General features: G+C 45.0%; 2 protein-coding genes across 5 annotated transcripts; one reads left to right on the forward strand and one right to left on the reverse strand.

Annotated features, from left to right (window-relative positions):
- Positions 1 to 12,699: 12,699 nt before the first annotated feature.
- LOC109899899 (CDP-diacylglycerol--glycerol-3-phosphate 3-phosphatidyltransferase, mitochondrial-like) lies at positions 12,700 to 34,283 on the reverse strand. Of its 3 annotated transcripts, none has more exons than XM_031835434.1 (10): positions 33,978 to 34,283; positions 23,765 to 23,975; positions 23,110 to 23,284; positions 22,841 to 23,030; positions 22,539 to 22,717; positions 21,423 to 21,613; positions 20,961 to 21,252; positions 19,778 to 19,926; positions 19,284 to 19,422; positions 12,700 to 13,464 (listed from the first exon to the last, which is right to left on the reverse strand). In XM_031835434.1, the coding sequence occupies exons 2-9, from the start codon at positions 23,849 to 23,851 to the stop codon at positions 19,303 to 19,305; spliced, it is 1,383 nt and encodes a 460-aa protein (XP_031691294.1). In that variant the 5' UTR covers positions 23,852 to 23,975; positions 33,978 to 34,283; the 3' UTR covers positions 12,700 to 13,464; positions 19,284 to 19,302. The 3 variants fall into 3 exon arrangements, with proteins under 3 accessions (XP_031691294.1, XP_020351112.1, XP_020351113.1); XM_020495523.2 differs by lacking the exon at positions 33,978 to 34,283 and adding an exon at positions 32,786 to 33,114; XM_020495524.2 differs by lacking the exon at positions 33,978 to 34,283 and adding an exon at positions 32,786 to 33,085 and having other exon boundaries at positions 19,802 to 19,926.
- Positions 34,255 to 46,216, forward strand: LOC109899898 (suppressor of cytokine signaling 3-like). 2 transcript variants are annotated; one of them, XM_020495521.2, is made up of 4 exons: positions 34,255 to 34,660; positions 35,272 to 35,387; positions 36,072 to 36,444; positions 42,696 to 43,286. In XM_020495521.2, exons 3-4 carry the CDS (start codon positions 36,316 to 36,318, stop codon positions 43,284 to 43,286), a joined length of 720 nt encoding a protein of 239 aa, XP_020351110.1. In that variant the 5' UTR covers positions 34,255 to 34,660; positions 35,272 to 35,387; positions 36,072 to 36,315. The 2 variants fall into 2 exon arrangements, with proteins under 2 accessions (XP_020351110.1, XP_031691295.1); XM_031835435.1 differs by having other exon boundaries at positions 35,272 to 36,444; positions 42,696 to 46,216.
- Positions 46,217 to 71,927: the final 25,711 nt, after the last annotated feature.

Raw genomic sequence — 71,927 nt, forward strand, 5'->3', positions numbered from 1 at the left:
ATACATTTGCAAACATTTCTAAAAACCTGTTTTCGTTTTGTCATTATGGGGTACTATGTGGAGATCGATGAGGGGAAAAAACTATTTAAACAATTATAGAATAAGGTTGTAAAGTAACAAAATGTGAAAAGTCAAGGGGTCTGAATACTTTCAGAATGCACTGTATATTAGAGTACTAGTCAAAGGTTTGGACAAACGTACTCATTCAAGGGATGTTCTGAATTTGACTATTTTCTACGTTGTCGAATAATAGTGAAGACATGAAAACTATGAAATAACACATGGAACCATGCAGTAACTAAAAAAAGTGTTAAAAATACTAAAATATATTTTAGATTCTTCAAAGTAGTCTTCCTTTGCCTTGACAGCTTTGCACACTCTTGGCATTCTCTCAACCAGCTTCACCTGGAATGCTGAGCACGTTGGCTGCTTTTCCTTCACTCTCCAGATTTCCACCGGTCTAATGACCATTGCTCGTGTTTCTTGGCCCAAGCAAGCCTCTTCTTATTATTGGTGTCCTTTAGTAGTGGTTTCTTTGCAATTCGACCATGAAGGCCTGATTCACAAAGTCTCCTCTGGACAGTCGATGTTGAAATGTGTCTGTTACTTGAACTCTGACGCTTTATTTGGGCTGCAATTTCTGAGGCTGATAACTCTAATGAACTTATCCTCTGTAGCTGATGTAACTCTGGATCTTCCTTTCCTGTGGCGGTCCTCATGAGAGCCAGTTTCATCAAAGCGCTTGATGGTTTTTGCAACTGCACTTGAAGAAACTTTCAAAGTTCTCAAAATGTTCCAAATTGACTGACCTTCATGTCTTAAAGTAATGATGAACTGCCGTTTCTCATTGCTTATTTGTCACTCGTTTCAGGAAACTAGGCGTATGTCGCGGGTCACTACTTCACAGGAGAGCCATTTGAACGTAAACGTTTTTTTGTCAGAAATGCCTTCTGGAACATGTGAACTTTAATGTGCCTTAATAACTTCTTAAGGCTAGGGGGCAGTATTCTGAAGTTCGGATGACTGACGTGCCCAAAGTAAACTGCCTGTTACTCAGGCCCAGAAGCTAGGATATGATATAAGTATAATAAAATTGGTAGCATTGGATAGAAAACACTCTGAAGTTCCTAAAACTGTTAAAATAATGTCTGAGTATAACAGAACTGATATGGCAGGCGAAAATCCGAGGAGAATCCATCCGTAATTTTTACAGGCCATTCCAATGCTTGTCTATGTGATAGTCAAAGGAATTCCTCCCAGATTGGAGTTCCTATGGCTTACACTAGATGTCAGTATTTAGAAAGGGTTTCAGTCTTGTTTTTTGAAAAATGAGCTAGTAGTTGTAGTTTTTCAAGGTGTCTCTCGTTAGGACTGTAGTCTTATGGCGCACGTGGATGAGGGCGTGCACTTCGATATTTATCTCTGGTATTGAACATACAATTTAAAACCGGAATGTAGTATCATTTATTTACATATTAGGGTACCTGAGGATTAATTAGAAACGTTGTTTGACTTGTTTGGATGAAGTTTACCGGTAACTTTTGAGATTCCTTTGTCTGCAAGTTGAATGAGTGGAAAGGGTGGATTACTGAAGCAAACGCACCAACTAAACTGACTTTTTTGGGATATAAAGAAGGACTTTATCGAACAAAACAACCATTTATTGTGTAGCTGGGACCCTTGGGATTGCAAACAGAGGAAGATCTTCAAAGGTAAGTTATTTATTTTAATCGCCATTTCTGATTTTTGTGACGCCTCTGCTGGTTTGACATTTTTTTTTTTATGCTGGTGTATGCGAGGAGCTGTCAGATAATCACATTGGTATGCTTTCGCTGTAAAGCCTTTTTGAAATCTGAGCCACAGAAAAGGTCAGCAACTTTCCCGCTAGCCATGATTGGTTGAGATAATGAGTGGGCTGGACATGCCGAGAGAGGAGTTCAGATTGGTCTGCCATATAGCAAGCTTCTGTCTATTTGAGCTGGTTAGTATGTGTAGGTAATCCTGTCTATCGCGGCTTTAAAACTCAGTTTTTGAGTGTCTGGAGATTTGAAACCAGTGGAGTTAAGAGTATGATAGCTAAGGACATGGAGAAAACACGTGTCTCCGAATTACATCTTCATACTAAGGGCAACCATGGAATCTATGACAGGGAGAGGCATCCATCCATGATGTAAGAGAGTCTAGCTAGCTACATTCAGATATTACACATTTCTAATTTTGACAAAGTTATTTTAATTTCAAGTTAAAGTATACTGTTAGCTAGCTAACGTTAACTGGCTGGCTCGCTAGCTAACATTGTGTATGATGTTATTATTCATATCTCAGAGCAATTTGCTTTGCTAGTTATAGGCTAATGTTAGCTAGCTAACATTGAGCCTGGGTGGTTAGCTACCTGCAGATTCATGCAGGGTAGTAACGTCATGAGTTGGGATTATGGTTCATTGTTTACCTAGCTACATGTCTTAACAAAATACTTCACTATGCAAGAAACCATTTCAATTGAATGTCACTGCAACAACTGTTGAAAGATGTAGCTGGTAAATTCGCCATCTACTCTGATTTCAGAGCACTTTCGTCAGTGTGCCAGAGCGCAGAATAACTGACAAATTTACTAACGCTCAACACCCGTTGGAAAAAGCGTAAATTGTGGCCAGCAGGACAGTTGCAGTCACCAACACTCTGGATAACATAAAAACAGCCTAACCAGCTCTGCTAGGGTGAGTAAAATGGTCAGTTAGCTGTTCTCTCATTTGTGTCTGGAAGTAGCGAGCAAGCTAGCCAACATTAGCCAGTTAGCTTGGGTGCTTGACTGTTCTTGTTGTTAGGACAGAACACTCAGATCAACCCTTAAAGAGATGGGTGGGGATAAAGATTTAGAGGGTGTGAACGATGCTGAATGGCCGTAGAGAAAGAAGAGCTCTCCAGTAGGTACTAAAACGTTCAAAGGCCATTTCCTAAAAAGTTAGTTTACAAGTTTATCAACCTTCAAAGCAGAATTACTTACCATTGTTCCTCAAATACAGTGTATAATATAACATTTTGTAGCTCTGTGTCTTTGCTTTTATCCAATGTACAAAACATAATTTCAAATTTCGCTACATAATTGTATTTTCTTACTTCACCTTTATTTAACCAGGTAGGCTAGTTGAGAACAAGTTCTCATTTACAACTGCGACCTGGCCAAGATAAAGAAAAGCAGTGCGACACAAACAACACAGAGTTACATATGGAATAAACAAGCGTACAGTCAATAACAAAATAGAAAAAAAAGAACGTTTATATACAGTGTGTGCAAATGGCGTGAGGAGGAAGGGCAATAAATAGGCCATAGAAGCGAAGTAATTACAATTTATCAAATTAACACTAGAGTGATAGATGAGCAGATGGTGATGTGCAAGTAGAAATGCTGGTATGCAAAAGAGCAGAAGAGTAAATAAAAACAATATGGGGATGAGGTTGGTAGATTGGGTGGGCTATTTACAGATGGGCTATGTACAGCTGCAGCGATCGGTTAGCTGCTCGGATAGTTGATGTTTAAAGTTGGTGAGGGAAATATAAGTCTCCAGCTTCAGCGATTTTTGCAATTCGTTCCAGTCATTGGCAGCAGAGTACTGGAAGGAAAGGCGGCCAAATGAGGTGTTGGCTTTGGAGATGACCAGTGAGATATACCCGCTGGAGCGCGTGCTACGGGCGGGTGTTGTTATCGTGACCAGTGAGCTGAGATAAGGCAGAGCTTTACCTAGCATAGACGTATAGATGACCTGGAGCCAGTGGGTCTGGCGACGAATTTGTAGCGAGGCCCAGCCGACTAGAGCATACAGGTCGCAGTGGTGGGTGGTATAAGGGGCTTTAGTGACAAAACGGATAGCACTGTGATAGACTGCATCCAATTTGCTGAGTAGTGTTGGAGGCTATTGTATAGATGACATCACCGAAGTCTAGGATCGGTAGGATAGTCCGTTTTATGAGTGTATGTTTGGTGGTGTGAGTGAAGGAGGCTTTGTTGTCGAAATAGGAAGCCGGTTCTAGATTTGATTTTGGATTGGAAATGTTTAATATGAGTCTGGAAGGAGAGTTTACAGTCTAGCCAGAAACTTAGGTATTTGTAGTTGTCCACATATTCTAAGTCCAGAGGAGTCGGGCGGGCGGGTGCGGGCAGCGAACGGTTGAAAAGCATGCATTTGGTTTTACTAGCGTTTAAGAGCAGTTGGAGGATGGAAGGAGTGTTGTATGGCATTGAAGCTCATTTAGAGGTTAGCACAGTGTCCAAAGAAGGGCCAGATGTATACAGAATGGTGTCGTCTGCGTAGAGGTGGATCAGGGAATCACCCACAGCAAGAGCGACATTGTTGATATAGAGTCAGCCCGAGAAGTAAACCCTGTGGTACCCCCATAGAGACTGCCAGAGCTCCGGACAACAGGCCCACCGGAATTTTGACACACTGAACTCTGTCTGAGAACTAGTTGGTGAACCAGGCGAGGCGGTCATTTGAGAAACCAAGGCTGTTGAGTCTACCGATAAGAATGCAATGATTGACAAAGTCGAAAGCCTTGGCCAGGTGGATGAAGACGGCTGCACAGTGCTGTCTTTAATTGATGTCGGTTATGATATTGTTTAGTACCTTAAGCGTGGCTAAGGTGCACCCGTGACCAGCTCGAAAACCAGATTACACCGCGGAGAAGGTACGGTGGGATTCGAAATGGTCAGTGATCGGTTTATTAACTTGGCTTTCGAAGACTTTAGAAAGGCAGGGAAGGATGGATATAGGTCTATAAAAGTTTGGGTCTAGAGTGTTACCCCCTTTGAAGAGGGGGATGACCGCGGAAGCTTTCCAATCTTTAGGGATCTCGGACGATACGAAAGAGGTTGAACAGACTGGCAATAGGGGTTGCAACAATGGCGGCGGATAATTTTAGAAATAGAGGGTCTAGATTGTCGAGCCCAGCTGATTTGTACAGGTTTTGCAGCTCTTTCAGAACATCTGCTATTTGGAATTGGGTGAAGGAGAAGCTGGGGAGGCTTGGGCAAGTAGCTGCGTGGGATGCGTAGCTGTTGGCTGGGGTTGGGGTAGCCAGGAGGAAAGCATGGCCAACCGTAGAGAAATGCTTATTGAAATTCTCTATTATTGTGGATTTATCGGTGGTGACAGGGTTACCTAGCCTCAGTGTAGTGGGCAGCTGGGAGGTGCTCTTATTCTCCATGGACTTTACAGTGTCCGAAAACTTTTTGGAGTTAGAGCTACAGGATGCAAATTTCGGTTTGAAAAAGCTAGCCTTTGTTTTCCTGACTGACCGTGTATTAGTTCCTGACTTCCCTGAAAAGTTGCATATCGCGGGGACTATTCGATGCTATTGCAGTCCACCACAGGATGCTTTTGTGTTGGTCGAGGGCAGTCAGGTCTGGAGTGAAAGAATCTGTTCTTAGTTCTACATTTTTTGAAAGGGACATGCTTATTTAAGATGGTGAGGAAATTACTTTTAAAGAACGACCAGGCAACCTCGACTGACGGGATGAGGTCAATATCCTTCCAGGATACCCGGGCCAGGTCGATTAGAAAGGCCTGCTCGCTGAAGTGTTTTAGGGAGCCTTTGACAGTGATTAGGGGTGGTCGTTTGACCGCGGACCTATAGCAGATGCAGGGAATGAGGCAGTGATCACTGAGATCCTGATTGAAAACAGCAGAGGTATATTTGGAGGGCAAGTTGGTCAGGATAATATCTATGAGGGTGCCCATGTTTACGGATTTAGGGTTGTACCTGGTGGGTTCCTTGATAATTTGTGTGAGATTGAGGGCATCTAGCTTAGATTGTAGGAATGCCGGGGTGTTAAGCATATCCCAGTTTAGGTCACCTAACAGAACGAACTCTGAAGATAGATGGGGGAAATCAATTCACATACAGTGGGGCAAAAAAGTATTTAGTCAGCCACCAATTGTGCAAGTTCTCCCACTTAAAAAGATGAGAGAGGCCTGTAATATTCATCATAGGTAGTTTAAACTATGACAGACAAAATGAGAATGTTTTCCTCCAGAAAATCACATTGTAGGATTTTTAATGAATTTATTTGCAAATTATGGTGGAAAATACGTATTTGGTCAATAACAAAAGTTTCTCAATACTTTGTTATATACCCTTTGCCAACAATGACAGAGGTCAAACGTTTTCTGTAAGTCTTCACAAGGTTTTCACACACTGTTGCTGGTATTTTGGCCCATTCCTCCATGCAGATCTCCTCAAGAGCAGTGATGTTTTGGGGCTGTTGCTGGGCAACACAGACTTTCAACTCCCTCCAAAGATTTTCTATGGGGTTGAGATCTGGAAACTGGCTTGGCCACTCCAGGACCTTGAAATGCTTCTTACGAAGCCACTCCTTTGTTGCCCGGGCGGTGTGTTTGGGATCATTGTCATGCTGAAAGACCCAGCCACGTTTAATCTTCAATGCCCTTGCTGGTGGAAGGAGGTTTTCACTCAAAATCTCACGATACATGGCCCCATTCATTCTTTCCTTTACACGGATCAGTCGTCCTGGTCCCTTTGCAGAAAAACAGCCCCAAAGCATGATGTTTCCACCCCCATGCTTCACAGTAGGTATGGTGTTCTTTGGATGCAACTCAGCATTCTTTGTCCTCCAAACACGACGAGTTGACTTTTTACCAAAAAGTCCTATTTTGGTTTCATCTGACCATATGACATTCTCCCAATCTTCTTCTGGATCATCCAAATGCTCTCTAGCAAACTTCAGACGGGCCTGGACATGTACTGGCTTAAGCAGGGGGACACGTCTGGCACTGTAGGATTTGAGTCCCTGGCGGCGTAGTGTGTTACTGATGGTAGGCTTTGTTACTTTGGTCCCAGCTCTCTGCAGGTCATTCACTAGGTCCCCCCGTGTGGTTCTGGGATTTTTGCTCACCATTCTTGTGATCATTTTGACCTCACGGGGTGAGATCTTGCGTGGAGCCCCAGATCGAGGGAGATTATCAATGGTCTTGTATGTATTCCATTTCCTAATAATTGCTCCCACAGTTGATTTCTTCAAACCAAGCTGCTTACCTATTGCAGATTCAGTCTTCCCAGCCTGGTGCAGGTCTACAATTGTGTTTCTGGTGTCCTTTGACAGCTCTTTGGTCTTGGCCATAGTGGAATTTGGAGTGTGACTGTTTGAGGTTGTGGACAGGTGTCTTTTATACTGATAACAAGTTCAAACAGGTGCCATTAATACAGGTAACGAGTGGAGGACAGAGGAGCCTCTTAAAGAAGTTACAGGTCTGTGAGAGCCAGAAATCTTGCTTGTTTGTAGGTGACCAAATACTTATTTTCCACCATAATTTGCAAATAAATTCATAAAAAATCCTACAATGTGATTTTCTGGATTTTTTTCTCTCATTTTGTCTGTCATAGTTTAAACTACCTATGATGAAAATTACAGGCCTCATCTTTTTAAGTGGGAGAACTTGCACAATTGGTGGCTGACTAAATACTTTTTTGCCCCACTGTATGGTGTCCAAGGGACAGCTGGGAGCTGAGGGAGGCCAATAACAGGCAGCAACAGTGAGAGACTTATTTCTGGAGAGATTCCTTTTTAGAAGGAAATTAGAAGCTCGAACTGTTGTGGCATAGACCTGGAAAGTATGACAGAGCTTTGCAAGCTAACTCCTCCTCCTTTGGCAGTTCTATCTTGACGGAAAATGTTGTCGTTGGGGATGGAAATCTCAGAATTTTTGGTGGCCTTCCTAAGCCAGGATTCAGATACGGCAGAAGCATCAGGGTTGGTGGAGTAAAACAAAGTGAGTAAAACAAACTTAGGGAGGAGGCTTCTGATGTGAAAAACCACCTAGAGCGGAGATCGCTAGCGGGATCAAATTCGACAACTACCGGTGAAATCGGAGCGCGCCAAATAAAAAAAATCGTAATATTAAACATTCATGAAACATTTCATTAAACATGAAAATACAAGTGTCATACATGATTCTTTAGCTTAGAATCTTGGTAATCAAACTGCGTTGTTAGATTTCAAAAAGGCTTTACGGCGAAAGTATACCATTTGATTGTCTGAGGACAGCACCCCACAACAATATCCTTTTCAAACTAGCACAGGGGACACAAAATCACAAACTAGCAATAATCAATTACTTTTGAAGATCTTCCTGTTTGCAATCCCAAGGGTCCCAGCTACACAATGAATGGTTGTTTTGATTGATAAAGTCATTCTTTATATCACAAAAAAATACTGTTTAGTCGGCGCCATTGAATTCAATAATCCAGTCCTTCAACATGCATACAAAGGATTCCAAAACGTTACCAGCAAAGTTCGTCCAAAAGAGTAAAACGATATTTGTTGTAAATCCTCAGGCGGTCTAATATCCAAAATAACTCTAATATTTCAGACGTAGATTACTAAATTCAATAGCTAAGGAAAAGAACGAAGAGTGTGCCCACGTTCATGCGCGCAAAAAGACTACTTTGCCCTGGCGCTCAACTTGGAACGACTACAAATACTTCTTCATTAAAAAAACAAGCCTAAAACCTTGTATAAAGACTGTTGACATCTAGTGGAAGCCATAGGAACTGCAATCTGGGAGGTGGAAATGAAATCTTTCAATAGCATTGCATTGGAAGTCATACTGAGCTCAAAAAATAAAATTCAGGATAGATTTTCCTCAGGTTTTCGCCTGCTATATCAGTTCTGTTATAGTCAGACATTATTTTAACAGTTTTAGAAACTTTAGAGTGTTTTCTATCCAATTCTACCAATTCTATGCATATCCTAGCTTCTGGCCTGAGTAACAGGCAGTTTACTTTAGGCACGTCAGACAGACGGAAATTCAGGAAACTAAGCATTACTCGCAGAGAGGTTAACATGCATGAAACCAAGTCTTATTCGGTTACAGAAGTCAACAAATGAGAGTGCCTGGGGACACACAGGGCGTGGGTTAACCTCCACATCACCTGCGGAACAGAGGAGGAGTAGGATGAGGGTATGGCTGAAGGCTATCAGAACTGGATGTCTAGTGTGTTGGGGACAGAGAATAAAATGAGCAGATTTCTGGGTGTAGTAGAATAGATTCAAGGAATGATGCACAGACAGGGGTATGGTGGGGTGCGGGTACTGTGGAGGTAAGCCCAGGCACCGAGTGATGATGAGAGGTTGCATCTCTGGATGGGCTAGTTATGCTGGGTGAAGTCACCGCATGTGTGGGAGGTGGGACAAAGGAGGTATCTGAGGCAAGTTGAGTGGGACTAGGGGCTCCGCAGTAAACTAAAACAATGATAACTATCCTCAACAACAGTGTACAAGGCATTTTGACAATTGAGACATAAAGCGAGGCATAAAGCAATCACAGGTGTTGATTGGGAGAGCTAGCTAAGACAACAGGTAAGACAACAGATAATCAAATCAAATTTATTTATATAGCCCTTCTTACATCAGCTGATATATCAAAGTGCTGTACAGAAACCCAGCCTAAAACCCCAAACAGCAAGCAATGCAGGTGTAGAAGCTCAGTGGCTAGGAAAAACTCCCTAGAAAGGCCAAAACCTAGGAAGAAACTTAGAGAGGAACCAGGCTATGAGGGGTGGCCAGTCCTCTTCTGGCTGTGCCGGGTGGAGATTATAACAGAACATGGCCAAGATGTTAAAATGTTCATAAATGACCAGCATGGTCTAATAACAGTAATCACAGTGAACAGGTACGGGTTCCATAGCTGCAGGCAGAACAGTTGAAACTGGATCAGCAGCACGGCCAGGTGGAATGAGGACAACAAGTAGTCATCATGCCAGGTAGTCCTGAGGCATGATCCTAGGGCCCGACACATAAACTACTGCAGCATAAATACTGGAGGCTGAGACAGGAGGGGTCAGGAGAAAGTGGCCCCATCCTATGATAGCCCCGGACAGGGCCAAACAGGCAGGATATAACCTCACCCACTTTGCCAAAGCACAGCCCCCACAACACTAGAGGGATATCTTCAACCACCAATTTACCATCCTGAGACAAGGCCAAGTATAGCCCACAAAGCTCTCCGCCACGGCACAACCCAAGGGGGAGGGGGTGCCAACCCAGACAGGAAGACCACGTCAGTGACTCAACCTGATCAAGTGACGCACCCCTCCTAGGGACGGCATGAAAGAGCACCAGTAAGCCAGTGACTCAGCCCCTGTAATAGGGTTAGAGGCAGAAAATCCCAGTGGAGCGAGGGGAACCAGCCAGGCAGAGACAGCACGGGCGGTTCGTTGCTCCAGTGCCTTTCCGTTCACCTTCACACTCCTGGGCCAGACTACACTCAATCGTAGGACCTACTGAAGAGATGAGTCTTCAGTAAAGACTTAAAGGTTGAGACAGAGTCTGCGTCTCTCACATGGGTAGGCAGACCATTCCATAAAAAAATTGAGGTCTATAGGAGAAAGCCCTGCCTCCAGCTGTCTGCCTAGAAATTCTAGGGACAATTAGGAGGCCTGCGTCTTGTTACCGTAGCGTACGTGTAGGTATGTACGGCAGGACCAAATCGGAAAGATAGGTAGGAGCAAGCCCATGTAACGCTTTGTAGGTTAGCAGTAAAACCTTGAAATGAGCCCTTAACAGGAAGCCAGTGAAGCCAGTGTAGGGAGTCTAGCACTGGAGTAATATTTTTGGTTCTAGTGACTGTTTGGCCATAATGACCACAGTTATGTTTGGAGGAAAAAGGGGGAGGCTTGCAAGCCGAAGAACACCACCCCGCCCGTGAAGTGCAGGGGTGGCAGTATCATGTTGTGGGGGTGCTTTGCTGCAGGAAGGACTGGTGCACTTCACAAAATAGATGGCATCACGAGGAAAGAAAATTATGTGGATATATTGAAGAAACATCTCAAGACATCGGTCAGGAAGTTAAAACTTGGCCCCAAGCACACTTCCGAAGTTGTGGCAAAAGGGCTTAAGGACAACAAAGTCAAGGTCTTAGAGTGGCCTTCACAAAGCCCTGACCTCAACCCTATAGAACATTTATGGGCAGAACTGAAAAAGCTTGTGCAAGCAAGGAGGCCTACAAACCTGACTCAGTTACACCAGCTCTGTCAGGAGGAATGGGCCAAAATTCACCCAACTTATTGTGGGAAGCTGGTGGAAGGCTACACGAAACATTTGACCTAAGTTAAACAATTTAAAGGCATTGCTACCAAATACTAATTGAGTGCATGTAAACTTCTGACCCACTGGGAATGTGATGAAAGAAATAAAAGCTGAAATAAATCACTCTACTATTATTCTGACATTTCACATTCTTAAAATAAAGTGGTGATCCTAACTGACCTAAAACAGGGAATCTTTAGTATGATTAAATGTCAGGAATTCTGAAAAACTAATGTATTTGGCTAAGGTGTATGTAAACTTCCGACTTCAACTGTATCTTATCTAGGATGTAATCAATTGTCCAACAGTTGCAAATGAGAGTTTCTATTGGACAAATTCAGGTATTTTCCGTTTAAGAAACATTTTTTAAAAAGAATCAGCTGAATGAATACACCACTGATCACGAATAAACCGTTCACTTTCATAGTAGCCACGTTGTATTCCTTCTCGCCTCTATGCCCTCTCCTCCCCTCACCTTTTCCATTTGTTTGTTGACTTCAATTAACACATCAGCTGTATGTGACCAGGCGAAAAAACCTTTGCAAGTCAAGTCATAACCGCTACACACAGCCTACATAATTGTCCCCATATTAGCTAAAGTAACGTCCTAGTCAACATAGCTAATATAACTAATGTGTTAGTAAACCCACTACAATCATGCAGTAACTTTAGTGTATAGTCAGTAAGCAGTTACACTGTTGAGCCCTGGTGGAAATACATTAATAAAACCAAAAGCTTACCTAGACTTGGAAGAGTTCCAGTATTGTGTTGGATAGTCATAGCATCCCTCTGGATGTCGATTAAGGCAGTCCCCCGCACCTCTAGGATTCTGAGGAGTTGGGTTAAATGCATTACACACATTTCAGTTGAAGGCATTCAGTTGTACAACTGACTAGGTTTCCCCTTTCTGTTTAAGCCAGCTGCATTTGCTAGCTAAGGTAAGTGAAATAAATTTAAAAAATTACACACTCTTGCTTCTCCATTTTTTAAATGAATTTGTTTTGAACTGTTCAACTATGGTCTTTCTGAGTCAACTACTCACATTTTATGCACTGCAGTGCTAGCTAGCTGTAGCTTATGCTTTCAATACTAGATTCATTCTCTGATCCTTTGACTGGGTGGACATGTCAGTTCATGCTGCAAGAGCTCTGATAGAGGACGTCCTCCAACATGGTAGATGTCATAATTACTGGGTAAATCTATGGAAAAGGGGTGAGAACCAATGGACGGAAGCTAGCTGTCCTCTGGCTACACCATGGAGCTACTCTACAGAGTGCTGTTGAGGCTACTGTAGACCATTGCAAAACAGTGTGTTTTAATCAAATATTTGGTGGCATGAATATATTAGTATAGTTACCTAAAAATAGAAAAAAACGCAATGTTTTACAATTTATGAAATTCACTGAGGATGGTCCTCCCCTTCTTCCGATGGGTCGCCACGGCTCAAAACACATTCACTTTTAGGTTACAAAGATAGTCATACACCCACACATGGTCCAGTTCAGTTTATGGGGTGACTCAGTGTATGAGCTGAGTAGTAAACACTAAAACTTCAGTTTGCGTCTCAATTGTCCTTCAAGGGAAATCCACTTAAAAACTATCTTTAGGTATTTTTTTATTAGTCCACTGTTGATATGGTCCCAAAATGTTTTGCATGTCAGCAGTCAAGTTTTCAAGAAGTAAAGTGTCACCAGCCACATCATGAAGAAAAATATATTTAAGTGGATTTTCACTTTAAGGCTCCTCCAGGGATCGCAACACTCCACACACACACTTGTGTATTCAATTTCAGACACACCTGGCTATTTACAGTCACAGACTCATGTACCAGATTCCACTCTGTCAATACAGAACTAATGAGTTTATTGAATGTACAAAACATCCTGTGCTACAGTTCCTCCTGTTGGTCTATATGTAGCGAATGTTTATAGTTCAATGAAAACACAGTAGTAAACTCAGTACTATATCTCAGGCATTGGTAAACTAAGGGATCTGTTTGTACAGCACTGTAGACACACACACACACACACACAATGTGGCGATGTCACAGGGGATGGAGTGATGACAAATGTTTCTATGTTTAGAGTTCAACCCTTTATACAGTGTGTGTGGGGGGGGGTAGTGTGTGTGCAGGGGCGCGCTGGGACACCCAGACGGGGATGATAGTGGACGCTCGTCTGAAGGAGCTGACACCCAACATGCCGATCTTCATCAAGGCGGTACCGGTCAAAACATCAGGAGACCAAGATGTGTACGAGGAGTGTCCCATCAACAAGACCTGTATGAGGGGCCCCACCATCTGGACCTTCAACCTCAAGACCAAGGAGAAGCCTGCCAAGTGGGTATTGGCCACAGTCTGCTTCCTGAGAGAGAGAGAAAAAAGAAAAGAGACAAAAGTATTTTAATCTGAAATACTTTAAAATAACAAAAACAATGTTTCTAAAAAAAAACATTAAAAAAACCCTTGTCATCCATGTCTATTGGAGGGATGTGATGCTGATTACAGTGAGGTAAGAGGATGTGTGTGGGAGATGGATGTGTCACAGTACATCTTATTCACGGTCCCACAGTTCCTACTCAATCATCAAGTTTGCGGACGACACTACAGTGGTAGGCTTGATTACCAACAATGACGAGACGGCCTACAGGGAGGAGGTGAGGGCCCTCGGAGTGTGGTGTCAGGAAAATAACCTCACACTCAACAAAACAAAGGAGATGATTGTGGACTTCAGGAAACAGCAGAGGGAGCACCCCCCTATCCACATCGACGGGACAGTAGTGGAGAGGGTAGTAAGTTAAGTTCCTCAGCGAACACATCACGGACAAACTGAAATGGTCCACCAACACAGACAGCGTTGTGAAGAAGGCGCAGCAGCGCCTCTTCAACCTCAGGAGGCTGAAGAAATTTGGCTTGTCACCAAAAGCACTCTCAAACATCTACAGATGCACAATCGAGAGCATCCTGTCGGGCTGTATCACCGCCTGGTACGGCAACTGATCCGCCCACAACCATAAGGCTCTCCAAAGGGTAGTGAGGTCTGCACAACGCATCACCGGGGGCAAACTACCTGCCCTCCAGGACACCTACACCACCCTGTCACAGGAAGGCCATAAAGATCATCAAGGACAACAACCACCCGAGCCACTGCCTGTTCACCCTGCTATCATCCAGAAGGCGATGTCAGTACAGGTGCATCAAAGCAGGGACCAAGAGACTGAAAAACAGCTTCCATCTCAAGGCCATCAGACTGTTAAACAGCCACCACTAACATTGAGTGGCTGCTGCCAACATACTGACTCAACTCCAGCTCACTTTAATAATGGAAATTGATGTAAAAAAAATTATATCACTAGCCACTTTAAAACAATGCCACTTAATAATGTTTACATACCCTACATTACTCATCTCATATGTATATACTGTACTCAATACCTTCTACTGCATCTTGCCTATGTCGTTCTGTACCATCACTCATTCATATACTTTTTACACATTATGTTGTGTTACAAACTGAATTTAAAATTGATTATTTTTTGTCACTGGCCTACACCCCCCCACATAATATTGAAATATAATTATTGTTTGTCGTTTTACAAATTAATTAACAATGAAAAGCTGAAATGTCTTGAGTCAATAAGTTTTCAACCCCTTTGTTATGTCAAGCCTAAATAAGTTCAGGAGTAAACATTTGCTTAACAAGTCACAGTGAGTTCACGGAACTTGTGTGTGCAATACGTGTTCAACAGGATTTTTGAATTACTAGCTCATCTCTGTATCCCACACATTCAGCTAGGTCCCTCAGGTCCATCAGTCGAGCAGGGCATTTTGAACACAGCTTCAACAACAAAGACCAGGGAGATTTTCCAATGCCTCGCAAAAGGGCAACCATTGGTAAATGGGTAAAAAAAGAAGAGACATCGAATATCCCTTTGAGCATGGTGAAGTTATTAATTATACTTTGGATGGTATATCAAAACACCCAGTCACCACAAAGATTCAGATGTCCTTCCTAACTCAGTTGCCGATGAAGCCATGAAGCCAATGGTGACTTTAAAAACAGTTTAATGGCTGTGATGGGATAAAACTGAGGATAGATTTTTTTTAAACGTAGTTACTTCACAATACTAACCTAAATTGACAGAGTGAAATGAAGGAAGCCTGTACAGAATAAAAATATTCAAAACTATGCATCCTGTTTGCAAAAAGGAACTAAAGTAAGACTGTAAAAAATGTGGCAAAGCAATTAACACTTAATATTCAGGACTAACAGATATGTTTGCAGCAAATCCATTACAATACAGAGTACCACAACACATATTTTCAAGCGTGGTGGTGGGTGCATCATGTTATGGGTATGCTTGTAACCATTAAGGACTGGTGAGTTTTACAGGATAAAAAAAAAAAAAAAAAACTGAACAGAGCTAAGCACAGGCAACAATCCTAGAGGAAAACCTGGTTGTGTCAGCTTTCTAACAGACACTGGGCAATGAATTCACCTTTATGCAGGACAATAACCTAAAACAAGGACAAATCTACATTGGAGTTGCTTACGCGACAGCGAGCGGCTGAGTTAGTTGACTTAAATCTACTTTAAAATCTATGGCAAGACCGGAAACAAATTATTTATTCAATTTTGAATTCCATCTGTAACACAACAAAAGTGGAATAAGTCTAGGGTAATGAATACTTCCTAAAGGCACTGTTACCAGATACCACAGTGGGGTTGGGATTGCCAGGGACCTCACAATACTTGTGCCGACACGATATGTATTGCGATTCTCATGATTTTATATGCATTGCAAGTCCATACTGTGATTGTACTGCGATGTTCCAAACCATATGTCTGCTGCAGCTGGACAAGAGAGAGCTATGAGAAAACGAAAGTTTTGATCAGTTAAGAAAACATATTTTTTTAAGTGCTGAATACAAAATGGGCACCCTATTAACAAAGATGGGAAACAAGCTATGAAGGAAAAATACTGGCGTTTTGGTGCAAGTACAGTCAGTAATGCAAAAATATTGTGATGTCAAAACGATACGATCAGTGCTAATTTGTACATCTGGAGGTCCCGGGTCACATAGTGAGTGCAAAACGGGCGCCGTTATCCAGGTGGCTCATGAGGAGACGTGACAAACACACACGTAGCAGAACAGCAGGCAGTCCTCTACTTGGCTGTTTACGCTGTCTATGGTGGTGAAATTGACAGCGAGCTACAAGGTGGAGATTAATTCAAAGCATTGTAGACATCACTGCAGAACACCCACCAATTGCATAAAATACCATTCACATATTGAGCAGATGTTTTTGCAGGTTTAGCGAAATGCTTGTATCTGGTTGAAATTCTAGTGAGTTACCGCCACTCTGATATCGCAAAAATGTTTTGGGCTAATAATGTGAGAAATAACCTATAAAAAAAAAATATATATCATAATAATAATTTTAAAAAGGTTGCTTAGGAGCTAGAAAACAGGGTGGCCATCTCAATTGGCTCCATCTTGAAACTGACCCATAGCCTATAGTTTGCCCACATACTTGTGTAAGCCCCACTGCAATACTCAAGTCCGAATTTCTTATTTGGGCAATACATACAGAACACCTGCCATATGCATACAGTGCATTCGGAAACTATTCAGACCACGTCACTTTTCCCCACATTTTGTTACGTTACAGCCTTATTCTAAAAGGAATTAAATAGCCCCCCCCCCCCCAAATCTACACACAATACCCTATGACACAGTAAAAACAGAAACATTTTTGCAAATGTACTACAGTAACAATAAAATTCAGGAATATTACATATGTATACAGGATCTTTACTCAGTACTTTGATGAAGCACCTTTGGCAGCAACTACAGCCTCGAGTCTTCTTGGATATAACGCTACAAGCTTGGCACACCTGTATTTGGGAAGTTTGTCCCATTCTTCTCTGCAGATCCTCTCAAGGTCTGTCAGGTTGGATGTGGAGCCTCGCTGCACAGCCATTTTCAGGTCTCAGAGGATGTTCGATTGGGTTCAAGTCCGGGCTATGGCTGGGTGTCGTTGTCCTTTTGGAAGGTGAACCTTCACCCTAGTCTGAGGAGTGCTCTGGAGCAGGTTTTTAATCGAAGGATCTGTCCATTCATCTTTCCCTCGATCCGGACTAGTCTCCCAGTCCCTGCCGCTAAAAAACACCACCCACAGCATGCTGCCACCACCATGCTTCATTGTCAGGATGATGCCAGGTTTCCTCCAGACGTGAAGCTTGGCATTCAGGCCAAAGAGTTCAATCTTGGCTTCATCAGACCAGAGAATCTTGTTTCTCATGGACTGAGTTCTTTAGGTACCTTTTGGCAAACTCCAAGCTGGCCGTCATGTGCCTTTTGCTGAGGAATAGCTTCCGTTTGGCCACGACCATAAAGGCCTGATTGGTGGCGTGCTGGAGAGATGGTTGTCCTTCTGGAAGATTCTCCCATCCCCACAGAGGAACTCTGGAGTTCTGACAGAGTGACGATCATGTTTTTGGTCACCTCCATGACCAAGGCCCTTTTCCCCCCAATTGCTCAGTTTGGCTGGGAGGCAAGCTCTAGGAAAAGTCTTGGTGGTTCCAAACTTCTTCCATTTAAGAATGATGGAGGCCACTGTGTTCTTGGTGACCTTCAATGCTGCAGAAATGTTTTGGTACCCTCCCCCAGATCTGTACCTTGACACAATCCTGTCTCGGAGCTAAGTACAATTTCTCCGACCTCATGGCTTGGTTTTCGCTCAGACATGCACTGTCAACTGTGGGACCACGCTCGTGCGTGCGTGTGCATACATACATACGCACGCACACACGCACCTTTCCAAAACATGTTCAATCAAGTTGTAGAGACATCAAGGATGATCAATGGAAACACGATGCACCGGAGCTCAATTTTGAGTCTCATAGCAAAGGGTCTGAATTCTTAAGTAAATGTGATTTGTTTTTTTATTTTTAATACATTTGTAAAAAATATGGTTTTCACTTTGTCATTATGGGGTATTGTGTGTAGATTGATGTTTAATCTTAGAATAAGGCTGCAAAGTAACAAAATGCCAAACTGCAGTCAGTTCAAGACCCTGGTGAAGATGACGAGTATGCAGATGAGCTTCCCTGAGACATTGACAGTTTGTGCAGAAATTCTTCGGTTGTGCAAACCCACAGTTTCATCAGCTGGTCTCAGACAATTCTGCAGGTGAAGGTCCTGGGCTGGAATGGCTTCAAGTGGCCTGTATATATGTGCATATGGAACATTTCTGGGATCTTTTATTTCAGCTAATGAAACATAGGACAAACTATTTAAATGTTACTTTTATATTTTTGTTAAGTGTAATTTAAGATACCAATGTAGCAGTAGACCAGATATCACAATATTGAAATATAACTTAAAATAAATCAATGTAGGCTACAGCAAAAAAAACACATGAGAATATATAGTCCTTCACCGTGATAATATGAAATGCATATTCAGAATAACTTCCCAGTAAAGAAGTTTGTGAATGAAAAATGTGTTCCTACCTTAGTTTCCAAAACCTCCCACAATGACTCTTTCCATGTCAAGCCCATGTAAATCCTGACAGTAAATTTCTTGCTCAAAGCCATGTGGCTGTGACATAAGGCAAATCTACACAAATCAGGTCACCCTCTTATCCTCCCTCTGACCCCACTGTCTCGTACACTGCATACACCATCTGTCAAATCATCACCACAATGAGAGGGGATTTAACTAGTGGGAGGAGGGAAACACGCTGCCACATTCCTTTCTCACTCACTCTCGCACAGCTGAATGGGTCCAGATGCTAACTGCAGAATGTTGATGCACTCAGCGGAGGGATCAGAGGCCAGAGAGTTTCTCAGAGCCGGGACATTGAGGAGGGAGTGTCCTCTAAATGTACAATGGATAAAGGTCTGTGTGGTAAGGGCAGTGGGGGTAGGATTCAAGCAGGGGTAGCTCGGTTTAGTTTCTGAGGTTGATGTGGCTTAGGGCAGGGCTAGATTGGAAGCTAGGATTGGAGTTTGGGTTGAGGGCTGGTACACAGAGCAGTAACTGAGGACATTCTGTCATTCTAGACAGCGTCTACTTCTGTGCGTGACTAAGAGATGATCGTTCAGTGGGAGTGTACACTGTGTGGTTAGTGGTTAGTACACTGTGTGCCTGTGCACTCTTGTCTGCGTGTGTTACCTGTGTTAGGCGGTGTCTCTCAGAAGAAGTTCTTGATGAGGGGAGTAAGCAGTTTGACCCACAGTTTCACATGGTGGTCTGGCTGCTGGAACGTAGAGCTGGACACCTCTGTAGACCTCTGGTACAACATCTCCTGCTCCTGTGTGGGTGATAGAGAGACAGCGATCGAGATGTAGAGGAGCAGAAAGATAAATAAATAATGTGTGTATGAAGGGGAGTGGCAGGTAAACTCAGCACATTAAAATTGAAGGCCATAGTATAGCCATACATCAGCTCCCACTGTCTCACATACAGGCATTAAGCACAAGTTGCTAAACAAGTTTCCCTCCAAGCTCGATCTCAGTCTGCATTGAATATGCCAGCTCAGCATACCAGGAACTATCAGACCAGTTGAATTTTGTAGACAGGCCTTTCGTTGAGAGCTGTATAAAGCAGAGCCACAGTACCGAGCCATCAAGTCCGTTTAAATACATTTCTCAGTTTGAATGGCCTACCTCCTGCAGCTGGGCCTGTAGTACCTGGTTCTCTGTTACTATGGCGATCTGGGCCTCCAGGTCCCGGTGCACAGATCGATAGCCAAAGTTAGGAGACCCAATCAGTGTCAGGCATGGCCGCACTTGCCCCCGTAGGTGGTACCACAACCCTGCGTGCACACACACACACACACACACGAGAGAGAGAGAGAGAGATTGGTGGAGGAAGGAAAGAGGGAAGTAGTTTCCCCACATCAGTGATTTGTTCTGCAGCTGGGGGTCAGGGTCTGCTCTACTCTAATGGTCATTGATTCTCTCCCAGCTGGGTGCTGTGTGTGTTCTCCCCCACTGTTCTCGCTCCTGCAGTGCTTGCTGTGCTTACGGGAAACCGCCGGCCCACTCTGCTTCATCTAATAAAAGGGACTTCTCTTCACTGTGTGTGTTCATTTCCCGCTCTCCCTCTCCCCTACATTATTTTCAAAGACGGGTCTTTTGAAGAATAAAAAACAACTTACCTAGCTACTAATGCATCACTAACATTTCAGTTAATTCGAATATTATTTATTTTGGACACATTGCCTTTTTATTCTATAAGTATCAGCGAAAGAAGTGCATGTTGGCAGTAGTTTAGATATCATGTGTCAGAGCATTGTTTATAAGCTGTTTCAAATGGGGATTTTGGTTCCTGTTTGCCACGCCCACAAATATAAAGAACACACTAAAGCACAGAAAACCCCGAAGTCCATCAAACCCAGAAATGACTGTGTGTTTCTTTGGCCCGGGGCTAAGGGTGAACGACTTGACAAGGACTCCCACAACATGTCTAGCTTACCACAGGGACAGAACAGCAGAGCCAGAGAATAAAACAGTAGAACGTGGTCCAGCTAATCTGTCTGTCAGGCTAGAATAGACACTGTGCGAGTCCCTAAGGGCACCCTATTTCCTAAATAGTGTATTACTTTTTACCAGGGCCCATAGAGCTATATAGGAAATAGGGTGCCATTTGGGACGCACCCTCGGCTTCCCAGCAGCTCACTGTCTGACCATGGCACATCATAGCAACAACAATCACATCACTACCTGGCATAACTCACAGCCAAACAGAACTAATCACATGGGAATAGACTCAATCTAGGCTCTCAGGCCAAGGGTTATGTTGTGTGTGTAGTCTACTTTCTCTGCACTCTGTGTGAGTGTCACCCACCCTTGGCGTGGAAGGTCCATTGTGCTCTGTGGTACTCGTGGAGGTGAACCCTCTCCTGCTGTCCCAGCTGACACACTTTGCTGTAGAACTGTCTGGCAATGTGGATGTAGGCGGCTGGGATCTCTCCGGCAATGCCCTTGGCGCCGAAAAACCCGTTGACCTCCGGGGAGGCGGTGAGGATCCGGTAGTCGGCGCCCAGCCCGAGAACCAGCGACATGTAGGCCCTGGTCAGGTTGAAATACCCCGACGTCAGAAACACCGTCACACCAGGACCTGCATCAGTCAGCAAACGCTGCAAGGGAAAATAGGTGAAGTTCAGATGTAGTGGCCACATTTACATTTTTAAGTCACACATGAACAAAAAAGACAAAAACATTCCAAGATAACATGTGCAATGGGAGTTATTTGTCTGATATTAGTTGGTGAGGGTAGTGGTATCCAGGTGCATGTCTGTGTACCCACCTGTGTGACCTGCTCATCCACCTGTATTCCCAGAGGTTTCATCTGAACCAGAGGAAAAACCCAAGTATCCTCCTTCCCTCCTTCCTCCCCCACTAAACGTTCTGATTCGGCGATGTGTTGCCGCACGTGAGCAGTGTTGACCACCTCCATAATGTGTTGCCGAGCCGACGCCGAAAAATCATCCCTGTTGCCTAATGACAAAAGAATGCAGTGATGTAATAGAAGAGGAAACAGACCGACCTGGTTAAAGCTAGAATCCATTCTAGGACTTCTAAATTAATGATATATACACACACACACACACACACACACACACACATCAATTAATTCATGAAGAACATGACTTATAAATGCCTCATGACCTTAGTTGAACAAAAAACATGTTGAAAATATCATGGTCATAGCGATGTCTATGGATTTAAGGGTGTCAACTTTCTCCAGGTCCATCCCTAAGCTTTTTACCAAAACACATGAGGAGTGACCCCTTTATTACTGTTTCGATGAAGGATTCTAGCTTTAACCATACAGCGTAAACAACATCTTTCACACACAGTGTGCAGTACAGCAGGTGAGTGCATAAAGTACAGTAAGTCATTTAGTTCTGGGCATGACAGCTGTGGGTCAATATCTGGACTACGCCTGGCGGCTGGGGCCACGCACAGACATGACTCAGAGTGAGGGAGGGGAGAGGGGTACCTGTAAGTTCAGCATTTGAGTTCATTCTAAAGACGTGCTTTTACTGTAAAGTTAACGCTCCCTTTCAGCTGGGGAACTTCATTCACTAATGATTAGAGTGTGTGTGTCTTCCCACTCCGTATTGCTTACCAGCAACTCTGACATCACTGCTCTATTTCTGGTCTCCGTGCCAACTGCGGTCCAGTTCTGCAGACATGTCATTCAGCTCTCTCGCCTGCCTCCCACTCTCTCATTCACACACATGCCAGTTCGCCGATTTCACCGTGTGTCTGAACTGGAACCAGACTATATTTGCAGCCAATCTGATTCCATTAACCTTTCCAACACCACCACATTACACTATATTATGAGAGTGTGCAAGGAGTTACGCACTTAGGGTCTGTGTGTGTGTTACTTCTGTGTTATGTGTGCGTTTTATACCTCTGTAGGGGTGCACCATGCCGTACATCATGCTCACAGAGTTGTCGGTCTGTAGCTGTAACGACACGTCACCCACGGCGCCCACCAGATCAGAGAAGAAGTCGGCCACCTCCCCACAGTTCTCAAGGAGCACGTAGCGGTCCTGTCTGTTGGTGAAGTACGAGTCACTCAGGTTGGCCCTGCGGAAGGAGGGAGGAGAGATGGAGAGTGAAGGACAGAGAGACAAGGTTGAACGAGAGACGCCAAAAAAACATCAGCTACTGTATGAGAAAAACACCAACTGTTTTTTTGTGAGCGTGTACCCGCTGATGATGAGGTCGTCATCAAACAGGTAAGCTTTGATGTGCTGTACCCCGATGGTCTCGTTGAAGCGCTGTGGGACCAGGCGCCGGAGCAGCCCTCTCAGGTCAGGGGTATGGTACAAAGATACACGCATCTGACTGCTGTACTGCTTCAGCAACGGCAGCAACATGGTCCTAGAGTTAGTCTTACCTAGACCGACAGAGAGAGGGGTTACAGACAGACAACTTTGTAAGAGTAATATGGCATTCTCCCTCATACACACTCCTACCTCGTGAGCCACGCGTGTAGTCAAGTAGAATGGAGACCTGCAGGTCAGGGTTGTCACCCTCCTGTGAACGCTCCAGAGCTTCCTGCATACAGTCCACCAGCTCCTGTTCCAGCGGCCCTGTACCCAGATACAGGGAGGCCATCACCACCCGCCTCTTAGCAGTCTTGATACGGGCCTGAACAGAAAAAAACAATACATTACAGGAAATTCAAGCATTACAGGAAAAAAAACTAGAGGGCTTCATCAGGGGGCTTGAACTCCCTCCAAATAACATTCAAAGACGTCAAACACACAGAACCTGATATTCTTCCAGCCTAGTCATTATTTCTCAATCAGGTGAGTCACATGCACCGTTTCCTAATGTTCCCACACAGCCAAATAAACAGCTTTTTTTGTTTGTTGCTGTGCCCGAAAGGGTTGATGCCGCTGACTCAAGCATTATCACAAACTCACACATCCTGTACGCAATTCAACTAAATAGTCATCCACGGAAAGAAACAAACACACACACGGTTGAGCGCCACTGTGGTATAAAGAGCACACTGTGTTGGAGGGAACAATCAATTATTTCCTTTCTTCATTTTTTGTTTATTACACCCTCTTCTTTAGTACATCACATGATTTAGAGAAAGCTTCCACCACACACACACCTTACCTTCATGGTGTGGTAGAATTGGTCAGGGGATGTGAGGATGTGGATGTGTGTGCCGGGCACCCTGAAGGCGGGCACGTGTTCTGCCATCCAGCGGAAGCGGGCACGGAGGCCATCGGTGCCCTGAACTTCATCCGACCCAGGGGACCTGACGACAGGAAGGGGAGAGGGGTCTGCCTCCGCTAGGAGAGGGGCTAAGAGCAACACGGATGACCTGGAAGAGAGGGAGGTAGGGGGGTGGGGAGACGTGGAGAGAAAGAGAACGAGAGAAATTAGTCTATAGCTGGAGTGGTGATTGCCTCCCATTGATAAAAAACGAATCCAACCCCCCCACCTCCATTATCACTGTGACTTATCACACTTACTGAAATCTTTTACAACAGAGGGCTCAGTCATATTGCTGGTGTGTGTACGCGTGTCTAACCCCATCCCTAGGCCTAATGTTCAGTAACATACACGTCATGTGATTCTCAACCAGGCACTAGGGTGCATTGGTTCATACCAGTATGGCTGTTGTTGCTCAGTCTGTGACCGTCTTCAAAACGCAACTGACAGATAAAATATACTGTAAAGGTTGTGACCCCCAGAGGTCATTTCACATGCAGTAATATCCCTGTATTTAATTCCTGAAAGATCGCACTCCAGCATTCACTAAGTGCATCCCAAATGACACTCTATACTAGGGTTGGGCGATGTCAACCTTTGTCCTATCATGATTGATGATGTACCCATAAAACATTGTGATATACTGATGGGTTCTGACTTATAAACTTGAAATATCCTTAAAATCAACTCACAGAGAGGGGAAAGCAGTACATGTTATTGTTGTTTACAGACAGATTATTTCACTATAACACAATTCCAGTGGGTCAGAAGTTCACATACACTAAGATGACACGTACGCTACGGTCACAAGACGCAGGCCTCCTAATTGTCCCTAGAATTTCTAAGCAAACAGCTGGAGGCAGGGCTTTCTCCTATAGAGCTCCATTTTTATGGAACGGTCTGCCTACCCATGTCAGAGACGCAAACTCGGTCTCAACCTTTAGGTCTTTACTGAAGACTCATCTCTTCAGTGGGTCATATGATTGAGTGTAGTCTGGCCCAGGAGTGGGAAGGTGAACGGAAAGGCTCTGGAGCAATGAACCGCCCTTGCGGTCTCTGCCTGGCCGGTTCCCCTCTTTCCACTGGGATTCTCTGCCTCTAACCCTATTACAGGGGCTGAGTCACTGGCTTACTGGGGCTCTCTCATGCCATCCCTGGAAGGGGTGCGTCACCTGAGTGGGTTGATTCACTGATGTGGTCATCCTGTCTGGGTTGGCGCCCCCCCTTGGGTTGTGCCATGGCGGAGATCTTTGTGGGCTATACTCGGCCCGGTCTCAGGATGGTAAGTTGGTGGTTGAAGATATCCCTCTAGTGGTGTGGGGGCTGTGCTTTGGCAAAGTGGGTGGGGTTATATCCTTCCTGTTTGGCCCTGTCCGGGGGTGTCCTCGGATGGGTGTCTCCTGACCCCTCCTGTCTCAGCCTCCAGTATTTATGCTGCAGTAGTTTATGTGTCGGGGGGCTAGGGTCAGTTTGTTATATCTGGAGTACTTCTCCTGTCCTATTCGGTGTCCTGTGTGAATCTAAGTGTGCGTTCTCTAATTCTCTCTTTCTTTCTCTCTCTCGGAGGACCTGAGCCCTAGGACCATGCCCCAGGATTACCTGACATGATGACTCCTTGCTGTCCCCAGTCCACCTGGCCGTGCTGCTGCTCCAGTTTCAACTGTTCTGCCTTCTTATTATTCGAACATGCTGGTCATTTATGAACATTTGAACATCTTGGCCATGTTCTGTTATAATCTCCACCCGGCACAGCCAGAAGAGGACTGGCCACCCCACATAGCCTGGTTCCTCTCTAGGTTTCTTCCTAGGTTTTGGCCTTTCTAGGGAGTTTTTCCTAGCCACTGAGCTTCTACACCTGCATTGCTTGCTGTTTGGGGTTTTAGGCTGGGTTTCTGTACAGCACTTTGAGATATCAGCTGATGTACGAAGGGCTATATAAATACATTTGATTTGATGACTGTGCCTTTAAACAGCTTGGAAAATTCCAGAAAATTATGTAAATGGCTTTAGAAGCATCTGATAGGCTAATTGACATCATTTGAGTCAATTGGAGGTGTACCTATGGATGTATTTCAAGGCCTACCTTCAAACTCAGTGCCTCTTTGCTTGACATCATAGGGAAATAAAAAGAAATAAGCCAAAGCCTCAGAAGAAAAAGAAATAGTAGACCTCCACAAGTCTGGTACATCCTTGGGAGCAATTTCCAAATGCCTGAAGGTACCACGTTCATCTGTACAAACAATAGTACGCAAGTATAAACACCATGGAACCACGCAGCCGTCATACCGCTCAATAAGGAGACGCGTTCTGTCTCTATGAACGTACTTTGGTGCGAAAAGTGCAAATCAATCCCAGAACAACAGCAAAGGACCTTGTGAAGATGCTGGAGGAAACAGGTACAAAATTATCTTTATCCACAGTAAAACGAGTTCTATAATCGACATAACCTGAAAGGCCACTCAGCAAGGAAGAAGCCACTGCTCTAAAACCGCAATAAAAAAGCCAAACTACGGTTTGCAACTGCACATGGGGACAAAGATCATACTTTTTGGAGAAATGTCCCCAGGTCTGATAAAACAAAAATAGAACTGTTTGGCCATAATGACCATCATTATGTTTGGAGGAAAAAGGGGGAGTCTTGCAAGCCGAAGAACACCATCCCAACCGTGAAGCACAGGGGGTGGCAGCATCATGTTGTGGGGGTGCTTTGCTGCAGGAGGGACTGGTGCACTTCACAAAATAGATGGCATCACGAGGAAAGAGAATTATGTGGATATATTGAAGCAACATCTCAAGACATCAGTCAGGAAGTTAAAGCTTGGTTGCAAATGGGTCTTCCAAATGGACAATGACCCCAACCATACTTCCAAAGTTGTGGCAAAATGGCTTAAGGACAACTCAGTCAAGGTATTGCAGTGGCCATCAAAGCCCTGACCTCAATCCTATAGAAAATGTGTTGGCAGAACTGAAAAAGCGTGTGTGAGCAAGGAGGCCTACAAACCTGACTCAGTTACACCAGCTCTGTCAGGATGAATGGGCCAAAATTCACCCAACTTATTGTGGGAAGCTTGTGGAAGGATACCTGAAACATTTGACCTAAGTTAAACAATTTAAAGGCAATGCTACCAAATACTAATCTAGTGTATGTGAACTTCTGACCCATTGGGAATGTGATGAAAGCTGAATTAAAATCACTCTATTATTCTGACATTTCACATTCTTAAAATAAAGTGGTGATATAACTAACATAAGACAGGGAATTTTTACTTGGATTAAATGTCAGGAATTGTGAAAAACTGAGTTTAAATGCAGTTGGCTAAGGTGTATGTAAACTTGAGCTAGGTTATAGGCCTACATCATGGTCTGGATAGAAGCAGTCTACAGTCTTCACAACTGGATAATAATTGCTTTTTTTTTGTTGAAAAATGTATAATATTGTTTGTACTATCCCTCATAAAGCTGTGATTGAGAATAGTCTAGGCTTAAGCTATAGACTTTCATTTGTTAATTTTGAAAGCTACAACAACTAGGACACCTTCATAGGCTCGAGAAAAGCCATGCATAAAAACGATGAAGCATAGCCTTCCGTCATATTCATAGCCTATCAAATGGAGAGACAAGGGAATATAGGCTTCTTTAAAATAAATAAAAAACAGGTAAACAAGCTATTTAAGGAGTGTCCATTGTAAAAATAAGTTTAGGCTATTGCCTAATACCCATGCACCTGACAGATCAATTTCTCTGACTGGACATTTTGCACTCCTTTGGTAGAATTTCTTCTGGCCTAGATTCTAATCTTGCATTCTGTAGGCTATATAAAAAGGTATCTCTTCAAATAAGATAGAGCAAATAGGAATAGGCAAATTACGCTGAATGTCACTTGTGTGCTGCAATATTTTTTTTTTACTGCGCTGCACCAGTCAAGTTCAATAGGCTTAACCATAGTCTGTCACATCAATAATAGCTGACAACCATTGTTGATGCTATCGTAATATTGCCCAACCCTATGTAGTGTCACCCTTTACCCTAAGTGTCATGGTCAAAAGTAGTGCACTATTAAGGGAATATAGTGCCATTTGGGATGCAGGCCCAGAGTTCATTCAGGACAGAGAGTTGGGGAGGAACAATAGCAGGGGGGGGGAATTACAGTGTGGGTTCAACCCACAGGAGACAAAACAATCAACATAAACACCAAACAGCCGAGTCACATAGAGATGTGGCTCCACTGCTGTTCTGAACCAATAGCTATAAAGCCTACGGGTTGAACCATCCTTTTATGGAAGGGGGGGTTCCTTATGAAGTACTATCTTTATTATGGTGGTCCAACAACTGTGTCCTATCCATATAGGCTAAGTATACAATACTAGACCCCTGTTTTACCACCGGACAAAAGGTTGGATGGGTGTAAGTACACTGGAATACAGTGTCTATAGAGAGAACACACTAGATTCACTCTTCGTAGAACAGTGGGAATATCATGAGGAAAGATCTTAGAGAGCTGAGATATGTGCTGGGGAAATGTATGAAAAAAAAAAAAGTTAATGCAATAGGGGTACACCGGTGACAGCTAGAAGAAAGCAAGTTTAGTTGTGAGTACGTGTGGCTGCCATTGTATGAGTTTGTCCCGGGGGTTCATTTAGATCATGCGTCTTCCATCCAAACAGTTTCATATTACTGCTAACAGGCAACACAATCCTCCTCTCTTCCCTCCCTCCTTTACCCCAGTCAGGAGGGCATTGGCAGACAAATGTGTCATTCATTCCCATCAAAAGGAAGAAAACAGACTAAAACATGGAGTGACCACTTGAACAATAATGCTCATTTTTGTTTTTCTCTTCTAAACGTTTTGCTATGTGTGCCCAAATTAATACGACCATGAATAACACAGTTGAAGTCAGAAGTTCACATACACCCTGCCAAATACATTTAAAACTCAGTTTCACAATTCCTGACACTTAATCCTAGTAAAAATTCCCTGTCTTTAGTCAGTTAGGATTGCCACTTTGTCAGAATAATAAAGTCAGCAAAAAAAGAAACGTCTTCTCACTGTCAGCTGTTAACATTTGTACGAGTATAACAAGATTCAACAACTGAGATAAACTGAACAAGTTCCACAGACATGTGACTAACATATATGGAATAAAGTGTCCCTGAACAGGGGGGGGTGGGGGGGTCAAAATCAAAAGTAACAGTCAGTATCAGGTGTGGCCACCAGCTGCATTAAGTACTGCAGTGTACCACCTCCTCATGGACTACACCAGATTTGCCAGTTCTTGCTGTGAGATGTAACCCCACTTCCACCAAGGTACCTGCAAGTTCCTGGACATTTCTGGGGGGGGGGGGGGCATTTCTGGCCCTAGCCCTCACCCTTTGATCCAACAGGTCCCAGACGTGCTCAATGGGATTGAGATCCGGGCTCGTCACTGGCCATGGCAGAAGACTGACATTCCTGTCTTGCAGGAAATCACGCACAGAACGAGCAGTATGGCTAGTGGCATTGTCATGCTGGAGGGTCATGTCAGGATGAGCCTGCAGGAAGGGTACCACATGATGGAGGAGGGTGTCTTCCCTGTAACGCAAAACATTGAGATTGCCTGCAATGACAACAAGCTCAGTCCGATGATGCTGTAACACACCGCCCCAGACCATGACGGACCATCCACCTTCATCCCACTCCAGAGTACAGGCCTTGGTGTAATGCTCATTCCTTTGACAATGAACGTGAATCCGATCATCACCCCTGGTGAGAGACAAAACTGCGAAACGTCAGTCAAGAGCACTTTTTGCCTGTCCTGTCTGGCCCAGAGACGGTGGGTTTGTGCCCATAGGCGACGTTGTTGCTGGTGAGGACCTGCCTTACAACAGGCCTACAAGCCCTCAGCCCAGCCTCTCTCAGCCTATTGTGGACAGTCTGAGCACTGATGGAGGGATTGTGTACTCCTGGTGTAACTCGGGCAGTTGTTGTTGCCATCCTATGCCTGTCCCCCAGTTGTGATGTTCGGATGTACCGATCCTGTGAAGGTGTTGTTACACGTGGTCTGCCACTGCGAGGACGATCAGCTGTCCGTCATGTAGCGCTGTCTTAGGAGTCTCACAATACGGGACATTGCAATTTATTGCTCTGGTCATATCTGCAGTCCTCATGCCTCCTTGCAGCATGCCTAAGGCACGTTCACACAGATGAGCAGGGACCCTGGGCATCTTTCTTTTGGTGTTTTTCAGAGTCAGTAGAAAGGCCTCTTAGGTGTCCTAAGTATTCATAACCTATACCTATAAGTATTGCCTACCGTCTGTAAGCTGTTAGTGTCTTAATGACCGTTCCACATGTGCATGTGCATTAATTGTTTATGGTTCATTGAACAAGCGTGGGAAACAGTGTTTAAACCCTTTACAATGAAGATCTGTGAAGTTATTTGGATTTTTACGAATTATCGTTGAATGACAGGGTCCTATAAAAGGGACGTTTCTTTTATCGCGGAGTTTAGTAGAGAGAATGATTTCAGCTTTTATTTCTTTCATCACATTCTCAGTGGGTCAGAAGTTTACATACACTCAATTAGTAGTTGGTAGGATTAGCCTTCCACAACCTACAATAAGTTGGGTGAATTTTGGCCCATTCCTCCTGACAGAGCTGGTGTAACCAAGTCAGGTTTGTCGACCTCCTTGCTCGCACACACTTTTTCAGTTCTGCCCACAAAATTTCAACAGGATTGAGGTCAGGGCTTTGTGACGGCCACTCCAATACCTTGACTTTGTTGTGTCAAAATGGCATAAGGACAACTTCGAAAGTATGCTTGGGGTCATTGTTCATTTGGAAGACCCATTTGCGACCAAGCTTTAACTTCCTGACTGATGTCTTGAGATGTTGCTTCAACATATCCACAACATTTCTTCTTCCTCATGAGCCATCTATTTTGTGTAGTGCACCAGTTCCTCCTGCAGCAACACACCCCTACAACATGATGCTGCCACCCCCGTGCTTCATGGTTGGGATGGTGTTCTTCGGCTTGCAAGCCTCCCCCCTTTTCCTCCAAACATAACGATGGTCATTATGGCCAAACAGTTCTATTTGTATTTCATCAGACCAGAGGACATTTCTCCAAAAAGTACGATCTTTGTCCCCATGTGCAGTTGCAAACCGTCATCTGGCTTTTTTAATGGCGGTTTTGGAGCAGTGGCTTCTTCCTTGCTGAGTGGCCATTCAGGTGTTTACTGTGGATATAGATACTTTTGTACCAGTTCCCTCCAGCATCTTCACAAGGTCCTTTGCTGTTGTTCTAGGATTGATGAGCACTTTTCACACCAAAGTACTGTTAATCTCTAGGAGACAGAACGTGTCTCCTTCCTGTGCGTTATGACGGCTGCGTGGTTCCATGGTGTTTATACTTGCGTTCTACTGTTTGTACAGATAAACGTGGTACTTCAGGCATTTGGAAAATGCTCCCAAGGATGAACCAGACTTGTGGAGGTCTACTATATTTTTTCTGAAGTTTTGGCTGATTTCTTTTGATTTTCCCATGATGCCAAGCAAAGAGGCACTGAGTTTGAAGGTAGGCCTTGAAATACATCCACAGGTACACCTCCAATTGACAGAATTTTCCAAGCTGTTTAAAAGGCAGTCAACTTTAGTGTATGTAAACTTCTGACCCACTGGAATTGTGATACAGTGAATTATAAGTGAAATAATATGTCTATAAACAGTTGTTGGAAAAAATACTTATGCCATGCACAAAGTAGATGTCCTAACCGACTTGCCAAAACTATGGTTTGTTAACAAGAAATTTGTGGAGTGGTTTAAAAATGAGTTTTAATGGACTCCAACCTAAGTGTATGTAAACTTCCAACTTCAACTGGACATGCAAGTGCCTCCATCATCTGTCGCTCAGCTGCAGTGAATAGAGATGTGATAGTGTGTAGCCAAATCAAGCCTCTAGGGTGCCATGAATATTGAGATAAAACTGTTCTGTCTATGGCCATAAGCGTGCTATACTGGTCCTTGAAAACTATATAAATACCACATATTATTATTATTATTATTATTATTAAGAGTCACATGTAGCCTAGCTAGTCTAGGTGCCATGATAGCCACCTCAGGTTATAGGAATGACGATAAAGCTCAGTTATGTCCCAAATCGCACTATGCACTACTTGCCCTGGTCAAAAGTAGTACACTAAATAGGGAATTTGGTGCCTTTGGGATGCAACCCTAGGCTGGATGAGGAGTCGTTTTGACCGCCCAGGGTTGATCTTAATCCTGCATGACAGTCTACAACCCTGACCTTGGTACTCACAGCTATGCCTAGGCCAGACAGACTGTCTGTGAGACATGGTATAAGCTATTTAAGATGATGTAAAACTGACACATACTATATGCAGTTGTGGACCGACATCTGACAGTCGTTGTTACTTTAGTTTTTCAGGAAACCACAAAAAGACCTTTGATATGTCCTCATTCTGAGTCACTCTTACTCTACACGCAAAGACTTGACAACACAAGGAGGAAGAGGCGAATTCACAGATAAGGGCTAAAGAAACTGGAAAGGAAGTCTCATATCGCGCCATATCTAGCCTACAGAGAATATTTTGCAAAGTTTAAATCTACTGGCTGAACATGACTTGCTCGTGCGTTTATTATGTAACCTTGACTTGAGCATGTAGCTATGTTGTAAGATGTAAACTATTTGCACACAACAGTAATGACAATCAGATCAACGAATGCAACATAAAAAAATGTTTCAATAATATTTGACGCAAGATATCAAATTGACATTGCGAAAAAAAAAAACACCAGGAAACACTGCACGTAAAGACAGGCAGTACGCACACGTCGCTGGCAAGACATGAGAGCTCTGTCATTACGTCTGACGAAGGAAAAGTGTCTGTCTTTTTTTATCCATGTCTACAACAGTCGTATATTACCCTCTCCTCCGATCCCGTGTGCGGAACAATCGGTCTGATATTCGGGTGAAAACCCCGGTGAGGACCGGTGAGTACACAAGCTTCCTCCACGACATGGGAGCCGCCATCATGACAGCCGTTTCAATCAACCCAACTTTATCAGCAAATTGAAACGAAACAAGGACATCCGCACCTCACATGCACAAAATGTTCTGCACACAACGTTCAACGTCTGTGCATCGGGGTACAGCTGGATTATACATCCAAATTTAGTTGAGGGCAGAATCTGGATTAAAGAAATCTATGTATCCACATTATTTCAGCGTAACTGAATGCGCCACACACACAGTACATTACTTATTTGTCTGTATTAATAAATACAATTCCAGTTCTAGTGGGACCTCTAGCGGTCGAGTTCTGAACTACAGAGCCAGGTGGTTCTGTCCGGGACCTGACTTTGAGGGTACTTTATGGGCACCGAGAAATCGCACCTCTACTATAGGCTACACATTTAGCTATCAGGGGTAGATCAATATTCTAAGGCGACAAATATTTACTTGCATGATAGCCTACCTAATTCAAGTGGCCTTACAGGCAGAAGGCTTTGGAAATTGCAAAGATAAACTACCCTAACTCGGGTTCCTTATAGCAGTGTTTCCCAAACTCGGTCATGGGCCCCTCTGGGTGCAAGTTTTTTGTTTTGTTGCCCTAGCACTACACTGCTGATTCAAATAACCAACTCATCATCATGCTTTGGTTATTTGAATTAGCTGTGATGTTCTAGGGCAAAAAAACAAAACGTGCACCCAGGGGTGCCCATGACCGAGTTTGGAAAACCCTACTTTCTAACCTGTACCCTCACGCATTGAGTACCTGTATATAGCCTCGGTATTATTTTGTGTTATTATTATTATTTTTTTACTTTAGTGTATTTAGTAAATAATTTCTTAACTACATTTTTTAAACTGCATTATAAGTAAGCATTTCACGGTAAGGTCCAGGCTGTATCACAACCGGCCGTGATTGGGAGGGCTCACAATTGGCCCAGCGTCGTCCGGGGTTTGACCGGTGTAGGCCGTCATTGTAAATAAGAATTTGTTCTTAACTGACTTGCCTAGTTAAATAAATAAAATGTATACACCGGTTTTATTGATCTGGATTAGATTTTTGGAGTACATTATACCCTACAGAAGGGACAGGCTATACAACTTACCATACGAGGTCCGGAGCCTGCTGTTTTTCTGTTCTACGTGATAATTAGTTGCACCCACCTGGTGTCCCAGATATAAATCAGTACCTTAGACAGTAACAATGAAAAAACGCAGTGTGACTGGCGTCGATTCCAGAGTTGAGTTTGAGGGGCCTACAGTATACTGTGGAAGCTTGAGTTTAAATTGTGTGTTGGGTAACACTTTGTTTATAAGTGCAGTAGGCTAGTCGTCAGTCATGCTTGAATTGTGGTTTTTATCAAGGGTAGTCTAAGCGAACGGCTTCAACTGTTTCACCTTGTCAGAGGAGTGGATGGGAAGGGAGGACTCACCAGCCAATAACTACGGGAATCTTCCCGTAAAAGGTCACGCACTGATTATTTATTGGCAATCTGCCAACGCGCGCGCATGTGTGTGTGTTTACTGGAAGAACCTCAGAGCTGAGGAGGTGGAGCCTTCGCTCTACTCGTTGACCGCGGTAACACAGCTACCTCCGTTTGCTAGAGAGAGAGAGAGAGAGAGAACACCGACGTCTTTACCGATACATTTCTCAGTCGGTTAGAAGAGGCCGTCTATTCAGAGTTAATGACAAAGTTAATAAATGATTTAACACACAGACATTCGGGGACTTTGGATATTTTCTCCCTGGAGAGGAACGCTGGAGCCCGGGACAGGAACAATCTCCAAGGTAAATAAACAGGCTCCATACCCGGGGCATAGAGTGCTGCTGTTGCTGTACATGGTGCATAAAATAGCATACTGCATATGTGTGTAACAGTGCACATGTTAAGCAAGACGTTTCAATTGCGCAAAAACATGTTTATCATAACGGCGATATGGGAAGCCATTTGTGCCTTCAAAAACATCACAGGGAACCAGCTCTACTACAGGCAGCTTAATGGCGCAATGCAGAACAGGACTTTGCTTTTGGGATGTATTATACTCATTCTCCTTATTCCAGATAGACAGTGCTATGTTGTACACTCTTGGAAGGAAATGTGCCTCAAATAACCTTTTGGTGTTCAACAGATTGCCACATACCTTTTTTTTCAGGTCAAAACTGTTCCTTGAGGAACCTCTCTGAAAAAGTTATTCAAGGAACCCCTGTGTAAAGCATATAACAGTAACCTTTTTGTGATGCAAGGGGTTCAATTTTGAACCTATTCAATAATATATTGTAGTGGCAATAGCCTATCAGAATATTGGAGGCATGACTTTTAGTTATTTTTGTCCCCCCTGTAAGAGTAAATGTTATTCATGTTCATCATGTTAACCCTTTGCTATATTGAAACATTAAAGGTTGTTCCAAGAACCCCTCAACAAACCGAAGGTGCAAATATGAACCCATTGACTGCAATGGCTCCTTGAGGAACTCCAGGTTTCCTCGAGTCAGCCTACACTCTTAGAATTAGGGGGTAAGTCACATTTCTATTTTGTGGCTGGAAGGGGCCCCAGCTCAGCTCAGACAGACACCATGTTTAGCAGCTGCAGAGCGGGCAGTTATGGCATCTCTTGCCGCTTCAAGTAACAACTAGCATCGGTCCTTGGTGAATGGAGATTTATTCAATATGGAGCTGGGCCCATTACGTCTTGCTCCAAATGCACTGATCAGCAGCACAGTGAGACGGCCAGACCCACCCACCCGGGGGTAGCCTATTTACCATGAAACCGGAGAACCATAGAGCTCTGCTGGTGAAAGCAGCAGGCTGCATGGGAATGAGGTTATTTATTCAGAATGAACCTGGACTCATTCATAATAACCTGGTTTTCTGAACCCCCCCCCCAGTGGTAAAAGAGCGTTTGAGCTGAGCTGTGTGTGTGTGTGTACACATTTATTTGGACCTTAACGTCAGAGATGATAATGACCTGACTGACAACAGGGATCAAGGTTCAAACCTCTAGCTGAATGTTTGTGGGTGTGTAGCTATGTATGTTTTTGTGAATGTGTTTTATATACAGATGATTTACTCCACCATGTGTTGGCCTCCATATAGAATCAGTGGAAAAAGACTGCTTCACACCTTTGAAGTGTTCACGAGAAAATGTATGATAACACATTTCTGCCCCCTGCTCTCTCTCTCTCGCCTTTCTCTCTGCAGCTGTCTGCAGTGGGTGGTCTCTCTGAGGTCCTCTTTGGACTGCTCCTCAGTGTCATCGCTCTGGGAAACGTGTGTGCACCCCTCTCCCCCCCTCCTTCCTCACGCCCTCACCCTTTTCCCACATCGCAAACCCTCTTCATCCCTTCTTCTCTCTCTCCCTCCTGCCCCCTACTCTCCCTCGCCCCTCCCTGCTCTGGACCCCCCACCCCTCGGTCAACGAGCCGAGCGTGGGGGTCAGGGCGCCATGGTAACCCACAGCAGGCGCGACCCCCCCACCATGAGCAGCATGACCCCCCCAGAGCCCAGAGGTCAGGGGTCTCATGTGCACCACCTGCGCTATAAACCCTTCAGCTCACATGCACACTACCAACAGGTCAGTTAAATACGTCATGACTGTGTCAGTCAGCTCCACATGTACTCGAGGTAAACTAGCTAGCCTTTTACTGAATGCAAACCCATCATTATTCCTCCCCCAGTCTCTTGGTTTGTCCAATTGTTGTCTTTACAACATAGTATAATATGGTTCCTCTTGTTGATAAATCAATCCACTTTTATTGGTCTCATACACATATTTAGCAGATGTTATTGCGGGTGTAGCGAAATGCGTGTGTTCCTAGACATCTAAAAAGTTAAAAATATAATGAATAAATATAGAAACATTAGGATACATATACATTGTCCTCGGAAAGTATTCAGACCCCTTGACTTATTCCACATTTTGTTATGTTAGACTTATTCAAAAAACAATTTCCACAGCAATCTACACACAACACCCCATAATGACAAAGCAAAAACAGGTTTTTAGAATCTTTAGAAAAACAGAAATTACTTTGATTTGAGACTCGAAATTGAGCTCAGGTGCATACTGTTTCTATTGATCATCCTTGAGATGCTTCTACAACTTCATTGGAGTCCACCTGTGGTAAATTAAATTGATTGGACATGATTTGGAAAGGCGCACACCTGTACATATAAGGTCCCACAGTTGCATGTCGGAGCAAAAACCAAGCCATGAGGTCGAAGGAATTGTCCATAGAGCTCTGAGACAGGATTATGTTGAAGCACAGATCTGGGGAAGGGTACCAAAACATTTCTGCAGCAATAAAGGTCCCTAAGAACAGTGACATTCTTAAATGGAAGAAGTTTGGAACCACCAAGACACTTCCTAGAGCTTGCCTCCCAGCCAAACAGAGCAATTGGGGGAAAGGGCCCTTGGTCAGGGAGGTGACCACCAACCCAATGGTCACTCTGACAGAGCTCTAGAGTTCCTCTGTGGAGATGGGAGAACCTTCTAGAAGGACAACCTTTCTCTGCAGCACTCCACCAATTAGATGTTTATGGTAGAGTGGCCAGATGGAAGCCACTCCTCAGAATTTTATTATTTATTTTAGTTAACCTTATTTACAGTGCCTTGCGAAAGTATTCGGCCCGCTTGGATTTTGCAACCTTTTGCCACATTTCAGGCTTCGAACATAAAGATATAAAACTGTATTTTTTTGTGAAGAATCAACAACAAGTGGGACACAATCATGAAGTGGAACGACATTTATTGGATATTTCAAACTTTTTTAACAAATCAAAAACTGAAAAATTGGGCGTGCAAAATTATTCAGCCCCTTTACTTTCAGTGCAGCAAACTCTCTCCAGAAGTTCAGTGAGGATCTCTGAATGATCCAATGTTGACCTAAATGACTACTGATGATAAATACAATCCACCTGTGTGTAATCAAGTCTCCGTATAAATGCACCTGCACTGTGATAGTCTCAGAGGTCCGTTAAAAGCGCAGAGAGCATCATGAAGAACAAGGAACACACCAGGCAGGTCCGAGATACTGTTGTGAAGAAGTTTAAAGCCGGATTTGGATACAAAAAGATTTCCCAAGCTTTAAACATCCCAAGGAGCACTGTGCAAGCGATAATATTGAAATGGAAGGAGTATCAGACCACTGCAAATCTACCAAGACCTGGCCGTCCCTCTAAACTTTCAGCTCATACAAGGAGAAGACTGATCAGAGATGCAGCCAAGAGGCCCATGATCACTCTGGATGAACTGCAGAGATCTACATCAGAGGTGGGAGACTCTGTCCATAGGACAACAATCAGTCGTATATTGCACAAATCTGGCCTTTATTGAAGAGTGGCAAGAAGAAAGCCATTTCTTAAAGATATCCATAAAAAGTATCGTTTAAAGTTTGCCACAAGCCACCTGGGAGACACACCAAACATGTGGAAGAAGGTGCTCTGGTCAGATGAAACCAAAATTTAACTTTTTGGCAACAATGCAAATCATTATGTTTGGCGTAAAAGCAACACAGCTCATCACCCTGAACACACCATCCCCACTGTCAAACATGGTGGTGGCAGCATCGTGGTTTGGGCCTGCTTTTCTTCAGCAGGGACAGGGAAGATGGTTCAAATTGATGGGAAGATGGATGGAGCCAAATACAGGACCATTCTGGAAGAAAACCTGATGGAGTCTGCAAAAGACCTGAGACTGGGATGGAGATTTGTCTTCCAACAAGACAATGATCCAAAACATAAAGCAAAATCTACAATTGAATGGTTCAAAAATAAACATATCCAGGTGTTAGAATGGCCAAGTCAAAGTCCAGACCTGAATCCAATCGAGAATCTGTGGAAAGAACTGAAAACTGCTGTTCACAAATGCTCTCCATCCAACCTCACTGAGCTCGAGCTGTTTTGCAAGGAGGAATGGGAAAAAATGTCAGTCTCTCGATGTGCAAAACTGATAGAGACATACCCCAAGCGACTTACAGCTGTAATCGCAGCAAAAGGTGGCGCTACAAAGTATTAACTTAAGGGGGCTGAATAATTTTGCACGCCCAATTTTTCCGTTTTTGATTTGTTAAAAAAGTTTGAAATATCCAATAAATGTCGTTCCACTTCATGATTGTGTCCCACTTGTTGATTCTTCACAAAAAAATACAGTTTTATATCTTTATGTTTGAAGCCTGAAATGGGCAAAAGGTAACTAGTCAGTTAAGAACAAATTCTTGTTTACAGTGACGGCCTACCAAAAGGCCTCCTGGGGTGACGGGGACCTGGGATTAAATATATATGACAAAACACACATCACAACAAGAGAGACAACACTACATAAAGAGAGACCTAAGATGACAGCATAGCAAGGCAGCAACACATGACAACCCAGCATTGTAGCAACACAACATAACAACAACATGGTACCAGCACAAAACATGGTACAAACATTATTGGGCACAGACAACAGCACAAAGGGCAAGAAGGTAGAGACAACAATACATCACACAAAGCAGCCACAACTGTCAGTAAGAGTGTCTTTGAGTGTCTTTGAATGAAGAGATGGAGACAATGGTCCAGTTTGAGTGTTTGTTGGAGCTTGTTCCAGTCGCTAGCTGCAGCGAACTGAAAAGAGGAGCGACCCAGAAATGTGTGTGCTTTGGGGACCTTTAACAGAATGTGACTGGCGGAACGGGTGTTGTATGTGGAGGATGAGGGTTGCAGTGGATATTGCAGATAAAGGGGAGTGAGGCCTAAGAGGGTCTTTCAAATAAGCATCAACCAGTGGGTCTTGCGATGGGTATACAGAGATGATGAGTTTACAGAGCAGTGTTGAGTGCAGTGATGTGTCCTATAAGGAGCAGTGGTGACAAATCTGATGGCCTAATGGTAGTCATACCTTGTGGATTGGTAATAATCTGAGAGATTTAAGGAGTCCCATTGCTTTAGGACTTGGTCAGGTGGTTTAAGCATGTCCCAGTTTAGGTCACCAAGCAGGCCAAATTCCAACTTAGAATAAGGGGCCAGGAGAGTGCTTAGGGCAGGTAGGGTACAGGCCGGTGCTGATGGAGGATGATAGCACCCTGCAACAGTCGAACAAAGAGCTATTTGAAAGTTTAATGCTTAAAACCAGCAAATCAAATTGTTTGGGGACAGACTTGGTGGAGACAATCGAGCACTGAAGGTGATTCTTGGTAAAGATTTCCATTTCTCCACCTTTGGAAGATCTGTCTTGCCGAAAAAGGTTATTACCAGAAAGGTTAACATCAGTATTCATAACACACTTCCTTAATTAACCACGTCTCAGTAATGACAAACGCATCTGGATTGGAGCTGTGAACTTACACTTTCAATTGATACATTTAGGTAATAAGCTTCTAGTGTTAACGTACAGAAAACACAGGCTTTTACGAGAGCAGAAATCAGTGAAGCAGATATCTGAGCACAAGTCAGAATTGGGACTAGCAACAGTAGATGGGCCAGGATGTACATGCACATTTCCAGATATCATCAACAGTAATACAATCAAGGCACAGCATAGTGAAAGGCACATGACAGTATGCTTTGAGTTTGCCAAAAGGCTTCTAAGAAACAAGATTCTCTGGTTTGATGAAACCAAGATTGAACTCTTTGGCCTGAATGCCAGGCGGAATGTCTGGAGGAACCCTGGCACCATCCCTATGGTGAAGCATGGTGGTGGCAGCATCATGCTGTGTTTACGTTTTTCAGCGGCAGGAATTGGGAGACTGGTCAGGATGGAGGGAAAGATGAGCAGAGCAAAGTACAGAGAGATCCTTGATGAAAACATGCTCCAGAGCACTCAGACTGGGGTGCTAAGGTTCACCTTCCAATAGGACAATGACCCCAACCACAAAGCCAAGACAACGCAGGAGTGGCTTCGTACAAGTCTCAATGTCCTTGAGTGGCCCAGCCAGAGCCTGGACTTGTACCCGATCAAACATCTCTGGAGAGACCTGAAAATAGCTGTTCAGGTCTCTCCAGAGATGGATCTGCAGCGAAGAATGGGAGAAACTCTCCACATACAGGTGTGCTAAGCTTGTAGGGTCATACCCAAGAAGAATCTAAGCTGTAATTGGTGCCAAATGTGCTTCAACAAAGTACTGAGTAAAGGGTCATAATACTTATGTAAATGTTCTTTTGTTTTTTTTGTTTTGCAAAAATGTCTGAACCTGTTCTTGCTGTAACTTAACAAAATGTTGAAAAAGTCAAGGAGTCTGAATACTTTCTGAATATACTGTGTGTGTGTCTGTGTGTATGATGGGATGTACAGACATTATGGAGAGAGTATGGTTAGAGTATGTAGTATATCTGAAAAATAGTATATGTACAGCAATAGTTAAATAGGATAGGCCTTGACTAAAATACATTATAGACGTATGAATTGGGTAAAAAATTGTATGTAAACATTATTAAAGTGACCAGTGTTCTATGCCTATAGGGCAGCAGTCTCTAAGGTGCAGGTTTGAGAAACCGGAGGGTAGCCGGCTAGTGACAGTGACTAAAGTTCAGGGCAGGGTACTGGGCAGAGGCCGGCTAGTAGTGACTATTTAGCGATCTGATGGCCTTGAGTGAGAAGCTGTTTTTCAGTCTCTCTGTACCAGCTTTGATGCACCTATACTGACCTCACCTTCTGGATGGTAGCGGGGTGAACAGGCTGTGGCTCATGTGGCTGAGGTTCTTGACGATCTTCGTGGCCTTCCTGTGACACCGGATGCTGTAGATGTACTAGAGGGCAGGCGGTGTGCCCCTGGTGATGCCAACATTGGGCAGACCTCACCAACATCTGGACTGTGCAGTTGCCATCCCAGACGGTGATACAGCCCGACAGGATGCTCTCAATGGTGCATATGTTAAAGTTTGTGAGGGTCTTAGGGGCCAACATGAATTTCTTCAGCCACCTGAGGTTGAAGAGGGGCTGTTGCACTTCTTCACCACACTGTCTGTGTGGGTGGACCATTTCAGTTTGTCAGTGATGTGTACTCTGAGGAAACTTGAAGCTTTTCACCTTCTCCACTGTGGACCTGTCAATGTGGATGGGAGCGTGCTCCCTCTGGTGTCTCCTGAAGTCCACGATCAGCTCCTTCATCTTTTTAACTTTGAGGAAGAGGTTATTTTCTGGCACCACTCAGCCAGATGCCTCACCACCTCTCTGTCGGCTGTTTCGACATTGTTGGTAATCAGGATGACCACTGTTGTTGTGTGCAAACTTGATGATTGAGTTAGCCACTCTGTCATGGGTGAACCGGGAGTGCAGTGAGGGTTGCGCACACACCCTTGTGGAGCCCCGTGATGAGGATCAGCGTAGTGGTGTTGTTGCCTACCTTCACCTCCTGGGGGCAGCCCGCCATGAAGCCCAGGACACTAATTTAGTTTATTGGGTACAGGAACAATGGTGGACATCTTGAAGCAAGTGGGGACAGCAGATAGGAAGAGATTGAATATACGACAGTGTATGTATACGACAGTGTATGTATCGTAGTTATTGTCATCAACTATTTTTAAGCAATAAAGCACGAGTGGGTGGGGTATATGGCCAATATACCGTAGCTAAGGGCTGTTCTTATACACGAGGCAATGTGGAGTGCCTGGATACAGCCCTTAGCCATGGTATATTGGCCATATACCACAAACCCCCAAGGTGCCTTATTGCTATTATAAATTGCTTACCAATGTAATTAGAGCAGTAAAAAGAAAGGTTTTGTCCCGTGGTATACCTGTGGTATACAGTCTGATATACCATGGCTTTCAGCCAATCAGCATTCAGAGCTCGAACCACCCAGTTTATAATATACAGTAAGTAACCTATTCTTCTCCTTGCTCCAGGTGCTGTGTGCGGTGCGTAAGCTACAAGAGAGTGGGTTCTACTGGGGTGCGGTGGGGGGTCGTGAGGCTAGCTCTCTGCTCCGCTCCCAGCCCCCCGGGACCTTCCTGGTTCGAGACTCATCCGACCACCACTACTTCTTCACACTGTCGGTCCAGACGGCCCGCGGGACCAAGAACCTCCGTATCCACAGCCAAGGGGGAAGCTTTTACCTGCAACCCGACTCGTGCTGCACACACATGCCCCCGCGCTTCGACTGTGTGCTCAAACTGATTGGACACTACATGGGGAAGGAGGGGCGAGGTGGAGAAGCAGCAGGAGGAGGGGAGGCTGGGGTAAGGGCGGGGGGAGGCACGGCTGCGGCGGCAGGGGAGACTGTGGGGTCGGGGACTGGGAGTGTGTATCTGATACACTCAGGGGGAGAGAAGGTTCCGTTGGAGCTGCGTCGACCCCTCCCCTCCTCCCTGTCCTCCCTCCAACACCTGTGTAGGAGGACCCTGAACGGACACCTCGGGGGCTCGGCCAGCCCCGACACACACCAGCTCCCTCACACACTCAGGAACTTCTTGGAGGAGTACGATGCCCCTATCTAACACACACATACACACAAAAACACACACACTCACACAGTTCAGGTTTGGGTTTTCCCCTCTAACGGTTGAGGATAGGATTTGGAAAGGGTAAACTGTTCCAAATCGATGCCACTGCTTTCTTACCAAGGGGAACCTAATATAGGTAACCATTGATACTCCTCCACTCCTGGACAGACCGTTAATGGGAGTTAAGATGAGACTGGGGGGGTTAAAAGTCGTTGCCCTCTCAGCCAGTGACCCAATCTCCCAGCGGGTGCTGTGATTGGGTAGTCAAAAAGATTGATAGGTCGATAATGCAGACCGTGGACATGCCACACATGCATGCAAACACACACACAGTGACGTGTGTGGCTTTAGGAGTATAGCCAGAAGGTTGTTTGGGGTTTGTTGTGCTGCTGTGGCTGAGGTATAGCTCCTTCTATTGATCAATAGAGGCTTTCATCTCCTCCCTTTTTTCTCCTGTTTGACATGTAGAATGGGCTCAATGGACTGTGAGAGGGAGGGAAAGGAAGCGAGAGACAAGGAGAGAGGCGTAATGAGAGTGTCTGGAGAACAGCAGTGTGTCAAACGAATGGGCCAAAAGCAGAGTGAAAGTGTTTGTGGTGTCGTACACATTTCCACTGCTGTATGCCAACTAGCATAGCCTCATAGGAGGGTGTGGGGGATCATGGCTGAAGACAGCCGCGAGCCTCACAAACATACACAAGACACCACGTACATACAGCTTACAGTGCTGTGAAAAAGTATTTCAAATTTTCTCTACTTTTGCATCTTTTTTTCTTTTTCTCTCCAATTTCATGGTATCCAATAGTTTTTTAGTAGCTACTATCTTGTCTCATCGCTACCACTCCCGTACGGCCTCGGGAGAGACGAAGGTTGAAAGTCCTGTGTCCTCCGATACACAACCCAACCAAGCTGCACTGCTTCTTAATGCAGCGCATCCAATCTGGAAGCCACCCGTACCAATGTGTCGGAGGAAACACCGTGCACCTGGCAACCTTGGTTAGCGCACACTGCGCCTGGCCCGCCACAGGAGTCGCTGGTGCGCGATGAGGCAAGGATATCCCTGCCCTCCCTAACCCGGACAACGCTAGGCCAATTGTGCGTCGCCCCACGGACCTCCTGCTCGCGGTCGGTTACGACAGAGCCTGGGCGCGAACCCAGAGTCTCTGGTGGCACAGCTGGCCCTTAACCACTGCGCCACCCGGGAATACTACTTTTGCATATTTTTGATACTGAATTATCAGATCTTCAACCCAAACCTAATATTAAATACAGGGAACCTGAGTGAACAAATAACAGTTATATACTTATTTCATGAACACAGTTAGGCAACACCCAATGCCCCTGTGTGTGAAAGTAATTGCCCCCTTACACTCAATAACTGGTTGTGCCATCTTTAGCTGCAATCACTGCAACCAAATGCTTCCTGTAGTTGTTGATCCGTCTCTCACGTCGCTGTGGAGGAATTTTGGCCCACTCATGCATGCAGAACTGCTTTAAGTCGGCGACATTTGTGGGTTTTCAAGCATGAACTGTTCGTTTCAAGTCCTGTCACAACATCTCAATTGGGAATAGGTCCGTACTTTGACAAGGCTTCAAATTTGTTTCTTTTTAGACATTTTCATGTAGACTTTGTTTGTTTTGCATCATTGTCTAGCTGCGTGACCCAGCTGCGCTTCAGCTCACAGACGGATGGCCTGGCATTCTCCTGTAGATTTCTCTGATACAGAGTAGAATTCATGGTTCTGTCTATTAAGGCAAGTGGTCCAGGTCCTGAGGCAGCTGAGTCATGCAGCAAGACAATGATCCAAAACACACAATCATGTCTACATGACAATTGTTAAAAAGCAACACAGTTTAAGTTTTGGAATGGCCTCAAAGTCCAGACCTAATCCAAATTGAGATGTTGTTGGAGGACTTGAAACAAGCAGTTTATGCATGAAAACCCACAAATGTGGCTGAGTTAAATCTGTTCTCCATGCAAGAGTGGGCCTAAATTCCTCCACAGCGATGTTGGAAAAAATATGCAAAAATAGAGAATTATTTTTCACAGCACTGTAACTGCAGCTTTGGTAGCTCTTCTGTTAGAATGTGATGGAGATGCCTCTGTGTCTTTGTCTTTCTTCCCATCTCTCCATCCATCTACTCGGATGTATGATAACACTAACACCGCTCGGTCGCTTATTTATATAAATAGATAGATCTCTCTCTCACTCAACCCCAAAGCTAACAGTGGATATTATTTTTGTTCCTGGCAGGCAGGAACAACATGTGTCCCAAATGCCACCTTATTTCCTTTAAAGTGCACTAGCCCTGGTCAAAAGTAGTGCACTGTATATAAAATTGGGTGCCATTTGGGACACATTCAGAAACAAAAACTGAAGCCGAACATAGTCAGTAGTCCGGGGAGGGGGGGGGGGGTTGAAGGGTGAGGGAAGAGTGCTGAAAACGAGTATGGCTGAGGCTGGATGAGGGGGGGACATGCAAGGATTATTGGGGGAGCAGCGGTAATAGTGAGTGAGTGGTGAGGGATGAGTAGGCAAGATTGTTTTCACACTGGGCCACAGAGACAACAAATCCTTAATTTGAAGATGATGATGATGTTGTGTTTAGCTAAATCTATGTCTTCCTGATAGACGCCTAGTTAGTAGAAGAGCAACGGTTGTCATTTTTAACATCTATTATCGTCATATCAACCTAATGTGTCGCACCAGCTCAGCTACATGTGTGTCAGAAGTATTTGTCTTTTATAAAGACTGCTCATAACCTCGCCACTAGACTGGCAGACAGTGCAAGCCCAACTATCTGGAACAACAAAAAAACTAAAAGCATTTCAGAAGAGAAATTAAAGATTGAACTTTGCACATATTTATATATAAGATATTTCAACAATGTATATTAAAGAGCACTATTTTTACAAAGTTTAACTGATTCTCCTTGTGCCTTCATTTGTCTGTTGGATACACACATTTCTGTCTCTCTGCTTTTTGAGTATCACACTTACACGGTGTAATCAGAAAACAAGTGCTATGGTTTAAACACATACAATGAGGTTTCCTGTACTGAGAATGCACACAGATGAATAAACACAATCACACTTACACAGAACATCTCGCAGCTTTCTCACACCATAAAGGAAAAAACACACCTACACAGTTTCATTTCTACATTGTGGTTTCTACCTCAAGTTTTTTAACTCGAAGGTACAGCTGCTTTAGAGCTCTCATGCAACTAGCCAAAATCGCACAACCACACGCATGCATGCACACACACACACCTTTACCGATACTGCCTCCCCTTCTCCATGAACGATTAGATTACATAATTGACCATTTGTTTATGTTTTTCTACTTCACAAACGTAACACAAAACAAAATGCCATGTAGGGGCAGCGATAGCTTAGCTTTAGGCTGTATGGTAGACGCGCATCACTCTAACAAACACAGATTCCAAAACCAAATTACTTTATGCCACAGGTTTCCAGTGTGTACAGGTATCCACAGATCTTCAAGTAAGTAACAATACCAAAGGTAAGTATCTTCAGGTACGCACAATTATTTCCACAGAGATAATAATTAGGATGTGGTAAGAAAACCGTATGACAACAGCTGAAAAGTGTCCGTTACAACTAGAGATCTAAAATGTAAATAAAGCCACAAGCTGTCACGCCTTGGTCTTAGTATTTTGTGTTTTCTTTATTTATTTGGTCAGGCCAGGGTGTGACATGGGTTTATTTTGTGGTGTGTTTTTGTATTGGGGTTTTAGTAGTTATTGGGATTGTAGCTGAGTAGGGTTGTCTAGGAAAGTCTATGGCTGCCTGAGGCGGTTCTCAATCAGAGTCAGGTGATTATCGTTGTCTCTGATTGGGAACCATATTTAGGTAGCCCGGGTTTCACTGTGTGTTTGTGGGTGATTGTTCCTGTCTCTGTGTTAGTTTGCACCAGATAAGGCTCAGTCACTTTGGATTTTCTTTTTTCATTGTTTTGGAAGAGAAGAGAACGAGCGCCATTCTCCTTGCGGAGATGGTGCTAAATACATCAACACGGTCGGTCCCTGGGATTGGGCTGGCCAATACGATTCGTTTTGCTTGGAAGGAAAAGGAGTTGGAGCCTTTAGGACGGGAAACTTTTGGAAGGATAATATTGATGGGGATTCTAAAGCTGACGGTGAAGGACGTGTTTTGTTTCCAAGGCAACTCGTTGGAGGGAGCATACGACGTGGCACTATATACAGAGGAGAAACACGATGATATCCTGAGAAGGGCAAGAGCAGTGGGAGGCGAGAGGCCGATGAGCCACTATGAAATAACAAGCCTGGCGAAGAATAACTTTAGGGTTGTAACGGTCAACATTTACAACCCATACGTTAAGGATGAAGAGGTGAGGGCTTTTCTGGGGAGATACATGGATAACGTCTCCTCAGCAAGGCACCTCAAAGACTCCCTTGGGTTTTGGAATGGGAGGAGAGGCTTCCAGGCCCTCCTCAGAGAGGACCCAAAGGGACATGGTGGCTACCTCCATCCTCCTGCTATGTTCTCCCTAGGGGCTGACAGGGGGACGTTGTTTTATACACGTCAGCCCCCATTTTGCAGGCGCTGTATGGCCTACGGCCACATATTCGCCTCGTGCAGCACAAGAAAATGCAGATTTTGTGGATCTGAGGAACACGAGGCGAAGGATTGTGACAAGCCTAAGGCGTGCCACGGGTGTGGCTCGTCAGCACACCTGTGGCGGGGGTGCCCGGCTCGTCAGAGGTCATATGCGTCTGCGGCTGGGGGGGGAGCAGGAGCGGGGGATGGGGGAAGAAGAGGGGGGGAAGGAAGCAAGCCTCATGACCAGAGTACAGGTCCAGAGGGGAAGGCCGCAAGGAAGGAGGAGGAGCAAGAAGCGGCGGATGGAAGAGAGAAGGAAACGGAAGGCACGGGAGTAGGAGAACCAGGAAAAGCGGCGGAAGAAGGCAACCGAGTGGAGGAGCATGAGAGAGAAGAAAGCGAGGGAGGAGTGTTGGAGAAGGAGACGGTGGAAGAGCAAGTGGACTGGGGGGAAAGTGCCCTGGTGGAAGAGATGAGGGGTATGGTGGAGGAGCTGGTGGGGGGGGAGGGTGGTATCTCTCCACTACCGCCATCACCAAAGAAGAGAATGAAGAGGAGGGTGCGATTGGCCGACAGTGAGAGGGAGGGGATGGCCAAGAGAGTGATGGGGGTGGGAGAAACCTCTGGGTTGCTGCTGGTTTCCCCAGGCCCTCAACTTCTGTTGGGTGGGGACACACCTAACAAGACTCAGGACTGGGTACAGGAGGAGGTGGGGAGTTTTTTGTTTGGGGACTCAGCCTCCCCGATTTTTTTCCAATCCAGCTGCAGCACTGGGGAGGGGGAGGATTGTGGGGGTAGACCCAGGGTGCAGGGCACCCCGGAGCCAAACACTATTCCTGCATCCTGGGTTGGTGAGATGGAGGAAGTGGGGGGGATGTCGGGAGTACGGATGGTGTTTTCACCGGTAGATATGGAGCAGGGGAGCATCGGGTGAGTCTCCTGTTTTTGTTTTTTTCTGTCTGGGTTTAGAATTTGAGTGTATTACATGATTTTATTTGATTCTTTCATGGGGTCTAATTTTACTTTTGTTACTTTAAATGTAAGGGGTTTAAGGGATTTTGTTAAGAGGAGGGCGGTTTTTAGTTATTTGGAGGGTGTGGGGTTTGATTTTTGTTTTTTACAGGAGGTTCACCTGAGGGATGGAGGGGATGTTAGTAGGTTTAAGAGGGAGTGGGACAAGGGGGAGTCGGTTTGGGGTATTGGGGGGGTGCACTCATCGGGGGTAGGGATTTTGTGTGGGCACAGGGAGGTAAAAGTGGAGGATTCTTTTGTGGTAATGCAGGGGAGGGTTATAGGGGTGGATGTCACGATAAGAGATTGTAAATTTAGATTAGTGGTGGTGTATGGGCCACAGGTGGTGGCAGACAGGAGGGAGATGGTGGACTGTCTGACGCCCCTGTGTGTCACAAATAGGAAATTAGTGATAGGGGGGGATTTTAATACAGATTTAGGAATAGGGGGGGATAGCAGTGCAGGCGCCATTACCAGGCTAATGGCTTGCCATGGTCTGGTTGATGGTGGTCTGCACACTACTCCGAAAATGGCCGGTCCTACATGGCGCAACTCCAGGGGGGTTGAGCGGAGGCTCGACTATATTTTTGTACCCAGGTCTTTGGGTAAGTTGTCTGGGCGGCTGTTGCCTGTTTTCTTTTCGGATCACGACGGGGTGCTCCTGCAGGTGGGGTCTCCAGTCTGCCTCTTTGGTAGGGGGTACTGGAAGTTAGATCGGGATGTGCTGGAGGAGCAGGCTTTTGTTGACAGGTTTTATGATTTCTTTTGGAGGCTTGAAGGCCTCCGGTCCATGTGCGAGGGGGTGTTAGAGTGGTGGGAATTAGTTAAGGTGAGGATTAGGGCTTTTATAATAGGGTATTGCAAGAGGAAAAAAAGGGAGGAGAGGAGGGAGGTGGATCGTATCCAAAGGTTAATTGAACTCGAGTATGAGGCAGGCAACCTCGGCGGGTCGTTTGACTGGGAGAGATCCGCTACCCTAAAGGCGCAGCTCAGGGAGTTGCAGGAGCGGAAGGCTCGAGCTTTCCTGGAGCGTGCGCATAGTGGCTTTCTAGAACACAATGAGACTTGTTCCGCTATGTTCTTTAAGTCGGTTAGGGCCAGACAGAGTAGGAAGGTAATGCATGGCATTAGGGAAGAAAATGGTAGTATAGTTAGAGAACCAGAGGATATGGTCAGGGTGACAACTGATCATTTCCAAGGTTTATTTAAGGAAAGGGAAATAGATGTAGAGCAGGGAAATGTGTTTTTAGAACACTTGTCCAGGCGGTTGCCGGAGGACATTAGAGAAGTGATGGAGGCCCAGATTTCACTAGAAGAGGTTGAGAGCGCTCTTAGGAGGATGGGAAAAGGGAAGGTGCCTGGGATGGATGGGCTGCCGGCTGAGTTTTATCTCAAGTTTTGGGGTATACTTGGACCAGTGGTCCTCGAAGTCTTGAAGGCCATCCTTGAGACGGGGGTCCCGGGGGGATCAATGGCTGTTGGTGTGCTGTCACTTTTATATAAGAAGGGGGAAGTAACAGACCTTGGCAACTGGCGGCCATTGACCATGCTGTGCGTAGATTACAAGCTACTTGCAAAGGTTTTAGCAGACCGGTTGCGCACAGCCCTTCCCTACGTCGTTCATGAGGATCAGACGTGCGGGGTAGAGGGCCGCTCTATTAGATGGAACCTACAGTTAATCAGGGACTCTATCGCTTGGGTTGAAGATAGAGGACTGCCTTTAATGGTAGCAGCGCTAGATCAGGCTAAAGCCTTTGATCGCGTGAATAGATCCTTTGGTGTTAGGTGTGTTAGGTCGATTAGGATTTGGGGAGAAGTTCATAGGATGGATTCGTACATTATATGTCGGAGCGGGGTGCCGAGTTAGTGTAAATAGTCACTTGGGTGACGTTTTTGACCTCTCGTCTGGGGTCAGGCAGGGGTGCCCACTCTCGGCTCTCCTCTTCGTTCTGTACATGGAGCCTCTGGGGGCTGCCATTAGTGCAGACACAGGGGTGGAAGGCTTGTTGATCCCTGGAAGTGGTGGGCTGCGTGTTAAGATGACGCAGTACGCCGACGACACTTCCTTGCTGCTGCAAAGTCCTGGTCCTAAAGGTGGATGTGTTGCCGTCTCTTTTGTATTTGGCGTACATCTACCCATTGCCGGCTTGTCTGAGGAGGCCTCTAGTGAGGCTTGTGTTTCAGTTCATGTGGAGTGGCAGGTGCGAGTGGGTCGCCAGGGCACGCATGCTCTGTCCCATCAGGGAGGGAGGTAGGGGGGTACCACATTTCCCCCTCAAGCTGGACGCAATTTTTGTTTCTTTCTTGTTAACGGAGCTTGCTCATCCAGTGATACACCCGTCCGGTTACCTCCTGCGGGTGTTCTTCTCGTATCAGGCGAGAAGCGTAATGGTGTGGTCTAACACGGGTCCTCGGGCGGAACAGCTGCCGTGGCACTTTGGTCATGCGGCCAAGTTGCTGCGTGCACACCCTGAGGTTGAAGTTGCCCGAGTAGGTTTAGATCACAGGCACCTGTACGAGGAGGTCTTAAAGGCAGGGAGTCCGGCGCCTGTAGTGGGAATCTCGGAAGTGGTCTGGGAGGGAGTGCAGGCGCGGGGTCTGGACAACAGGCTCAAGGACCTGAATTGGTTGAGCCTCCATAAGTGCTTGCCGGTACGTTCCATCATGTACCGGTATAGTTTGGTGCAATCCCCCACCTGTCCAAGATCCTCTTGTGGCAGGGAGGAGACTGTGTGCCATGTCTTTTGGGACTGTGCCTTTGCCGGAGTAGTATGGGCTAGGGCACGGGTGTTGTTAGGTTTGGTAAGGGGGGATTTTGTATTGACGTGGGCCAGGTTAGAGAGAGGTGTAGGGAGAGCGAGAGGGACGGATAGGGACAGGTTTCTGCTCTGGCTTCTCATGAGTCTCTTTAAACGGGGGCTGTGGGAAGCCAGGCAGAACATGGTGAAGACAGGGAGAGATTGGGGGGTGGAAGGGATAGTGAGGAGGGTGGAAGGAGATTTGAGGGGGAGGATGAAGAGGGAGGAGAGGAAGTGGGGGCAGCATGCTGCTCGGGAGAGGTGGAAGGGGGGTTTAGGGCTGGGTGTCATTTAGATTTGTAAGGGGATAGATTAGCGACGGGGAGATGGGGAAAGGTAGTTTGTAGGGTGACGGGGAGGGAAGATGCTCCCCTGAGGTTTTGTTTGGGTGTTTTGTTTTGTTTAGTTAAATTAAAATACCATTGTTGGAGTATGTATGAAAATTATGAGTTGTAAAGAATGAATGGTATTGAAGGTAATAAATTATTTTTTATTTAAAAAAAAGATAGGCTGTATAGGTTTTCACGGTCCGTTTGTTTTGTATTTTTCGTTTGTTCTATTTCATTAAAGAACATGAGTAACCACCACGCTGCATTTTGGTCCGCTTCTCCTTCTACAGACGAACGCCGTTACAGAATCACCCACCACACCAGGACCAAACAGTGTGGTGACAGGCAGCGACAGCAGAAGCAACAAAGAGAGGAATGGACATGGGAGGATGAATTGTTCGGAGAAGGACCCTGGGATCAGCCTGGAGAATATCGCCGCCCCAAAGAAGAACTGGAGGCGGCGAGAGCTGAGAGGCGCTGGTATGAGGAGAAGCAACAGCGGCAGCAGGAGCAACAATATCGGGACTACACTACTTGGGAGGAAATAGACAGGTGGGCGGTCGACCCAGGGAGAGTGCCGGAGCCCGCCTGGGATTCGCTGGAGCAGTGTGAAGAGGGTTATAGGAGAATGGAGTTGGAGAGACAAGCACGGCGGTGCGGGAAGGAAGCCCGAGAGTCAGCCCCAAAAATGTATTGGGGGGGGGGGCTCAGGGAGAGTGTGGCAGAGTCAGGAGTCAGACCTGAGCCAACTCCCCCTGTTTACCGTAAGGAGCCAGGGATGTTATCGGAGCTATCGGCGAAGCTGAGTCTGAGAGGGTCGAGGAATTATTGGACAGAATGGAGGAGAGTGCACGGATGGGAGATGAGGAGACACTCGAGGAGGTGTTAATAGAATTGGAGGAGAGTGAAGAGAGAGAGCAGTTGATTTGGCGTAGTATGCAAGATATTCGCCCGACGGAGCGTGTCGGGGATTTGATGGCACCTGGGTCAGCACTCCATACTCGTCCTGAGGTGCGTGTTAGTCGGCTGGTGAAGATTGTGCCAGCCTCACGCACCAGGCCTCCTGTGCACATCCCTAGCCTTGCACGTCCTGTGCCAGTGCTGCTCTCAGGCTCTCCAGTACGCCTTCACGGTCCGGTCCATCCTGTGCCACCTTCACACACCAGTCCTCCGGTGGCAGCTCCCCGCACCAGGCTTCCTGTGCGTGTCCTCGGCCCAGTACCACCAGTGCCAGCACCACGCACCAGGCCTTCAGTGCGCCTCGCCTGTTCAGCGCTGCCAGAGCCTTTCTCCTCTCCAGTGCTGTCGGAGTCTCCTGCCTGTTTAGCGCTGTCGGAGTCTCCCGCCTGTTTAGCGCTGCCAGAGCCTTCCTCCTCTCCAGCGCTGCCGGAGTCTCCCGCCTGTTTAGCGCAGCCAGAGCCTTCCTCCTCTCCTGCGCTGCCGGAGTCTCCCGCCTGTTTAGCGCTGCTAGAGCCTTCCTTCTCTACAGCACTGCTGGAGTCTCCTGCCTGTTCAGTGCAGCCAGAGATGTCAGTCTGCATGGAGCAGCCAGAGCTGTCAGTCTGCATGGAGCAGCCAGAGCTGTCAGTCTGCATGGAGCAGCCTGAGCTGTCAGTCTGCATGGAGCAGCCAGAGCTGTCAGTCTGCATGGAGCAGCCTGAGCTGTCAGTCTGCATGGAGCAGCCTGAGCTGTCAGTCTGCATGGAGCAGCCAGAGATGTCAGTCTGCATGGAGCAGCCAGAGATGTCAGTCTGCATGGAGCAGCCAGAGATGTCAGTCTGCATGGAGCAGCCAGAGCTGTCAGTCTGCATGGAGCAGCCAGAGCTGTCAGTCTGCATGGAGCAGCCTGAGCTGTCAGTCTGCATGGAGCAGCCTGAGCTGTCAGTCTGCATGGAGCAGCCTGAGCTGTCAGTCTGCATGGAGCAGCCTGAGATGTCAGTCTGCATGGAGCAGCCTGAGATGTCAGTCTGCATGGAGCAGCCTGAGATGTCAGTCTGCATGGATCAGCCTGAGCTGTCAGTCTGCATGGAGCAGCCTGAGCTGTCAGTCTGCATGGAGCAGCCTGAGCTGTCAGTCTGCATGGAGCAGCCTGAGATGTCAGTCTGCATGGAGCAGCCTGAGCTGTCAGTCTGCATGGAGCAGCCTGAGCTGTCAGTCTGCATGGAGCAGCCTGAGCTGTCAGTCTGCATGGAGCAGCCTGAGCTGTCAGTCTGCATGGAGCAGCCAGAGCTGTCAGTCTGCATGGAGCAGCCAGAGCTGTCAGTCTGCATGGAGCAGCCATGGTGGCCAGTCTGCATGGAGCTGCCAGTCTGCAAGGAGCTGCCAGTCTGCAAGGAGCTGCCAGTCTGCAAGAAGCCGCCAGAGCTGTCAGTCTACATGGAGCAGCCAGAGCCGCCAGACTCTTCCAGATCTGCCAGTCAGCCAGACTCTTCCAGATCTGCCAGTCAACCAGACTCTTTCAGATCTGCCAGTCAACCAGACTCTTCCAGATCCGCCAGTCAACCAGACTCTTCCAGGGGGGGGTTCTGTCATGCCTTGGTCTTAGTATTTTGTGTTTTCTTTATTTATTTGGTCAGGCCAGGGTGTGACATGGGTTTATTTTGTGGTGTGTTTTTGTATTGGGGTTTTAGTAGTTATTGGGATTGTAGCTGAGTAGGGTTGTCTAGGAAAGTCTATGGCTGCCTGAGGCGGTTCTCAATCAGAGTCAGGTGATTATCGTTGTCTCTGATTGGGAACCATATTTAGGTAGCCTGGGTTTCACTGTGTGTTTGTGGGTGATTGTTCCTGTCTCTGTGTTTGTTGTCACAAGATAGGCTGTATAGGTTTTCACGTTCCGTTTGTTTTGTATTATTCGTGTGTTCTATTTCATTAAAGAACATGAGTAACCACCACGCTGCATTTTGGTCCGCTTCTCCTTCTACAGACGAACGCCGTTACACAAGCCCAAATAGAGTGGACATGAGCCACTGCATGGTCTCTTAAGACAGTATCCCATAACAAAAAACAATGAGAGGTCTCAAACATTTTTTCATTTTTTTTTTGTCATTGTATCTGGTCAAACACCCTTTTTTTCCAAAAGTGTACTAATGGTTGGTAACGAGTCAGTTAAGGGGGTTTTACTATTCCTAGGTAGCGGAATTACTTTTGCTTCCCTCTAGGCCTGGGGGCACACACGTTCTATTAGGCTAATTTGAAAATATGTCAAATAGGTGTGGCAATATCATCTGCTATAATTCATTTTCCATCCAAGTTGTCAGACCCCAGTGGCTTGTCATTGTTGATAGACAATATTTTTTTTCACCTCTTCCACGCTCACTTTTCAAAATTACAATGCTTGTTTTTCATAATTTGGTTAGTTATCCTTGGTTGTGTAGCGTCAGCTATGTGAAATTGAAAAAAATAAAAATAAAAGGATGCCACCTCAAGCCTATAATCCTCTGCAAGCAAACAATTTCCATATTGGAACTCCAGGTTGTCCCGAAACAAAGTGTAGTACATACAACTCCCACAGCTCCTATTTCTCCAGACAAAGAGCGCTCCATTGCAAAACTCATCTGGGAATAACTTTGTTAGCTTGATGGCTAACTGAAGTTCACAAGCGAAGGGAAAAAGTGAGAGGTGGAGAGCGCGTAGATGCGAGAAGGAATTCTAAACCGATCCTAAGGCTGCTATTAAAGTGAACTGTGTTTACGTGTGATCAGGGGTGTATTCATTCCGCCGATTCTGTTGAAAAAACACTTCTAAGACAATGGAAAAAAACAGGGATAAACATACTTTTTTAGCCCAACGTTTGCAACTGTTGGACTAATGATTACACCCTTGAAGAAACCTCATGACTGATGTCGGGAAAACATGAGAATCATGAAGTAGCCTAAACTTACTGAGCGGGGTGAATGGAATATGAATGACAGTCATTCAATATGCTGAAATAGAATAAGGCCATGCTCATAAAAAAAATTCCCTTTAGATTTCCCATTTTTTTCCTAATGGTTCTGAACCATCAATCAACCCTTGATAAAACTTGGCAATCAACTTCTTGATATAACTTGGCAATCGGCTTTTTTCAGGTATTCCTCCGTTCAGTTGTGCAGCCCATTAATATATCTTAATACGACGTAGTCCAAGACCTCCAGCTTCATAGGGTAAGTGTAAAACAATCAATTTGACTTGAGGTCTTTCCATTCCAAAACAAGTTGGAGAGCAGGCCATTTACAGTGGGGCAAAAAAGTATTTAGTCAGCCACCAATTGTGCAAGTTCTCCCACTTAAAAAGATGAGAGGGGCCTGTAATTTTCATCATAGGTACACTTCAACTATGAAAGACAAAATCAGGGGGGGGAAAAATCCAGAAAATCACATTGTAGGATTTTTAATGAATTTATTTGCAAATTATGGTGGAAAATAAGTATTTGGTCACCTACAAACAAGCAAGATTTGTCTCTCACAGACCTATAACTTCTTCTTTAAGAGGCTCCTCTGTCCTCCACTCGTTACCTGTATTAATGGCACCTGTTTGAACTTGTTATCAGTATAAAAGACACCTGTCCACAACCTCAAACAGTCACACTCCAAACTCCACGATGGCCAAGACCAAAGAGCTGTCAAAGGACACCAGAAACAAAATTGTAGACCTGCACCAGGCTGGGAAGACTGAATCTGCAATAGGTAAGCAGCATGGTTTGAAGAAATCAACTGTGGGGGCAATTATTAGGAAATGGAAGACATACAAGACCACTGATAATCTCCCTCGATCTGGGGCTCCACGCAAGTAACACAGTAACTACCATCAGTAACACACTACGCCGCCAGGGACTCAACCTGCAGTGCCAGACGTGTCCCCCTGCTTAAGCCAGTACATGTCCAGGCCCGTCTGAAGTTTGCTAGAGAGCATTTGGATGATCCAGAAGAAGATTGAGAGAATGTCATATGGTCAGATGAAACCAAAATAGGACTTTTTGGTAAAAACTCAACTCGTCGTGTTTGGAGGACAAAGAATGCTGAGTTGCATCCAAAGAACACCATACCTACTGTGAAGCATGGGGGTGGAAACATCATGCTTTGGGGCTGTTTTTCTGCAAAGGGACCAGGACGACTGATCCGTGTAAAGTAAAGAATGAATGGGGCCATGTATCGTGAGATTTTGAGTGAAAACCTCCTTCCATCAGCAAGGGCATTGAAGATGAAAAGTGGCTGGGTCTTTCAGCATGACAATAATCCCAAACACACCGCCCGGGCAACGAAGGAGTGGCTTCATAAGAAGCATTTCAAGGTCCTGGAGTGGCCTAGCCAGTCTCCAGATCTCAACCCCATAGAAAATCTTTGGAGGGAGTTGAAAGTCTGTGTTGCCCAGCAACAGCCCCAAAACATCACTGCTCTAGAGGAGATCTGCATGGAGGAATGGGCCAAAATACCAGTAACAGTGTGTGGAAACCTTGTGAAGACTTACAGAAAACGTTTGACCTCTGTCATTGCCAACAAAGGGTATATAACAAAGTATTGAGATCAACTTTTGTTATTGACCAAATACTTATTTTCCACCATAATTTGCAAATAAATTCATTAAAAATCCTACAATGTGATTTTCTGGATTTTTTTTCTCATTTTGTCTGTCATAGTTGAAGTGTACCTATGATGAAAATTACAGGCCTCTCTCATCTTTTTAAGTGGGAGAACTTGCACAATTGGTGGCTGACTAAATACTTTTTTGCCCCACTGTATTTTATTTTAAAAGTTGGATGGAATTTCAACTGGCAGGGACAAGAATAAATATATCAACCTTGGTAAGATTTTAATTTTGATTATGTTGAGCCTACCTAACTAGAAATAGGGAGAGATCTCCATCTCTGAACATCGGATTCAATATTATCTATTAAAAGGAAAGTAATTGATTTTATACGCCTCCTCCAGATTGCATGGTATCAGAACACTCAGGTATTTCATGTGTCTATTTCCACTTAAATTTACTTTAAGCTGGAAAAGTCATAATTAAAAAAGGGCATTGCAAAAAAAATTCTAATTCACTTTGAATCCTGATAAGTAAAATAAATGTCACATGTTCATCTCCACCAATCTCTATGCCTGGATTGAGCCATGGGTTCCAATTATTGATGCTAGGGGTTCTGTGGCTAAAGAAAATAAATAGTGAGACAGAGGGCATCCATGTCTCTCTTGATAACTTGAATGATTCAGAGATCTGTCCATTTGTTCATATAGATTAAAAAAAAATTTTTTTAACCAGGCAAGTAAATTAAGAACAAATGTTTACTTACAATGGGGGATTTGTACAATAGCTCAATCCAGGAAATAAATATCGGACCAAAACATGTTTTTTTTAAACAGCCACCAAATGTCTCCAATCCCCTCTATCAAATGCTTTGTCAGCACTTTTGGAGCATTCTTGGTATATATTGAAAAAAGTCTGATTGTCTGAAGACATCCTATTCCATATAAAACCTGTTTGAGCGAATCAACTTTTGTATTACTGTTTCTATGTGAAAAGCTAATGCGTTAGCAATGATTTTAGAATCCACTTTCAAGAGTGATACTGGGCGGAAGGATCCGCACGACAATGTATCCTTATCTTTGTTTTTAAGTAAAGTGACTGTAGCCAAACATAGTGACTGGGGAAGTTAATTTCTTAGAGCTGCTGTGAGCATACTGTATGTAACATAGGCTTTTGAAGTTTGGGATGCAAGTGTCTATAAAATTACACTGAGAATCCATCATTACCAAGCGATTACCCATTTTGGGTAATCTTGATTGATGGGCTAATGTTTCTATTAATAATCATTATCTCTGGTTCACTTATACTTGGTAAGATTAGAATGCCGACGGAGGGCATAGCCGTTTTATGGGCTCCAAACCAACTGTGCTATTTTGTTTGTTTTTTCGCATTGTTTGTTACTCATTTTGTATACAATGTTGCTGCTAACTCTCTTATGACCGAAAAGAGCTTCTGGACATCAGAACAGCAATTACTCACCTCGAACTGGATGAATGTTTTTTCTTTAATGAGTCCGACACGAAGACCAACATGTCAAATGTGCAACCAGAGGGGAAAGAAACTCTAGACCACCATTACTCCACACACAGAGGCGTATACAAAGCTCTCCATCACCCTCCATTTGGCAAATCTGACCATAATTCTATATTCCTGATTCCAAGCAAAAACTAAAGCAGGAAGTACCAGTGACTCGCTCAATACAGAAGTGATCAGATGACACGGATGCTACGCTGCAGGCCTGTTTTGCTAGCAAAGACTGGAAAATGTTCCGGGAATCATCCAATGGCATTAAGGAGTATACCACCACAGTCACCAGCTTCATGAATAAGTGCATCGACGGCCTCCCGGGTGGCGCAGTGGTTAAGGGCGCTGTACTGCAGCGCCAGCTGTGCCATCAGAGACTCTGGGTTTGCGCCCAGGCTCTGTCGTAACCGGCCGCGACCGGGAGGTCCGTGGGGCGACGCACAATTGGCCAAGTGTTGTCAGGGGTAGGGAGGGCTTGGACGGTAGGGATGTCCTTGTCTCATAGCGCACCAGCGACTCCTGTGGCGGGCCGGGCGCAGTGCGCGCTAACCAAGGTTGCCAGGTTTACGGTGTTTCCTCCAACACATTGGTGCGGCTGGCTTCCGGGTTGGATGCACGCTGTGTTAAGAAGCAGTGCGGCTTTGTTGGGTTGTGTATCGGAGGACGCATGACTTTCAACCTTCGCCTCTCCCGAGCCCGTACGGGAGTTGTAGCGATGAGACAAGATAGTAGCTACTAAAAACAATTGGATACCACGAGATTGGGGAGAAAAAGGGGTAAAATTAAAAATGAAAAAATAATAATAATAAAAAATAAGTGCATCGACAACGTCATCCCCATAGTGACCGTAAGTACATAACCAAACCAGAATCTATGGAACACTGGCAACATCTGCACCGAGCTAAAGGCTAGAGCTGCCGCTTTCAAGGAGTAGGACAATAATCGGGACATTTAGAAGAACCCCCGCTATGTCCTCAGACAAACCATCAAAGAGGTCATGTTTCAATGCAAGACTAAGACTGAATCCTACTTCACTGGCTATGACACTCTTCGGATGTGGCAGGGCTTGCAAACTATTACGGACTACAAAGGGAAACCCAGCGTCGAGCTGCCCAGTGACGCGAGCCTACCAGACGAGCTAAATGCTTTTATGCTCGCTTTGAGGCAAGCAACACTGAAGCATGCATGAGAGCACCAGCTGTTCCGGACGACTCATCACGCTCTCCGTAGCCGATGTGAGAAAAACCTTTAAACAGGTGAACCTTCACAAAACCGCTGGGCCAGACGGATTACCAGGACGTGTACTCAAATCATGCTCACATCAACTGGCAAGTGTTTTCACTGACATTTCCATCCTCTCCTTGACCGAGTCTGTAATACCTACATGTTTCAAACAGACCTCCATTGTCTCTGTGCCCAAGAAAGCGAAGGTAACCTGCCTAAATGATTATCAAACGTAACACTCATGTCGGTAGCCATGAAGTGCTAGTCATGGCTCACATCAACACCATCATGCTGGAAACCCTAGACCCATTCCAATTCACATACCGCCGCAACAGATCCACAGATGGCAATCTAAAATCGCACTTTATACTGTCATCCCCACCTGGACAAAAGGAACACCTGTGTGAGAATGCAGTTCATTGATTTTTGCTCAGCACCATAGTGCCCTCAAAGCTCATCACTAAGCTAAGGACCCTGGGACTAAACACCGACCCTCTGCAATTGGATCTTGGACTTCCTGAAGGGCTGGGCTCTGGTGGTAAGGGTAGGCAACAACACATCTGCCATGCTGATTTGGTTTGGCTTTTTCAAGAGAGGCTTTATTACTGCACCTTTTAGTGAGTTTAGTACACATCCGGTGGATAGAGAGCCGTTTATTATGTTCAACATAGGAGGGCCAAGCACAGGAGGCAGCTCTTTCAGTAGTTTAGTTGGAATAGGGTCCAGTATGCAGCTTGAAGGTTGAGGCCATGATTATTTTCATCATTGTGTCAAGAGATATAGAGGACGCTGTCCCCATTAAACGTTTTTATTGTCTCATTGGAGAAGCTACGTCACTTGGATTCAGCGATTAAGTACATGCTAGTTAATGATATCGCTGTACCATCATTCTCCAGTTTGGCCTCCCTGTGTCTCTTGATGAGCAAGCCAGATGGTTCTTAGATTTTGCACTGACTACCGGAAGGTTAATAGTGTGACAACCTGACTGTTACCCACTCCCACGGATGGAAGATTGTGTTGACCAGGTTGATGCTGCCAGGTTTGATTTGCTGAAGTTACTGGCAGGTGCCTTTGTCATCAAGAGCTTGTGAAATATCTGCTTTTATTACTCATTCAGATCTCCTTTACGGTCATGAGTTTTGGCCTACGCAACGCTCCTGCTACGGTTCAGCGTCTTCTGAATGGGGTGTTCTCTGGTCTTGAAAGCTGTGCTGTTTATCTTTTTAAATTTTTTATTTCACCTTTATTTAACCAGGTAGAGCAGTTGAGAAAAAGTTCTCATTTACAACTGCGACCTGGCCAAGATAAAGCAAAGCAGTGCGACAAAACCAACAGCACAGAGTTATACCAACAAACATACAGTCAATAACACAAAAGAAAATAAACGAAAAATAGACAAATCTATGTAGTGTGTGCAAATGTAGAAGAGTAGGGAGGTAGGCAATAAATAGGCCATAGATGTGAAAATAGTTACAATTTAGCATTAATACTGGAGTGATAGATGTGCGTGCATATGATAAATGTGCAAGTAGAGATACTGGGTTGCAAAAGAGCAAGAGGGTAAGTAATAATATAGGGATGAGGTAGTCGGGTGTGCTATTTACAGATTGGCTGTGTACAGGTGCAGTGATCGGTAAGCTGATGCTTAAAGTTAGGGAGGGAGATATGAGGCTTCAGAGATTTTTGCAATTCGATCCAGTCATTGGCAGCAGAGAACTGGAAGGAAAAGCGACCAAAGGAAGTGTTGGCTTTGGGGATGACCAGTGCAATATACCTGCTGGAGCGCGTGCTACGGGTGGGTGTTGCTATGGTGACCAGTGAGCTGAAATAAGGCGGGGCTTTACCTGGCAAAGACTTATAGATGACCTGGAGCCAGTGGGTTTGGCGACGGATATGTAGTGAAGGGCAGCCAACGAGAGCATACAGGTCGCAGTGGTGGGTAGTATATGGGGCTTTGGTGATAAAACGGATTGCACTGTGATAGACTACATTCAGTTTGCTGAGTAGAGTGTTGGGGGCTATTTTGTAAATGACATCACCGAAGTCAAGGATCGGTAGGATAGTCAGTTTTACGAGGGTATGTTTGGCAGCATGAGTGAAGGATGCTTTGTTGCGAAATAGGAAGCCGATTTCTAGATTTAATTTTGGATTGGAGATGCTTAATGTGAGTCTGGAAGGAGAGTTTACAGTCTAACCAGACACCTAGGTATTTGTAGTTGTCCACATATTCTAAGTCAGGACCATCCAGAGTAGTGATGCTGGATGGGTGGACAGGTGTCGGCAGCAATCGGTTGAAGAGCATGCATTTAGATTTACTTGCATTTAAGAGCAGTTGGAGGCCACGGAAGGAGAGTTGTATGGCATTGAAGTTTGTCTGGAGGTTAGTTAACAGTGTCCAAAGAAGTGCCAGAAGTAAACAGAATGGTGTCGTCTGCGTAGAGGTGGATCAGAGAATAACCAGCAGCAACAGCTACATCATTGATGTATACAGAGAAGAGTCGGAATTGAACCCTCTGGCACCCACATAGAGACTGCCAGAGGTCCGGACAACAAGCCATCCGATTTGACACACTGAACCCTATCTGAGAAGTATTTGGTGAACCAGGAGCCTATGTGAAGTCATCCTGCCCCAGTAGTTGTGGCATTACCCTTTCCAGAAATTCTTCTTTCGGGGAAATGTTTTGGAAAACTATGAAAAGAAGATTTGACAGACAACTGAAGTCCTCCATCCCATAAAATTTTTCAATAAGCCCTATAATTGTTTTATTTATTTTTTATTTTCACCTTTATTTAACCAGGTAGGCTAGTTGAGAACAAGTTCTCATTTACAACTGCGATCTGGCCAAGATAAAGCATAGCAGTGTGAACAGACAACAACACAGAGTTACACATGGAGTAAACAATAAACAAGTCAATAACACAGTAGAAAAAAAATAAAGTCTATATGCATTGTGTTCAAAATGCATGAGGTAGGCGAATAATTCCAATTTAGCAGATTAATACTGGAGTGATAAATGATCAGATGGTCATGTGCAGGTAGAGATACTTGTGTGCAAAAGAGCAGAAAAGTAAATAAATAAAAACAGTATGGGGATGAGGTAGGTAAATTGGGTGGGCTATTTACCGATGGACTATGTACAGCTGCAGCGATAGGTTAGCTGCTCAGATAGCAGATGTTTAAAGTTGGTGAGGGAGATAAAAGTCTCCAACTTCAACGATTTTTGCAATTCGTTCCAGTCACAGGCAGCAGAGAACTGGAAGGAAAGGCGGCCAAATGAGGTGTTGGCTTTTGATTTTGACTTTGGATTGGAGATGTTTGATATGAGTCTGGAAGGAGAGTTTACAGTCTAGCCAGACACCTAGGTACTTATAGATGTCCACATATTCTAGGTCGGAACCATCCAGGGTGGTGATGCTAGTCGGGCGTGCGGGTGCAGGCAGCGAACGGTTGAAAAGCATGCATTTGGTTTTACTGGCGTTTAAGAGGAGTTGGAGGCCACGGAAGGAGTGTTGTATGGCATTAAAGCTCGTTTGGAGGTTAGATAGCACAGTGTCCAAGGAAGGGCCAGAAGTATACAGAATGGTGTCGTCTGCGTAGAGGTGGATCAGGGAATCGCCCACAGCAAGAGCAACATCATTGATATATACAGAGAAAAGAGTCGGCCCGAGAATGGAACCCTGTGGCACCCCCATAGAGACTGCCAGAGGACCGGACAACATGCCCTCCGATTTGACACACTGAACTCTGTCTGCAAAGTAGTTGGTGAGCCAGGCAAGGCAGTCATTAGAAAAACCGAGGCTACTGAGTCTGCCGATAAGAATATGGTGATTGACAGAGTCGAAAGCCTTGGCCAGGTCGATGAAGACGGCTGCACAGTACTGTCTTTTATCGATGGCGGTTATGATATCGTTTAGTACCTTGAGCGTGGCTGAGGTGCACCCGTGACCGGCTCGGAAACCAGATTGCACAGCGGAGAAGGTACGGTGGGATTCGAGATGGTCAGTGGTCAGATGGTCAGTCAAATGTTTGTTGACTTGGCTTTCGAAGACCTTAGATAGGCAGGGCAGGATGGATATAGTTCTGTAACAGTTTGGGTCCAGGGTGTCTCCCCCTTTGAAGAGGGGGATGACTGCGGCAGCTTTCCAGTCCATGGGGATCTCAGACAATATGAAAGAGAGGTTGAACAGGCTGGTAATAGGGGTTGCGACAATGGCGGCGGATAGTTTCAGAAATAGAGGGTCCAGATTGTCAAGCCCAGCTGATTTGTACGGGTCCAGGTTTTTCAGCTCTTTCAGAACATCTGCTATCTGAATTTGGGTAAAGGAGAAGCTGGTGAGGCTTGGGCGAGTAGCTGCGGGGGGGGGGGGGGGGTGCTCTTGTTCTCCATGGACTTTACAGTGTCCCAGAACCTTTTGGAGTTAGAGCTACAGGATGCAAATTTCTGCTTGAAAAAAATGGCCTTTGCTTTCCTGACTGACTGCGTGTATTGGTTCCTGACTTCCCTGAACAGTTGCACATCGCGGGGACTATTCGATGCTATTGCAGTCTGCCACAGGATGTTTTTGTGCTGGTCGAGGGCAGTCAGGTTTGGAGTGAACCAAGGGCTATATCTGTTCTTAGTTCTGCATTTTTTGACGGAGCATGCTTATCTAAGATGGTGAGGAAGTTACTTTTAAAGAATGACCAGGCATCCTCAACTGACAGGATGAGGTCAATATCCTTCCAGGATACCCGGGCCAGGTCGATTAGAAAGGCCTGCTTGTAGAAGTGTTTTAGGGAGCGTTTGACAGTGATTAGGGGTGGTCGTTTGACTGCGGACCCATAGCGGATACAGACAATGAGGCAGTGATCGCTGAGATCCTGGTGGATTCCTTGATGATTTGTGTGAGATTGAGGGCATCTAACTTAGATTGTAGGACTGCCGGGGTGTTAAGCATATCCCAGTTTAGGTCAATTAGAAGTTCGAACTGTTTGGGTATGGACCTGGAAAGTATGACATTACTTTGCAGGCTATCTCTGCAGTAGACTGCAACTCCTCCCCCTTTGGCAGTTCTATCTTGATGGAAAATGTTATAGTTGGGTATGGAAATCTCAGAATTTTCGACGATGTATTTTCTAAGGCTTTTCTTGTGTGATTTCCTCCAGAGTGTAACGCTTCTCCTCTTTGTCTGAGGAGGAGTAGGAAGGATCGGACCAATTGTGGTAAATGTCCATGTTCATTTATTAGAACTGAACACACAAAACAAAATAACAAAGTGAATGAAAGAAACAAAACAGTCCTGTCAGGTGAAACAACACACTAAACAGAAAACAACTACCCACAAATCATAGTGGGAAAACAGGCTGCCTATGTATGGTTCTCAATCAGAGGCAAAAATTGACAGCTGCCTCTGATTGGGAACCATACCAGGCCAAAAGCAGAAATACAAAACATAGAACAAAAACATAGAATGCCCACCCCAACTCACGCCCTGACCAACCTAAAACAGAGACCTAAAAAAGGAACTAAGGTCAGGACGTGACACAGAGTTAACCCATTTTCAGCCCTCTCCAAACGTTTGTCCAGTTCAGTCATATTAGCTTTTATATTTTCTGATATTTTCTTCATCTGTTTAGACAGTTTCTCATTATCATTGCAAATTTCTGTTAGTGGTGTCTCTAAACTCACTTTAGTCGATTTGTCAACTACTTGGTCCATGGTCACATTGTTTCGCTGTGTTTGTTTGTCCCTATTTCTAGATCTAGTATTTGCCATAGTATGTACACTGAACCAAAATATAAACGCAACATGTAACAATTTGAAAGATTTGATTGAGTAACAATTCGTATACGGAAATCAGTCAAATGAAATCAATTCATTAGGCCCTAAATATATGGATTTCAGGACTGGGAATACTAATATGGTTCTGTTGGTCATAGATATAGTACCTAAAAAAAAAGTAGGGGTGTGAATCAGAAAACCAGTCAGTATCTGATGTGACCACCATTTGCGTCATACAGCACGACACATTTCCTTCGCATAGATTGGATCAGGCTGTTGATTGTGGCCTGTGGAATGTTGTCTCACTCCTCTTCAATGGCTAGCCCGAAGTTGCTGGATATTGGTGGGAACTGGAACACACTGTCGTACACATCGATCCAGAGCAACCCGAATATGCTCAATGGGTGACATGTCTGGAGAGTATGCAGGCCATGGAAGAACTGGGACATTTTCAGGGTCCAGGAATTGTGTAAAGATCCTTGCGACATTGGGCCGTGCATTATCATGCAGAAACATGAGGTGTGATGGGGGCGGATGTATGGCACGGCAATGAAACTTAGGATCTCACCATTGTATCTCTGTGGATTCAAATTGCCATCGATAAAATGTAATTGTGTTAGTTGTCCATGGCTTACTCCTGCCCACACCATAACGCCACCATGGGGCACTCTGTTCACAATGTTGACATCAGCAAAACACTCGCCCACACAACGCCATACACGCTGCCTGACATCTGCCCGATACGGTTTAAACCGGGATCAATGAAGAGTACACTTCTCCAGCTTGGCAGTGGCAAGAGTGTGCAAAGCTATCATCAAGGTGAAGGATGGCTACTTTGAAGAATATAAAATTTAAAATATATTTAAATTTGTTTAACACTTTTTTGTTACTACATGATTCCATATGTGCTATTACATAGTATTGATGTCTTCACTATTATTCTACAATGTAGAAAATACGTAGTAAGAATAAAGAAAAACCCTTGAATGACTAGATGTGCCCAAACTTTTGACTGGTACTGTGTATTTGTTCAGTCAAGTTATTTCCTATTTCAGAGGCATGTTTACATAAAGAAAGGGAATGCCAAACGGATCACCTTCACCTGACTACCTCCCAGTCACCATACTTGGAATCCTGATTACATAATAGATTGACAGAGTCAGCAACATTGATGGGAATAGGGTAATACACTATTACAGTAATGTTTAGTATCTGGCGCCCATCAGGAGGACTCCACTTCCTGGTTCCAACAAATACAAAGACCCCACTGGTTTAGGCAATTCCCAGAAGCCTGCATGATAACAATATCCAGAGCACTACTGTAGATGATAGCAACAGCCTTGTAGCTGATGCATTATGCCTGAGACCAAAAGTTTTTAATGACCACATGACTAGTCAAACCTCTGGACCCTAACTTCAAAGATGAGATATAAAGAAATGTGTTGTTGCCCAGGGGATATTTAGAATAACACAACTCATATGTATAACAAGCACACAGCCGCATGTAAGTGGGGTCCAGTCTGACAGTAAATGCACTCTTGTTTTCATTTTCTTGCATTCCATTCAATACTCATTAGGGACATTCAGAGGGAGAGAGAGTTATAATTGGTTATAATGCACACACACATACCCTAGCACCAAAACCGGAAGGTCAAAGTGTCACACCCTGATCTGTTTCACCTGTCCTCGTTATTGTCTCCACCCCCTCCAGGTGTCGCTTGTTTTCTCCAGTGTATTTATCCCTGTGTTTCCTGTCTCTCTGTGCCAGTTCGTCTTGTATGTCCAAGCCCACCAGCGGTTTTTCCAGGTTTCCTGCTTTGCCTTTTCTCCTTTTTCTAGTCCTCCCGGTTTTGGCCCTTGCCTGTTCTGGACTCATTACCCAGCTGCCTGTCCATTCTGCCTGCCCTGACCTCAAGCCTGCCTGCCACTCTGTACCTCCTGGACTCTGATCTGGTTATGACCTTTTGCCTGTCCACGACCATTCTCTTGCCTATTCCCTTTGGATTTATTAAACATCTTAAACTCCAACCATCTGTCTCCTGTGTCTGCATTTGGGTCTTGCCTAGTGTCATGATACAAAGAAACAAAGACGGGTTCCCAGATGCATTCAGTTGTTTCAGGCAACCCCTCCCACAAAACACACACACACATCAGTATGCTATAGGCCTGCTCTGGGGTGTACCTAACAGCAATGGAATGCAGTGAGCTTTTACACATCCGGCCTGAGGGGATGGTAATGTGTACTGTACTGAGCTGAACTGTATCATAGTGTGTGTGTGTGTGTGTGAAGGTCTGGGAGAGAGAGAGAGAGAGAGAGAGAGAGAAAGAGGGGGGGGGGGTCAGAGAGAATTTGTGTATGTGAGATCAGAGAGGTGAAAGGTTCCATGTGGGAGAGATTCATGATGAGCTGTGATTAACAGTGTATAGAGTGTGTGTGTGCGTGAGGATCTGGGTGGATTGCTGGCATTGGTATCAACTTGGGGGAGAATTTCTTCACCCTCCCCCCACCCCCCTCTCTTTCTTTCACACGCACGCACATGCGCACAAGCACGTACACACAGTCTGTCTGGCCTAGGTTTGTTTTACTATCCTTATGTGGACCAAACATTTTATTCCCATTCAAAATATTTTTTTTACCTAACCCCCCCCCAATTAGGTTTACCTAAACCTCCCATACCTAACCCCTAACCCTAATTGTAACCATTAACCTAACCCCTAAGCCTAAAATATATTTTTTCCTTGTGGTGACCAGCTAAATGTCCCAACTTGTCAGAATTTTCCTCATTTTACTATCCTTGTGAGGACTTCTGGTCCCCACAAGGATAGTAAAACCAAACACACACAAGGTTCCCATTCCCTATACGCCTTATGTTTAGTCTGGGGCTCGATTCCAGGAAAGAGGTGCTTTAATTTAGTATCATTTTTTATGACATGACTGTGTGTGTGTGTATGTGTGCCTGTGTTTGTGAGAGAGAGAGAGAGAGAGAGAGAGAGAGAGAGAGAGAGAGGAAAGATGAGAGAGCAGAAACAACAACACACTGTGCCCGTGTAATTTATTTGTGTCATTCTGTCTTCTCTTTTTTCTAGTTTCGGTTCCTCCATTTCCTGTCTTCTTCCCAGTAACCGATGATGAGGAATGTGTGTGTCTGATGAGCAACACAGGCACTACTGACGCACACAGACTACCAAACAAGAACAATCAGCCTTCCTTCCTAAAACACACCAAAATAACCCTGAAGCGAGAATACACACACACATGCACACAGGCACGCACAAACAATCTCACGCTCTCTACACAGGCCGGTTAATAGTGACTAACTTTATATTTCCCTAAAGAATCTGGATAATAGTGATGGAATCTAGGTTATAGTCTATAGCTGAGAAGATTTCTACTTCTCTCTTCCGCTCACAACTATTGGACTGGAACAAAACCCTGCAGGAGGTTAGCACTCCAGGAGGAGGGTTTGGAAACCATTTTACACATTCCACCATGCAGCTGCATGGATATATACAGTAATGTATCCCTAACATCCGGTGCTTGACTTGGACTGAAATAGGTGCTGGTACTTCATTTGGATGCCTGTACTGTTTATATTTAGGTGCAGGAGCTCCTCAATACTTTTGAAGCAATATTCTATAAGAGGAACAGGAGCTAAAGCAGTAGACAATTTGAGGTGCCGGTACCAAAGTCAACTACTGCTAACATCTTGTGTCCTTCCTACAATATCAATACATGGCTGAATCCTTTACATGCCTATACTGTAGTATGTAACAGAGTCCTTATTCAGCTGACCAGGGACTCACACCCAAATTCAAAACACATCAACCGTGTTTCTATGCTGGCATGCCCAGGAATATGGGGGCCGGTAGGATGAATCCCCCATTTAACTATGAATCTGGACCGCACTATGGGGTTCCAGTAAAGAGTCTTAGTTAGCCGATCAGTTCTGACGGGAAAGCCGTTACAGGAAAGCCGTTTGATTTGCCAATAATCAGTCTCTCAGTTACAGCCGGTTCTGAGAAAGTTGGAGAGGGATTCCAGGAATCTGGACTTACCGTCCGCAACATTCCATCACTCACAGCACAACATCAGCAGAGAGAGGGAGGGAGAGGGGAGTGGAAGGGGGATGGAGAGAGAGAGGGGATAGAGAGAGTGAGGAGAGAGAGAGGGGTGTACAAAGAGACAGATCAATGTAGACCAAATGGGAAGCATATTCAGTTGGTCATATGCATGCTTTGGTATGCTCCAACAGACATGTAGAGGACTGTACAGCATTTCCATATATAGTGAACAAAAATATAAATGCAACATGCATCAATTTCCAGTTACAGTTCATATAAGGAAATGAATTAGGCCCTAATCTATGGATTTCAATTGACTTGGTAGGGGCGCAGCCATGGGTGGACCTGGGAGGGCATAGGTCCACCCACTGGGGAGCCAGGCCCAGCCAATCAGAATGAGTTTTCCCTCACAAAAAGGCTTTAACACAGACAGAAATACTCCTCAATTTCATCAGCTGCCTCTGGCAGCAGCTTTGGTGGACATTCCTGCAGTCAGCATGCCAATTGCACGCTTCCTCAAAACTTGAGACATCTGTGGCATTGTGTTTTGTGACAAAACTGCACATTTTAGAGTGGCCTTTTATTGTCCCCAGCACAAGGTGCACCTGTGCAATTATCATGCTGTTTAATCAGCTTCTTGATTCAGGTGGATGGATTATCTTGGCAAAAAAGAAATGCCCACTAATACGGATGTAAACAAATATGTGCACCAAATTTGCTAGAAATACGTTTTTTGTGCTTGTGGAAAATTACTGCGATCTTTTGTTTCAGCTCATCAAACATGGAACCAATACGTTACATGTTGTGTTTATATGTTTGTTCAGTTTAGTGTCATTATCAAATGAGACAATCTAACTACTGGTACTGAAATTAGTTTCTCCACCAGTATGTTGGTTTATCACTTATGGTACGCCTGTGGAATGTGTGTGTGTGTGTATTAACCTTCCTATAAGGGTAAATGGCCTGTTCCCCCACACCCTCCTCTTTACTGTGAGGGATGTCATTCATTTCTCTCTCCCCCTAACGCACGCACACACACGCACACACACGCACACACATTACTGTGGGATGTCATTTGCTCCCAGGACGAGAAACACAGGGTCTGTTTCCAGCAGAGGAGAGAACATCACCTGACCCTCTGAGAGCCAATCAGGGAGCAGTATGGAGACTGAGCCCCCAGTACAGCTGGTTTATAGGTCTCCACTTCAGAGAAGTCACATGACTTACCAGAGAAAGAGAGAGAGTGAGAGAATTGAGAGAGGGGGGAGAGAGAGGGCGCTAGCTATAGAGAGAGGAGGCTTGAAAATGTGTTAAATGGGGGAAAAGGGGACAAGGGGAGAAGAGAGAAAGAGGGGGAGGAAATAGGGAAAGAGGGGGAGAAACAGGGGGTAGATGCTGGAACGTAGAAATGGGTATTTGAAATTACTTTTGTATTCAAATAATATCATGATATTTCTTCGGATATCCGGATAGTTGAAATACATGTGTTTTAAAGATATATATTTTTTACTTCAATTGAGACTCGAGAAAGAGAATCGGTGCGCTCTGACAGGCTGTGTGTGGCATGGAAGGAGAGAAAGTAGCCAAACTGACTCATGCTAGTTAGACAATATATGGCAGCAACAAGTTTTTCTATCATACCACCTAGTAGTGCCAACTCAGTGGCCTTCTGGCTAGTGTGGCCACCCTGAGATTGGAAGGTAGTGAGTTCGATCCCTGGCCGAGTCGTACCAAAGACTGTCAAAGCGGGACCTGATGAGTCTGCTTGGCTCTCAGCAATAAGGAGATAGATTTGGGGTAAAGGCCCTTTGATAGGCTTGTGTCCTGTCCAGGGG

This window comes from Oncorhynchus kisutch, linkage group LG11, assembly GCF_002021735.2.
Source record: "Oncorhynchus kisutch isolate 150728-3 linkage group LG11, Okis_V2, whole genome shotgun sequence".
Lineage (NCBI taxonomy): Eukaryota > Metazoa > Chordata > Actinopteri > Salmoniformes > Salmonidae > Oncorhynchus > Oncorhynchus kisutch.

Bases quoted from the DNA above. Each gene is read 5' to 3' on its own strand.
- LOC109899899 (XM_020495523.2), bottom strand. From the start codon at position 32,895: ATGATGGCGGCTCCCATGTCGTGGAGGAAGCTTGTGTACTCACCGGTC. The intron at 19,927-20,960 runs GTGGGTGACACT...GTGTGCACGCAG, and splicing joins ATGGACCTTCCACGCCAAGG to GGTTGTGGTACCACCTACGG. The intron at 19,423-19,777 runs GTAGGCCATTCA...TCACCCACACAG, and splicing joins TACAGGCCCAGCTGCAGGAG to GAGCAGGAGATGTTGTACCA.
- LOC109899898 (XM_031835435.1), top strand. From the start codon at position 35,899: ATGTATGTTTTTGTGAATGTGTTTTATATACAGATGATTTACTCCACC. The intron at 36,445-42,695 runs GTCAGTTAAATA...TCCTTGCTCCAG, and splicing joins CACATGCACACTACCAACAG to GTGCTGTGTGCGGTGCGTAA.